Source organism: Dermacentor silvarum, chromosome 3 (assembly GCF_013339745.2).
Source record: "Dermacentor silvarum isolate Dsil-2018 chromosome 3, BIME_Dsil_1.4, whole genome shotgun sequence".
NCBI classification, from domain to species: Eukaryota; Metazoa; Arthropoda; class Arachnida; order Ixodida; family Ixodidae; genus Dermacentor; species Dermacentor silvarum.
This window is the reverse complement of record NC_051156.1, coordinates 147,726,202-147,787,149: the sequence shown is the minus strand read 5'-3', so window position 1 is coordinate 147,787,149 and position 60,948 is coordinate 147,726,202. Positions and strand designations below refer to the sequence as shown.

The 60,948-nt window shown below is 44.8% G+C and overlaps 1 protein-coding gene across 1 annotated transcript; it reads left to right on the top strand.

The window, feature by feature from the left end:
* Window positions 1-10,971: 10,971 nt before the first annotated feature.
* On the top strand, window positions 10,972-54,080 carry LOC119445891 (nose resistant to fluoxetine protein 6). The gene is made up of 15 exons (XM_037710191.2): window positions 10,972-11,260; window positions 21,776-21,987; window positions 22,498-22,609; window positions 24,380-24,464; window positions 25,491-25,582; window positions 26,670-26,849; window positions 34,234-34,327; window positions 36,155-36,241; window positions 38,438-38,603; window positions 39,858-39,940; window positions 41,644-41,766; window positions 45,683-45,803; window positions 49,027-49,216; window positions 52,285-52,427; window positions 53,497-54,080. The coding sequence occupies exons 1-15, from the start codon at window positions 11,125-11,127 to the stop codon at window positions 53,710-53,712; spliced, it is 2,040 nt and encodes a 679-aa protein (XP_037566119.1). The 5' UTR covers window positions 10,972-11,124; the 3' UTR covers window positions 53,713-54,080.
* The last annotated feature ends 6,868 nt before the right edge of the window (window positions 54,081-60,948 follow it).

The window sequence follows — 60,948 nt, the reverse complement described above, 5'->3', positions numbered from 1 at the left end:
GCTCTTCATAGGCGCGTTGCTCCTCGGGAGTCCGCAATATACGTGACCTCCCTATTACGAGGACAGCAGAGAAATGAAATTCAAAGCGGAGAACGGCATGGGGGGCGATAATCTTTATTATATATAGAGGGGAGAGGAAATGGAGCCCAGGCTGGACAGGGGGATTATGTAGGGGCCCAGGTAGCCGCAACACTAGCCGACCACTCTTGATTGACCACGCTGCCAACGTACACATGGCCGATGCAGGTCGCACAGTGGCAAATCTTTGGGAAACCATTATTATTTACCTGGGAGTCTACTGATCCTGAAAATGGTGCCTACTGATAACTAATGTACTCAAAATGCATGTGCGAGGGACGCCGACAAGCCAGCTGTGGCAAAAGAACAACGACAAACGCGCGAGCAGTGGCACTAGCGCGTTCGCGCGGTACCTGAGATTCTGCTTAAGGACACGAAAAATTCACGGAACCCTAGCCATAAGCAGCGTTGCTGTAATAATGTTTAACGGCATTGATACTCAGTACTAAGCAAAAATCAAGTAAAAACAAAGTTCAAGCGATGTACGTAACCGAGAGGCAGCTGCTGCAGCACTCACACGGTGCTTACGGGTTCTTTCCAGAGCACACGCGTGCTATAAGTTATCTCAGCTCCACAATACTGAGAAATGACAGGCCTTGAGCACTGAGAATTTTTCCGGGATCATTTGTTTCGCGAACGAGCAGAAATATGGGCACGACATTATTCTCGAGTTGGCCTCCAGAATACACGTGTCGGTAATAATCTTTCAGGGTCATTGTTCAGTAAAGCATGCACGAGAAAGAAAAAAAAACGGAAATGAAGCAATGAAGGCTGGTAGACAAAGGAGTCTTAGCGTACGCCGATTTCGTGCTACCTTATGTAACCGAAAAGGTGCAGAACACTTAGACCACGTGGTGACGAGGTGCTTGCATGCCATTGTGGTTTCTGTTGTAGAGGTCGTGCTTATACAGGCGGTTCCAGCGTGCATTGGCTCCACGAGATCACCGCATCGTCCTTCGAGTCTTCTTACCTCAAGAACTGAGGGCTGGTCAGTGTCATTTGAAACCAGTTACATTTGCCTGAGTCACGCTACTTCTTTTTTTTTTTCGCGAACAAGAAAACGCTCCACACTCGACATAATGCACGTGTACACTGTAGACATATCCATAGCAATGTATCCATAATTTTATTGTATTTTTGAGAATTGCTTTTTGCAGATAACTTAAGTCTAGTTGGATTATCCAGAGCGGAAATTACATGCAAGATAAATCTCAGCACGTATTCACCTAATTACCGAAAATTCAGTCATGAACTTCTTAAATGATTATTTTTACTGCACATACTGCAATTTAGGAATTGTAGCCGGTCAGTTTGCAAGGCGCATCCACTTCGAAGAAATTTCCAGAATGTGACACCAATTCGCAGATATGCACCATTAATTTTCAGGTAAAAATGCACTGTTTTCCCAATATTTAACACAATATAAACAAAACGCTGTTTTGTGCATTGAAGCACGAAACTAACTGAAGGCCCATCTATATCATCCTACACTTACTGAAAAAATCTTTCGACACTGCATGGTGTTTTCGTGGAAGTTCATTTAAAATGAATATGTTCTGAAAGCTCACCGGTTACAATTCTTCAAGTGCATTATGTGCCGCTACCTAATTACGGCGTTAATTAGGAAATTCCCGCTAATTATTTGTATTTGCGTTTCAATTTCTCGTGTTAGTAGTATCTGCCTCTTGGAATTCTCCCGCTCAAGGACAAGGATTAAGCTATCTGCAAAGGCGATCTTTAAGATTCTCCAAAGTAGAAAATTATCACCCCGTTTATAGTGTACATGACGCACAATCGTAGAAACTGCGGAAGATGCTGTTTTCTTCCTGCGTATCTATAGTTTATTTTTATTTTTTTAAGATTCAGTTCACTATCCACACACGTTATCGCTCCTTAATCATTTAAGAACTTATTGTTTGCGGAAAAGTTGCAATAAATAAATAGTTCCTAATATTTTCAGTTGCTTCCAAATCAATGAAGGAAGCACATTTTTCAGCAGCTTATTCTTCGAATAAAAGTGAAACCCGGGAAATTTAGCCACAGAAAGTGCGGGCTAGCCCAAATGTTTGTCAGTGAAAAAAAAAGAATGAAATTACAAAATTCGGCCAACACCAATGTAAGCCAATATCAAATTATTTAAATAGCAAGTCCGTGGATCACTGAGAAAATGTAGATAAAGATAATAAAAAATGAGGTGATAAGACTTCAAGAACAACGCAAGCATGAAGAGGTTATGGAAACGTAGATGAAGTTAAACATGCATATAAACTATACTCTTCGGAAGGAATTTATCAAGTCGCTGACCACGAGCAAATCTAGTAGAGCATTGAGGGTTAATTTCTTTTTTGCGGGAGCACTGACGGATCGACTGCATCGACCAGTTCTGGCGGTGCTGTGTTTATACCGACGAGAGGAGTAACAGTGCGATTCAAGACGTCGCATGTCACGACGTCCACGGCCTCAGAGCTCGCGGCTCTGCGCAGTGCACTTCAATTTTAGACGCAGAGAGTCCTGGTACCTGGGCCGTGTTTTCCGACTCGAGACCGGCTTTACAAAGTATGCAGGCAGTTCTCCGACGTGGAGCTCACGAACAACTAACGTACGAAGTTGTCAAACTACACCACGACGTCAAACAGAAAGGCTACGAAATTATTTTCCAGTGGCTCCCTGGCCATTGCGGGATCAGTGGAAATGATCTCGGAGACAAAGCTGCCTGAGAGTCACATCAAGAACAACACAGCGTTCCGATTCCTTTTTCCAGGACAGACCCTGGAAGGCAGCTTCGTCACCTGGCACGCAAGCTGTATTTAACAGGGTGGAACACCCCAAATATAAGGCGCACCAGGCTACACGAACTGAACCCTTCCCTCCAACTCCGACCTCCGCCCGGGATTCGCCGACGTGAGGCATCGCTTCTATACCGGCTGTGGTTGAGAGTGGCTTTCACGAAGGCGTACTGTGCTTTGATTGGAATGACCGAAAGTGCTACGTGCCACGTCTGCGGCAGCGAAGAGAACATCGAACATTTCTTGTGTCACTGCGATCGATTTCAGTCGGAAAGAAAACACATTATCGAACGCATTGCGACGACTTGACGATCGGCCATTGTCCGTGCAGGTGCTGCTTGAAGACCATCCCCATCGCTCGTCGGCCGCAAAGCTGTGAAGGCATTGTTGTCTTTCTTGAGGGCGACTGGCCTATGTGAACGCCTTTGAATTGCTCAGGCCCTCCGCGTGTGTGCGCGAGCTCACCGTGTGTGCTCGCGCACACACGCGTGTACGTGTGTGCGTACCGTGTGTACGTTAGAATGTATGTTAAGCTAATGATGAAAATGTGCTACAGAGCGGCGACTTACATTGGGATACTCGCCAAGAAATATGTGTGATACCTGGATAAGGTCACCATCGGATAAAGAGCCTGCTATGAGATAAAGATCTCAAACTTTAAGGCTAAGCAAGCACAGAATCGGCTTTCAATATAGGGGATATTATATAGGCAACTAAGGTGCATCACGGAACACCCGCCGTGATGGCTCAGTGGCTATCGCATACTGCTGCTGAGCGCAAGGTCGCGGGTACGATTCGCAGCTGTGCCGCGGCCACCATTTTCATGGCGACTAAATACAAAGAAGCTCGCGTACTTAGATTCAGGTGTGCGTTGGAGAATGCGAGGTGGTCAAAATTATTGCGTAGTCTTCCACAACAGCGTCTTTAATAGCGCCGGGGTCGGTTTGAGACGTTCAACACGCAACGAATCAATCAATCAATCAATCAATTATCAGTGAAAGATGTCCTTAAAATCTCAACTAGGAGATTTAGTCGCAGCGTTATATATAGCCTCGTGACCGAGTACCATACTTTCAACCAGATTTTCGGCATACGCCGCGTCTGCAGCAAGCAAGACAGTTGTTACCTTCTGTGCGCACGCAACATTGTTTATTCGGCAATGCGCGGTGCTTCGTTGTCTATTTCCCTTCCTCGGGAGGAGGAGGAGGAGGAAAAAACTTTATTCTGACAGGGCATTTGGGACCTCCCAGGTCCCCTGGGTCCCCGCGCGACCCCACCGCACTCAAACGTTCATGTTTAACATCCTCGGGCACGGTTAAGCGAGGTCGCGATCGTATACATCGCGGAGGCATTGGCGCCGAACGGCGCTATCGAATGCCATCACTCTTCCGAACCGCCCGCCCTCCGCGAGGCAAGACGAGGGAGAAACCGAATCACGCCAAAAAAAAAAAAAAAAATATTCACAAACTGGCCACGCATGGGCGACCTTGACTGAGCGAATATAAAAAAAAAAAAGGCCGTGGCGCAACGTCTGCGAGCTTAATTGGCGGCTCGCACATTTGTTGCTTATGATGACGGCTTGAGTGTCGTCAACGGCAACAAGCCGCTCTTTTTACGTGTTGTACAAACAGGAAAATGAAGCACGCGGTTTTCTTTCATCAGAACCTGTCCGTGATCATTTGGCTGATGCCGTGCCCCCTCTCGGGAATATATTCAGATATCGCCAGTGAACAAAACAGGAATAAAAATGGTCTTGGGATTTCTAGGGGTAGATCGTGAAAGTGAACGAAATTTCGCGGTATACTTGGAAAACGATTGACGTCGAAACGACGATTGAGAGAACCAGTGCGCTCATGACGCGGTGAGACATCGAGGAATTTGGGCTATAGGGCTAAATTTCCCGCTGGACTGCAAGGTCACAGTTATGCTTAACGGACCCTGAGTGTAGTGAACAAATTTGCATTATGAGAACACTGTTGACCGCGACAGCCACCTACAGGGGCCAGTGTCATCCGTGAATTATGGGAGATCCATGGGTTGTACCGAAATGTACATAACGGCACTTCATTGTGACCCATTTCAGCCAAACAATTTAGGCATTTTGGCTACAGCCAACATATAAATGCAGTGTCCGTTCAAATTCTCTATTTTTTTAACAACAAACGCATAACAGTGTCTTTTTTTGTGCGTGTCAAATAAGAGCGAGAGGTGAGCTAGCAGCACTTTAGCAAATCAGTATTTTATCTAAGTTTTGACACTTCCATCCTGCTTTGTGAGCTTGTACGGCGTGCATCGACATTGCCATTTCATCCCTTACCTAAGGCGTCATTTCATGCTGATCTTGTACTCGTATACAAAATACAGCATTCCTGTAATATGATCCGCTTCTGTAGCTTATTGGTTATGGCGTTCTGCTGCTAAGCTAGAGGTCATGGATTGGATCACTGCCATGTCGGTCGCATTTAATAGGGGTCAAAATGAAACGCAAAAAAAAAATGTCGCAGCCTCACCCGAAAGGCGAAGCATCAATTCCGATAGGAAATTAGTAGAGAGCTATACGGAGTAAGGATAGTACTTTATCAGCTGTATAAACTTGGACATGCAGCAGCGCCAGCAACGCGCAGAACTGTTGTCGACGCCGTCGGCGTTTAGCCCGCGTTCGCACCGAACGCGCGCGGTGTTGGTCACTGTTGCCGGTCAAGGAGCCTTATTTCCGGTGCCTCTGGGGGCGGCTCGGAGGTTTTCGACGAGATCAGAACGGGACACTCGTCGAGCAGCGTCCGAAGTCTTTACCACCTTGTCACCTCGCAACGTTTTTATATAAATAGGGAGGTGTTTATTATACATAAGGAAGAGACGCTTAATTCTGCAGCCCATAAGGGAGCACGGCGCAGCGTCCGCATTTGCTGCCGCAGCTAAACGTCGCCTCCCCTCCCTCCCTCCCGTCCCCCACGGCCTTTCGAGCGACGGAAGAAGTTGCGTTTGATCTATGTATATGGTGATTGTAAAGAAGGAAAGAGACGCTTAATTCTGCAGCCCTTCAGGGAGCATGGCGCAGAATGCGCGTTTGCTCTCCGCCGTGCGTTAACTCCCCGTGAAAGTGCGCGTCTCACGCGCGCTTTCACTCGCACATATACCATACGGCGCGCGGCGACGATTTCATCGCCGTTTGACGTCTTACGGAACCTCACGGCGACGCCGATGGCAGAAATCCGCTTTGAGTGTTCATATAATTGCTCTCGCTATAAAAACATGCTCATGTGCTCATTGAGTATCATGCGGAACGCTGTCGTATCCAGATTAATTTTGACCCCATGCGATTGGCTAACGCGCACCCAGCACACTAGATTTAGGTGCGCGTTAAACCATCGAAGGTGGTCCACAATTATTCCGGAATAATTAACCATGGTGCCGTACGACACGCATGCCGCAAGATACCCAATGAACGCATGTGCTTGTACACGCTGCTCGACAGCAGACGAGGCAAGAGAGATCCATCAAGGTCCGCCAGGTCCGCCAGGAGTGTCTGCCCAATTTTGAGGCCAATCGCACGCAGCTACACGGAAAGAAAGAGGCATCAGCCGTTATGTTCGCTATCTCTCCCTTAGGAAGCTTCTCCGCTGCAATAAAAAGGCGTATCCTAGCCCTCAGAAGTTATGAGATGAGCATTAGCCTATAGGGAAATTCCGAGAACGTTGCTTTCTCATAGCGTAATCACGCGGCTTCCGTTAGAATCAAAACTACGTATGGTTGCCATTGTCATAGAGAATAGTATGCGTACTGTAGGGCATATATTTTCGGCAGTAAAAATACTCGGATGTTGAAACGGATTATAGATGGACGATGTTTTACACGCAAGAGAAACAATGCCTGTGAGGAAGGTTATAGTACAAGGCTCCGAATTAAGTTTCATGACCTACACGGCTCCTTAACGCACTCGCAGCGTCCAACACACGTAATGCATGCAATACACGATTGTTATCGTATGTGGCCCACATCGGTATGCGGCGAACTTCTGCGTACCGGCAACAGAAAACCATCACCACTTAACCTCTGTGGTGGGTACTGGGTTGATAATGCCTATTGGTGTCGATAAAGTGCGCATGTGTTTTGCAGAGGGCTATATATTCAGTGTATGAATCTGAAATCACAGTCGTAACTATCGTAGTGGTTATAGGACGCGTGACTGGCGAACAAAGCTACCTCTTCTCATGTTTGATTTTCCTCGTAACTGGGCCCCTACTTTCGCTTTAATAGCATAGGATGCACCTGCCCGCTTTCTGCATGCGCTTACTACGCCGATCATAATCGACTGCTTTCAGCTCCCCACTCGGTGCTCGGATAAGTCACCTGGAAGAAGCCTATTACTTTTCTGTCTGGCAGCAACGTCTAGGAACATCGCCTGCCCACTCTCCTCCTCCATCTCATCAAAAAGTAAAAAAATAAAATGTCATATGACGCTGAATTAAGGCTCGTAAGCTCATGGCATGTCTCCCTCATACAGTCTATTCCTTACCGAAAATCGTGTAGGCAAGGAAATGAGTAACTGTCTTTTAAATTTTTGAACCACTATTACAATAGCTCACAGAAAAGAAATTGGTGAGATAAAAAGCATTTAGAAGCCAAAAAGCCATGTTCACAAATGGGGAAACAAGTTGCGAAAACGCATGGTGAGCTACTCGCAGCCATTTTTTTTTACGGCTACCAAGCAGGATAAACCAGGATGCAGGCTGATAAATCGCGCAGTTGGAATGCCTCGGAAAACATTTGTCTAAGCTGTACTGAAGAGTCCAAAATAGTGGACACTGGCAGCGAACATTAAGATTTTCGGAAACGCTCGAAGCCGTGTTCATGTTTTTACTACCCCCGAGTGGATATATGGTGTCCTCGCTCGGAAGCTGAGTAAACCATGGTCCAGGCTAAACAAAGAGCGTGATTTTAATGTCCCGCTAGTTTTCGCTCAGGAGTCCTTGGTTTTAAAGCGAAGCCTTCTATGTTTCACTGATTCGTCCGTGAGCGCCGAAAACGCACTGCAAGAAAGCCAACTTACACAATGGAACTATCTGCGCATCTGTGCACGCAATAGAACAACGGCGCACAACATACGTATCGTTGAACACTACAGTTTACATTCGCAGTTGTACCGATAAGAACAATGGGAACTACAACGCCACGCTACCCAGACGAATCTGCATTGCATTACGCGCGTCATGCAATGCATTCCTGGCCGTCACCATGGGTAGGCCATGGGTGCAGCGCACGGCAGAAGAGTGTGCCGTACGCGAACGTAAGCGCGAGAGTGATTGTGCCCGTAAGGCCGATCCCGTGTATCGGCAACGGCATGTAGTCCGTAAAAGTGTGAGTGTGTGCGTGTAATCAACGGCTGCATGATCTAAAATAAAGGCTATGCAACTTAACGAAATGCGTCTTCATTCAACCCCCCCCCCCTTTCAAGGTTCAAAAAATAGAATCCTAAACAAGCAATCAAATCACATATGCATCGCATCGGGTCACTCAGCATTTCTGGGGTTTGTTGCGAGATCGTTGTCTTTGGACTTGATTTTGATTTAATTTGCATAGAAAAAAACTTCGCGTTCAACCACCTTTCTTTAAGGAAGGGGCTTTGCTATTTAGAAAATGCGTCCACAAATGGGGAGACTTATAGCGAAGACGATATCCAGTCTGGCCAGGCGTTCATTAAGTATGAAGAGCCCCTTTGAATGACGGCACAAGTAACGCCTTCTTGTTAGTGTCGCCATAGCCAACCTGGCTATGGCGACACATATTTATTTCAACTGCCATGTTGAAGATAGCGGAGCTTATCTATCTTGTATCCCCACGAGTAAGACGGCAAGTTAGAACCACTGACTCCCCGTCACGTGGGTAGCCTGTCCCAAGCGGCTGATATCGTAAAGGTTCATATAGCCACGGTATACATCTGCTAATACTGGAACATTTTTGAGGATTTCAAGTATCAGGAGCCTTGCGGCTTGTGCTAAGCATCTGGCAACTTTCTTTTCTGATGCCGCATGTCGATGGCCATTACAACCACCATAAAAAGAGGACTTTTTTTACACATATGCTACCTAACTTCACTGACACATGCAAACATTTATGTGCTGCGCATGCTCAAGATTCAGCATTACCTTTCGCTGAAGCGAATTAAGCCTTCTGGGTGCAGAGATCGCCGTTACCTTTTCACAATATTCTGTTGGCGTAAGCACATGGCGGAAGTCCACACAGCGATGCATCTCTGCAGTACTGCCCTGACGTTATTGCGAATGCGTTCATCGAAATATGCGCCACTTCGCTTTACATCTACGTAACGTTCGCGAGACAAAACAATATTCTGGGGTTTGCTGAGCGAGAATCATGATTTAATTACTAAACATGCCGTAGTAATTCGACCCCCTTCAGTTCTTTACCGTACACCTAATTTTTATTACACGAGCTTTCTTTAGTTTCGCCCACTCCGAAATACGGCCGCCACAGCCCGAATCGTACCCGTGACACCAGGCCAGTTATTTAGTTTTGCTTATGTGTAGTGTATAGGCGTGCTATCCCGCAAAAGTGACATTTGATGTGAACGTGAAATGAAAATTTAAAATGGGAGGAACTGAAGCATAAATAATATCTTGAATTATGGATCTGGTGTGAACGGCTCTTGATTATGTATGTAGCCTTCGTGCAAGTGTAGTTGGATATTTGTATGCCGAACCACCTTTTTCCTACTTTATTCTTGCATGGCTACATTAGCAGCCACAAGCTAAGGATCCAGACATCATTCTACGGATAATGCGTATACTGAAATAATCAATAAAAGCACTTCAAGATTCTGCCTTCCGAAGTTCACAAAGGTAATCACAGCGCGCCTTGTGTCTTGTATATCAGAAAAATATGAATCGTCTTTTGTTTTTAACTGTCACGTTCCCTCCCTGCGAACATGAAAGTGTAAAATACATGATGGCTAAACATAAGTATATATTAAAAGAAAAATAAAAGGCAAACAAGGGGTTCATATACATGTTACTCTTTATCTCTCCATGCGGGTGACTTTCGCTTCTCGAGAAACTACAGGCGAAAACAAAAGTGGAGTTGAACATTCGACGTAGGCTGAGTGGACGGAGAGGATGTGCATCTGACCGGTCTGGCAGCGAGCCATTTTGCGCAAGAGGTTGTGAGGGCGCCATGAGGAAAGAAGCCCGGCACGATATATTGAATCACCATCCACTGTAACACGTACTTACGTAGACGTTTGAGCGCGAGGAGAATGTTGGCATGTAAGGAGCATTGAAGAGAGGGGTGGGGGCGCGACGGAGGGAGGGGAGTTCATAAAGTGTGGAAGGCTATCCTCAGTGTTTAGATGGACCATGTTTACTCTCTCCTTCTCTCTCTCTCTCTCGAACATCTGTCTGGTGTATGTGTACTCTTCTGCTGAAGACTGCATCTGCCAATCGACCATGGCGCATTGAAACAACTCGTCCTGTCTCCCGATTTGTGCGCGAGCCGACCCCGATGTGCTGCGGATCGGGTTGACAAGCGGTGCACTTTTCTTAACAGTGTGTCGCAAGAAACTTTCCCGAGACGCCTCTCTAACGAGGGTCTTTCGTGCTTGGTGGATAGAACAAAATAGTGTCGGCCTTCGACGTATTTGCTCCGCGGAGGTCCCGTTCACACCCAATTGAAGACCTTCACGAACTCTGCCCATTGGCATTGCGCATTTTCCCGTCTATACGTTTGGTTAACTCCAACAAAAAAGCCTCGCTGCCGACGCTTTTTTCACGCCTCGTTAGTTGCGCCCGGTGCGAGTGTTGGTCCTTCTTTTCTGAACGAAAGCGAAGCCCTTCGATGCGCGCCGAAAACGCGTCACAGCGATTGATCGGTGCGCGTGAGTTTCCTGCAGGACACGAAACGCTAAAACACAGCAGCGACTGATCACCGCAGTGAGTTTCCTTTGGAGATACGCAAGCCGACGTGTCGTGGATGACCCCGGTCGATGTTGTGAAGCTGCGAGACCCCTCCCTGCCTGTCCGTTATCTTTACAATCGGCGCATAATCGGCGCATAGACGAGAGTTGGTAGAAGCGGTCTTTTAAATATGAGGCTCACACTTGCGGTGGTCTGCGTGCTTCTCAGCTTTGCTGTTCAACGTGCCCGAGCGGAGCCAAAACGTGACAGGTGCCTCCAGCGAAGATGATGATCCGACGAGAACTGAGAGCGCCGATGATGAATTGGACTACCTGCAACTGTTCCGAAACGCCATGGCCGGTGGTTTCGCCAACATGCCGGTGTCTCTGAGGAGGAAGCTACTGAGTGCGGATGTGACTCCGGAGTGCAACGCGGGCCTCCTGCGTACCATGCGGGCTTTCCAGAATCTCGATCCGTGGGCGCTGAGGCGTAAGTAAAGAAGCAGCTCTCTATGCTTCAGCGAAAGGCACCTTGTAAAAACTGCTGAAAATTGTAGGTTAACAAAGAAGGCGTGATAAAAAAAATAGCATAGCTTGCACTGCAGGCGCAATGCTAAAGAGACAGCGGAGCTGATGGGCACCTAGCTAGTCCTGGATTTTGGGCTAGGCTAAGCACTACCAAGTCATCCCCAGCATTCCCGGAATTTATTGATTATTATTCGAATATCGATTAGCTATTGATTAGCTATCGATTGGCTATCGCAAGGCATTGGCCACGTATTTGGCTAAGCTAAGTACTAGCACGTCATGTCCAGCATTTTCCTGAATTTATTAATTGTTGATCAATTAACGATTAGCTATTGATTGGCTATCAATTGCCTATCGATGACTAAGCTTATGTAGTCCCAACCATGCTTAGCTGGACTTTTACAGGTTCAGCTTCACTAGTTCACAGAGGTTTGTGCCATTGCGCTTGGACCCTTTCCTGCACACCGCCAGGATCAGCCCACATTTTCGCATTCAGCAGACACATTACACCCGGCTTAAACAGCTCAGCTGTTAAAATCTTAAGGGCCACGCAAAGAGCGATGTAACGGAAAATGTTAGGACTGACGCTAAGAGATTGGAAGAAAGCGGTGAGGATCGAAGAGCATACGAGGCTGGTCAGCATTTTCCTTGAGATTAGGTGAAAGAAATGTAACTGGGTAGGCCAAATAATGCATATGGCGGCTGACTGATGGTGGGCTAGAATAAGGAGGCACCATCCGAGGATGGCAGACAACTAGATGGTTTGATGAAATTAGAAAACTTGCAGGCAAAAGGAGATGTTAGTCGGCGCTCGACATGGATAATTGGAGATCGATTGGAGACGCCCTCGGCCTTCTGTGACTTAAAATAGGACGATGATGATGACCTCCTTAACATTAGAAATACAGTAGTGTTAAGGCGCATATTTTCGAACGTCAACAGGACTGTTTACCTTAAACATTGATAAGAACCTTGCGAAACTTGGATTTATAGTTTTTTTTTTTACAATTATGAGTGCATAGGACTTCGTTTATAATATATGGTCAGTATATACTGAACTTCTGCTCCGGTTGCTATGTTGTAGTTGCTATAACATAAAACCGTTTTTAGCACCGGCTACCTCTAAATGGTGAAATATTTGTATTGTGAAGTGAAAAAAATTGTGAAATTTAGTCCTGCTAATTGTGGAGGCTAAAAGGCAGGTGTTGACTTCAAGAAAAGCCGCTGTTTGACCTGTTGGCCTCACCCGCGACTATTCGTTAAGCTTCGTTTTCATGCGTGTCGTCGAGCTCGGACTGCGTGCTCTCGTAGCACGGCGCTCTCCAATTACTACCTGTATTTTTTACTAGCGTTAATTCTATAAATGCCAGCATTAGGCGGACAACAAATATTATGCCGGGTGTTCAAAATTAAGCTTTACGGAATCTAAAAAAAAGTCACCTGTGGCAGGTAGCATAATTCTTGACGTTGAGCTGGGTTATTCGAAGAGACGGACATTTGTAGCACAAGAAATCGGAACACATATTCAACTAATCACCAAAAATTGACTAACGAACTGCTCACTTATTACTTTACGACACATATTGCAATTTACAAACTGTACCCCGTGAGTTTGCAAGACGCATCCACTTTTATTCATTTATTCAAAATACCCCTAAAGGCCCTCATTATGAGGGTATTACATGGGGGGGGGGGGTCACAGGTACACAGGCACTGGTCATAGATTATACATCATATTAAAAACAAGACAATATAACAAAAGTAATAATAGAGTGAAACATAGGTAATATACAAAATAAGTCACAACTATTTCAGAGAAATGAATTTTCAGGACGACCTCAGTTTCGAGATAATATTTCCCAACGTGTGGGACGAAATACACGGGCGTTCCAATTACTTTTGTGCTTCAATGCATAAAACAGCTTTTGGTAAAAATTAATTGGAACAACAGTGCATTGTTACGGCGCACATCTCCAGACTGGTGGCATTCTGGATATTCATTCGAAGTGGATACGCCTGACAAGCTCACCGGCTACAATTCGTAAATTGCAATAGTAGCTCATTGCAATAGTAAATCAAGTAACTAACTAAGAAATTCATTAGTGAATATTTGTTAATTAGTTGACTATCTGTTTTGATTTCTCGTGCCACTAATGTCCGCCTCATCGAATAACCCAGCTCAATAATAAGAATGATGCTACCTCCCTCAGGCGCTTTATAAAAATTCCGTAAAGCCTAATTTTGAACACCCGGTATATTCAATTGTATGTTGGGTAATACCTCCCCATGATGTGGCCCAGTGGCTATGGCGTTTCGCTGCTAAGCTTGAGGTCACTGGTTCGCCGCCGGCCACGGCGGGCGCAATTCAAAGGGGGCGAAATGTAAAAAAAAGGTTTGCCTATAGTTAAATTTGTATACACGCTAAAGAAGGCCAGTGGTCAAAACTAGCCCGAAGTCCTCCACTGTGGTATGCCTAATAATTATATGATAGTTTTGGGACGTAAAATACACTTTCTTTTTTCATTGAATTTTTTTTTTTCAAAATATAACGCAGGCACGGATTCTATCTCCTGACTCAGTCATAAAACATCACTCCGAGGTAATAAACGAGAGTCTACATAGCTTTAGAAGTGACACTCGATCACAGGGCTCATTCGCAAAATGTCGCGTCGACCAAGTGGCAGTTTAGTGGAATACAAGTTTTACGTTAGGCACATAACTCTTCGCTTGGTGTTGCATATGTAAAACGTTTCTCTTTTAAGGAATAAATATCATGATTTCACTGAAAAGGTTATCTCGAAGATTAGTTGCACTAAGCTCTATCATGTTTCGCAATCATGAAACATTCTTTAAAATAATTTCGTGCAACTAACTCTTATTCCCAGCTTCTAACGCAAACAGTTTGTTTGTTTAGGTTATCATAAGTATACTACAATTCAAGGCACCTTCAGACTACCGGAAACCACTCAAAAAACATCAGTTTATCAGCGCAATAATAAAAACATTATATTAGAAAAAAAGAAAGAAATAAAATGCATGAGAGCCTGTGAACACTTTGTTGCGCCTTCGTGCACCTCCCACCTCCCCATTTATTTTTTTATGTGTTTAGCGCCACAGCTACTTATACGGCAAGTACCAGCAAACAACTACTCAACGTATTTGTTTTAGTTTTAAATACGCATGATGAGCCTACAGAACAAAATATGTTGATAACGGGGTTCTAAGAAAACGTTCTCGTTTGTTTTTGTTAAGCAATAGCACTAATTATCCCGGCTGGGCGAACCACGCCCACGTAATGTGGTCGCTATACCCATGGCAGGAGCAAAGAAAGAAAGGATTAGGCTGAGCCAACTAACATGCCGGCGCTAGCGGTGTCACGGTGGACAGGATCAAGTTTGTTTGAAGTTATTTAAAAGTCAGCAGATTATTGACGGTCAGCACTGCAGCACAAGACTACGTAACCTTGTTTTGCTCGCAAGTTTTTTTACACCCTTCTATCAGACGTTCCAAACTGAATTTTGCGGCCATGCCACTAAAGCAGTGCATGTCATTAACGCCCCACAGTGACCACCTAGTTTCCTGAGATTGACATTTAACGTTGTTCGTGATATGCTTAACGCGCTGGGCTGCAACAAAACTGAAATGGCTTTGGCAAACGGAGAGGGCGATTGAACACGCAATACGTGTTGCACAGAAAAACGCAGTATAACAGCGCAGATACAGTAGCTGAAAGACAAATGCTGCAGTTTATCTTCACAAAAGAGCCGACCAATCATTATGAGTGTGCGCCGATCGCAGAACAGCAATGACTAGAAACTAACGCCGTAATCGCACATGTTTACCCTGACGACTAGCAGACGACGCCAGGAGCCATCGACAATAAGCATGGTGACGACGGCGACTTCGGTTGATTTCGCAGAGAATAGTGTCCTGAAGCGTTCCGTACATACTGTTTTACAAACCCGCCGACTCACATTTGAGAAAATTCACGCAGGAACTCCTCGGGGGTTGTCTAAGTGTGCGCAAGCATGGTGCCGCTTGCTCATCCCCAAGCAGCCTGGTGTCATTATCAGTCTTATGACACTTAATCGAGCCAGCAAAAACACTAGCCCGGCGATGAAAAGAACGAGCGGCAAGAGGTGCATTGACAACGCAAGCAAAGCATTGCAGGTGGCGGAGCCAGGTCCGCTGATGACCTTCCGATCATCATAAGCCGTTGTCGCTCATTAGCGCCTTGACCATCCGTGTTGAACCATTATGAGCTGTCATCAAAGGGCTCCGGTGGCAGCACGGACCAATCAAACTTACTCTGGCAGGGCCATGCGGACCGTATCTTGAAAGCGATCGGCGAAGCAGACACAGTACCGACTGCTGGTAGTTTCGCGCGCTGTTTTCGCCGCTTTCCGTTGAAGAGCGACGCGCGGGCCCATATTTTGAAAGCGATCTGGGAAATGTTCAGGGTGCGGCGTGTGCTGAGACCTTCGTGAGCGCTGTGTTCAAGCCGCTTCATTTGCGTTGAAGCGACAGGCCGCGCGAAGGTAAAGTAGCTCGCTGTTGCGGGCTCTTTCTTGAAAGCGATTGCCTTACGAGAACGACAGACGGTCGGATAAACGGACGGACAGTTTTCTCGTTGGGTAAGCATAGAAATGCTTACGCATTTAAAAACTTGATCAGAGCAGGTCGGCCACCAGCATCAAGTTGCCTTCACTAGCCGGCACGCGTGCGATGCGGCAGCGGTATCGCCCCGCTGACGCCCACATGTGAGAGAGCGTAACTCAAGGATATTGGGGCTAATAGCGATGCCCTCGTTTCGTGCTACCATGTGCACGCACTCACAAAAGCATTGTGCATCCCCGCGGGAACTCACACACACACACACACACACACACACACACACACACACACACACACACACACACACACACACTAGAGTGCTACCATGTGCACGCACTCACAAAAGCATTGTGCATCCCCGCGGGAACTCACTCACTCACTTTCACACACACGCACACACGTACACACGCGCACACACACACACACACACACACACACACACACACACACACACACACACACACACACACACACACACACACACACACACACACACATTCGTACGTACTGTCAAAACTAAATGCGAGTACAAGTTATTATCCAACTTTGAAAACCTATGCGGATGTCTAGAACGAGTTGAGTGTAGATGTGTAGAACCAATAGATAGAGTGTAGGACGGTTGTGGCCACAGCAGCAACGCTTATGCAGCCTGAAAATCAATCAACAACATCAAAGGCGTATCCAGAAATTTCGTTTCCAGGGCGGAAACATGCACTTGAGCGAGGACGGAGTGGGTGACAGGGCCAGTAGAGACGCTGGCCAGGACGCACACTAAAACAAATGTGGCGGGTTGGCGTTGCAAGTGCCCTGTAGCCACTCCCAGGCTGCGCCACTGAAGTATATTCCATCGCTTGGGTTCGCACTGTAGTTTGAGACCCATAATACATTATATTCTTTCTAAGCCACAAATAATAGACTCTGTGCATGCATTCCCCTCCAATGACAAAATGCTTGTCCTCAACGTCCTATCAAAGAGGAGGTGTGCTGAATTTGAGCACGTTTAAATGCTTGCAGGTCCTGGGAATTGTTAAGTTTGTTGCCGTTACATTGCGCTTTTCATCTTTTGCACACATTTCCTTCGAAATGGTACTTTTCTGAAGCTACAAGGGGCCCAATAAGTTTTTTTTTACTTTTTCAACTAGCCGATATGCTAGTGTATAATTGAAACATACGTGGCCCCATTCAAGGGGCAAATGATGCCATAAGAACAATTGGAAGCACTGCAGTTCGAGGAAAGAACAGAGGCCCGAGAAGGAAATTCCCACGGTACGGCGGACGCAGAAGGCTTTTTACGATGTCTGTTAGGTTAGGCACAACTCTAAGGGGTTTGATTTAATACAGCTGTGCACATAGGCAGGCTTCCTAATTGGAGTGTAACAGCAGCGGACGCGTAATTAAATTGAATCATACAAGGAGGTGTTTTATTGGCAACGAGGCGTGTCTTTGCAATGTGATCGGATTAGCGCTAGACAAGGCCGGCACCCATGGCCACCATTCTTGTACTCTACTACAGCGTGCAGTGGCTTTTCAAGATGCCATCGCGTAATCACCGATAGGGCCCATTCTGCGACGACGTACGACAAATTTCTTTTTTTTGGCCCAACCATCCATACTATAGCGAATTTAACGCCCCTCGAAGGGTTGACAGAGTTCGAAGTCGGCCTTTCATCAATAAATGTTTATTCCTCCGCCTCCTCCTGCAGAATAGCAAGGACGCCGGAGACGCCGGTTCTCGGCATTTACAATCGCGGCGTCATAAACTGCATGCGACGTTTTATTCTAGAACACAGATAGGTGAAGGCTTAAACTGGGGAGCTCTTCTTTATATACATGGGAACATAGAAGTCATGTAGCTGGAAACGCACTGCTCCACCTTGATGAGGTTCGTAGCACTGAAAAGAAAGAAAGGAGGGGGGGGGGGGACATGCACCGAACGTAGATTAGTGAGCAGATTTCTCAATTGAGTCATGAGCATTTTTTTTAATTTGCAATTAGCTATATCAAATAGTGCGCAAACGTCTGTATCTGAGCAATAACGCAGGATATCTCAGTTCGGTAAAGCGGCACACACTGAGATATCTAAAGCGCTCAAATTCAAGTACGCCGCTTCGTTCACCTAATAATTCGGGAGTAGCACTTGTGTAAAAACGCTCGTAAGTACTGTTACAGTTTAAGGTAAGCTGAAAATTCACTTATAAAATTTGTCCGCTTCGAGGTATATTAAAAATGAAGTTTACAGAACTGCGATAGGCTATGGATATACAATACTTACTGCTTGAATTTTTCTTGCACTAATTTGAAGTATTTTTTTTTCACAATGTTTCAAGCTCTAAATCAAAATTCTTTTTCTCAGAATCGGCAGAAACATCTTTTTCTCTAAATTATAAGAAATGTCGTTCAAAGCAATTTAGTGGTTATCTAGTTGAGGTATTTCTGCCCGGAGGTTTCTGCCCGTTAATTAGAGGCACGTATTGGAGAGGCACATCGCAGCTTACGCACTTCAGACGTCATTGCTCGTAAGCGGAACAAGTCTTGAATACATAATTTTGCCCTAGCTCCTGGATCTTCGTATTCAAGTCGAAAATAAACGTGGTTCATGCGTGTACAGTCCAGGGTTGTGACGGCGTGCTTCAAAGCATCATTGAGGATTTGCCCCTTCATGTCTAGTCTACCCTCGTTGCACGTCACGTGGAGTCCTCGAGCTATCATATGCTCTGCATACTGATTAATTCGAGCCATTTTCTTTCCTTGCACGTAAATCTCAGAAGTCTAAGTCAAGTCGGCCCGTTTCATCAAGCACTTCAATTTTTTTGCGATGATAAGGCTCAGCAAATAAACGAAAAATGAAAAAGAACGGCAAGATTTGCAACATAGATGACTGTCGAATGTGCATAAATGTTCCCTTTGCGTGAAGAGAGAACGACAGACAGACAGACAGACAGACAGACAGACAGACAGACAGACAGACAGACAGACAGACAGACAGACAGACAGACAGACAGACAGACAGCCAGACAGACAGACAGACAGACAGACAGACAGACAGACAGACAGACAGACAGACAGACAGACAGACAGACAGACAGACAGACAGACAGACAGACAGACAGACAGACAGACAGACCAAGACAGACAGACAGACAGACAGACAGACAGACAGACAGACAGACAGAACAGACAGACAGACAGACAGACAGACAGACAGACAGACAGACAGACAGACAGACAGACAGACAGACAGACAGACAGACAGACAGACAGACAGACAGACAGACAGACAGACAGACAGACAGACAGACAGACAGACAGACAGACAGACAGAACAGACAGACAGACAGACAGACAGACAGACAGACCAGACAGACAGACAGACAGACAGACAGACAGACAGACAGACAGACAGACAGACAGACAGACAGACAGACAGACAGACAGACAGACAGACAGACAGACAGACAGACAGACAGACAGACAGACAGACAGACAGACAGACAGACAGACAGACAGACAGACAGACAGACAGACAGACAGACAGACAGACAGACAGACAGACAGACAGACAGACAGACAGACAGACAGACAGACAGACAGACAGACAGACAGACAGACAGACAGACAGACAGACAGACAGACAGACAGACAGACAGACAGACAGACAGACAGACAGACAGACAGACAGACAGACAGACAGACAGACAGACAGACAGACAGACAGACAGACAGACAGACAGACAGACAGACAGACAGACAGACAGACAGACAGACAGACAGACAGACAGACAGACAGACAGACAGACAGACAGACAGACAGACAGACAGACAGACAGACAGACAGACAGACAGACAGACAGACAGACAGACAGACAGACAGACAGACAGACAGACAGACAGACAGACAGACAGACAGACAGACAGACAGACAGACAGACAGACAGACAGACAGACAGACAGACAGACAGACAGACAGACAGACAGACAGACAGACAGACAGACTTTATTTTGTCCTAAGAGACGACTATGTCGTAGTCGCGGGCCGCACCTGCACCGGGGGCGGAAGACCGTGATCTTCAGCCCTGTCGCAGGCCCTTTGGACAGCCCGAATTGAAGGTCGTCGCTCTTGACGGCTTATTCCAAGTCTTCTTGCCTTTTGAAAAGCGAGTGGTGAAACGCAAAACATTGCCACAGCAGAGAGAACGGGAAAAATATTTGCAGATCGAGGGCGTATGTCTGACTCTATGTGAATTGAAGTATTAGTGAAGCGGTTAATGAAATGTCTTACAACAAAACACAATGCTTGCACTTGCGTTCATTTTCATCTTATGCAACGTACAATGACACGTAATATTTATATGTATCCAATATGATGTTAACAAACTATACCAAATTGCATGCACCAAATCAGGCGGAGGCACAGTGTGGCACGTCCACGCAGCGGTGTCATGAGCATGAATGCGATGTATAACGTACAACAATCACAGGTGAGGTGTTTGCACAGAATAGTATGGCACATATGTATATATATTTAAAATTTTTATACACCTTCCATCGGATTGGCACATAAACATTCCGGAGTATTTGCAAACAATAGGCACGTACCAAGTGGTACCAGCTCCGCGACACCTAACCGATGGCTCAACAAGGAGGTACGCGAATTGTATAAAAATCGTGAGAATCAAAGGAGCCGTTGAATATTTTCCACCTTTTCTTTAGAGGTGGGTGCTTTAGGGATACCTATCAACCGACAATATACGTAGACGTTTTATATCATGATGTCCTGCTTTATTACGCAGAACCGGAGGTGCGCTTACTGGTCCTATATCGGTGAAATTTTCGTGCTATGTTGGCCGGAGCATACGGTGATACCAAGGTGCCCGAGAGTAGATTAGCCCATACGAAATTCAGGAAAATCAAAGATACCTTTGAGCATCATGCGCTCTTCTACTAACATGTATGTGTGCTCTACATACAGATACATATCAGCCGATCTAACATGCACAGGTTTTCCGTCATATTTATTGTTTGATTAAGCAATGCAGGTGACCGCTTACTGCACGGATCTGCACTGTCGGTCGTTGAGTGTGGCCGGCTTACCTATCGGACAAGAAAGCGAAATTTGACGGCCCGCAGCAAACCATGGAGAGGTTGACAAAGAAACATTAGAACAAGAGTTCATAAATTGCTTCAGCTCGGATTAATATACTGCGAAAGCAGCATGCACTCACAGTTGGGACCACCATTTTTATAATGAGGAGGACCTTAAAGGCATTGTCGCCTACCCACTCAGGGGGATTGGTAAAAAAACTGACGAATTTTTATTGCTTGCTTACTTATCGTGAGATAATGGCGCGGGTCTGCTACAAAGGAAATGCCTAGAGTACAGCGCTGAAGAGTCGTAAAGGAAGGGTGTACTGGTGAAGAACAACGTTGTGATTGAAACATTCTTGAAAAGTTGCTGCACTGCAAGAGCCTTCCTTTTGAACCCCGCAAATCGCTTTGAAGGAATGACTGCGGATTGACCACATCGGAGGCCATAACTTCTACAATGGATCTCATAAGCGAAATACCATCGGAGATGAGCTTGAAACGAGGACGCTAAAAAACATCCTGTACACTGAAAGGTCTTGGAAGGAATGAGACCCACAGTCCTCAAAATTATTAGGCACGCTCGAGATTGGAAGCGAGGATGCCTAGCCCATACCACACCTAACGCTTAAACTTTCGCCTTACACACTCGTTACCACCCTGCTAATTTTGATTTCTGGATTAAATACAGCAGCGTCGACAATTCCATCAAACATTTCTTAACTTGCATTCATTATTCTTCTTTCATGCACGTCCCCACGTAATGTCTGTGTAATTGCAGTATTGGACGCTTCCGGGAAGTTCCCTACAGGCCTACTTCAGGGTTCTCGCGTGGACCTCGGGGCCTTCGACGAGTGCCTTGAGACAGAGGTTTACGACAGATACGGGTACGTGCTTACGCGTGGCCAGTACTGCAACCTTCTCGTGTACATTGAGAACTCCACGGCAGTGGAAGGAAAGATCCAGACATTCTCCACCGTTCTCCATCCAAAGGTGAGCTGTACTGTAGCCCTCTTCCTGATGTCACTCAGTTAATGGTGAGAGATATGGAAGAGTGGGCCAGCAGTTCTCATGTCGTTTCACCGAGTGATTTCGCTAGGCCATGCAACGTACAGTCAGATACAAGAGAAAAAAATATGATCTTTGCGGCAATATATGGCTTGAAGTAGATTAACTTAAAAACTACATAATCTTTACGCGTAGGAACATGTTCAGCCGATGTCGAAATAAACATGAGACTTTCCTTGCTAAACGATAAATGGCTCTGGCTTCTCCTGTAGAACTAAATCCTGTCTGAGTGATACGGTAGGTTGGTGGGTATATTCTCTGTCTGCAATCGTGTCGAAAGCTTCGGCTGCTCGTCGAACCCTTTGGTGCTTCTATATACAGATGTCATCCTAAGAAAAGTGGCATTCTGCTGTGAAATTTTTTAAAAAGAAGATTATCTGTGTAACATGCCTTGGGACCCACGTATCCTGTTCATCTTTGTTCTTTTTCTTCCAGCTCCAATACTTTAAGAATTACTTCTCCGTCGAAGAGCTTCCCGTTGTCCGCATGGCGATCTGCTCTGTAGACGAATGTAACCAACGAGATTTGCAAGCTTTAGTCGACGCAGGTAAGCCTTGAAGACGATTATTTTTCCTGGACATTAACTGTATTGACACCGCTATGAGGACCAAATGTCGCATATTGTTTGTGACAATTCAGTATTGAATGTTGACTGCATGTATAGGGAGTCTTAAAAACTCGTGTGCTCCTGTTAGCATTAGGACTTAACCACTAAGATTGTGGAATTTCCTTCCACTTGTTTAGGGAGATTTATGGGCTAGATTGAATTCAATTTTATTCTCCTTGAACAAATACACAAGGAAGGAGTATCCACAAAAAGATACTGAGAGTAGTTACTTGACGAGGTGGCTGCCCCTTTACACAGCAGCAGCAGCAGTCATTAAACAATTTTCATACAAATAACTGCTTTTACACATATGTGCAGACAATGTTTGCAAGATAGCGAAAGCATCTCGCAATAAAATAGAACGACAAGGCCTGCAATCTGATTGAAGGTTGTACAGCTACTGGTGCTATGCAAAGATGAAAAAAAGGACAACTAGTTTCTAGGGCGACATGAAAAACGGGGTGTGTGTTGAAAGCTAATCCAATTTTAAACATTGACTTTTACACCTCTGCAAGATAAGTTAAAGGGATAGTAGCTTAGTAGCTTAAGACGATGCAGGTCTTTGCGACTTTGGCATTACAAGTGCTAGCTTGAGCAGCCAATAAATTGGCTGTGCTCACACAGACATGATCAAGCTCATGTCATATTTCGTGCACTTTTATTTCGTAGCAGCTGTGTGTTATTATAAAATTGGAAATATAGTGTCGCCATTCCTTTTTTTTTGTTTCCTTTCTTTTTTGGCTGAATCTAGCAAAATATCAAACAGGATTGGTTGGTTCTTTCATTGTCATTAAAGGGAGACTGCATGTGCTTTCTCTGTTGCTTTTAATTTCTTCTCGCTTCTTAAAACGTCATCTGACCATCTGTGTATATAACGGTTGACTGAAGATACGAACGATAAAGATGTGTACAAAAGAAGCGGTCACTAATGCTGGCCTCTACGAGCACTCTCAAAGACTTCTTTCCTTCGCCTCTTTGAGAACAAGAAAAAAAAACTGCATTTCACTGATACTATGGCTCAATCCAAGAGCCATGATCTTCGTGCATAATACCCACTGCGGTAGCTTAGTGGCTATGGAGTTGCTGCTGGTCGTCAGCTGAGCTGGTGGTCGTACGTTTGATCCCGGATGTGGCAGCAGCATTTTGACGGGGGCGAAATGCAAGAACGATCATGTAGGTTTAGGTACACACTAAATAACCCCAAGTGGTCAAAGTTAATTCGTAGTCCCCACTACGGCACGCCTTCTTATTCAGATAGCGGTTTTGCCACAAAACTCTAGAATGTAAATAATTCCTAAAATGCACTGGTCGGTGGTTATCGCTAACACCAAGAACTTGGTTCCATGCAGCTATGCCAAGAAATATAGGAGGCTGCAGGTTTGTGAATCGCTTCATTAAAACTGTCACACACTGTCTCCCTTCAGGTAAACAGTGTGCCCACAAATATTAGCAGGAGATATTAGTCAAGGCTACAACTTGCATAAACTCTCAGGAGTGCGATTATCTGAGTAGGCGCGTCCCAACACAGAGCCAGTGCCTACGTCCACAGTGCGTCCTGTGCTCATGTCAAGCATTGCCTAATTAACCGCAGCATGTCTGTTATTGGATTGCATGAAGGAAGCTGTAGCTGTAACTTCAGTCCCAGAATGTTTTGAAAGAGAGTAAAGAAATTCCGTGGTTATATTGTTCTCCCGTTTTTATTTTTCACAGTCAAGCCTCCGCTGGTACGCCTGGAAGTAGCAAATTGTGTGACAGCGCAAGTGGAACCGTGGACTAATGCGGAAATTGGAATTATGTAAGTTGTTCAGACTGTTCTTGGCGTGCTGGTGGTACGAACCACATGCTTACTTTACAAATATGTTGAAAGATATCGTAATGGCTCTTACGACTGTGAAATTTGCGCATATTTGTGTGGAAATCGAGAACACTAGTTGTTTTGGCTGTTGTTGTGAATATTTGTGGAATATCTAGTTTCAGACGATCCCTTTCACTGACGTTTTGCTTGCGAATGATGGGTCGTCCTTGAACAGGCAGTCATTGAAAATATATGGAAGGATTTTTTTTTCTTTGAAGACGCACCCAACTAAAATAGGTATGCGCCGGTTGGATAGGTATACAACCATTATACGTGTGTTGTGCCTAATAAGAATATCTGGCTAAATTCTATTTGTGAAAGTGTGAAATGTAAAAGTGAGGGCCTCTTGTGGAATCTTCTGGCAATGCGTTATTTCATTATGTATCTGGTGTTTCTAACCGTTCCCTGGCGAAAATTTTTTAACATTCAGGGCCAACTCCCTCTCCTCGAGTCAAGTCTGAATGCTCACTTATGAGGAAAACTAATTTTTAGCTGAATTAGTAAATTAGCCTTCTACATTACTAAGCAAGCCACTCTTGTACGTGGGAGAAGGCTTGGTAAGCCAGAAAAGATACATAATATAAAGACAGCTGGTGACGCGACCAGCAAGCCTTGACCTCACGGGCCGAGTTAACTTTTTTATTGGTAAAGAAATTGCATTGTAAGTTCAATAGCATTTACTGCGTCGCAACGACCCGAATTCGAGAAAGTGCATTAAAATCTGTTACGTCACAATGACGTACAGGTGTTACTGTTCCGGCGCGAAATTCAAAAAAGAAAAGCATCGCTTTCATTTTTCTGTTTTTTAGGTATTTAACTTTCTATCGCGAAATAAACGAAAGTAGCATTTTTTCATTATTACTTGAGCGGTATACACTGATTACATATTATTCATTAGTGTGCTTTGAAAAATACCGTGACGTACACACACTGTTTTTATTACTTCCTTTGTTTTATGATTTCCAGGATGTTTTTGTGCCTCCTTCTAGTCATCATTATTGCCGCTACACTGACGGACCGTTTAATGAAGCTCAAGCCAAAACTCATGGAAAAGCACGGTACGTGTATTGCACTTGAATACATTCCCCTGATTGTACGTAAAAAAAAACGTACATTGCGTAATGAGTACGTACATAGAATTACGTACATTTCATGCTATGTACTTGTATACAGTACATGACTGCATGTTTTAAATCAGTTTATTTAATTTTCCTTTCTTTCTTCACTGTATTTCTGCAGTTTATTGTGCTCCTTGTTTAGAACCATACATAAAGAGCCTCTACCCGTACTCTGGATCCTGAATATAATTCAACGCAGTTTACGAACGGGACACTTGCGAAGAACGCTACTCGGCACGAAATAAACAAGTTTAACTGAAGCGTCGACAGATCACAATTTAAAAAGAAAAAGCAATGCACGTGGTATGATGTTCGTTGTGGCACGTATTCCTGGTTTCACTTCAATACTCATTGTAAGCAAACTGAAATTTATTCAACTAAAATAAACACTGGCAAATACGTAAGGAACCTAAGGGAATATGCAGGAAACAAAACGACCAATTGCTATGTCATTCTACACAAAATATGCAGGTTCAAAAGAAATAACCAGCAAGCACCAAAAAAAGGCACTACTAACTGACTAAGTGAAAACATTGGTGGCTTGAACGTGCATAAATGGAAAATCAGCAACAAAGGAAAACAATGCACATAATTAAAAAAAACAATACTGGAGCCAAAAGTCTTTTCTCTGTCATCTGTACCTTTACTTTATTAAATGTTTGCTCTCACTCTAAACGTGGGAAGTTATGGTTCTTACATGGATCTCAGGAATGCTTACTAGTTTATGCGGTGAATGTGGTCAGGTGTGTCTGTGTGCCCTACCCCCGTATTCCTGTATACGACAACACAGTAACACCTATGAACGCTTCTAAACTTGAATGTGATTCTGCTCTCTACGTGTTCTATAAGCAAATAATAGATTTTCTGAAATGTTCGACTTGCATGCATGTGAGAAGTACACCAAAGTTTCCTCATGTTTAAGCATTGCTTAACTTTCTGTTTTTGAAAGTCCTGAGGTGCACACGTACTGCAGAATGAGTTTACCAACATTGGCTTCTAGTAACATTTTTTGGCAACCCCTTTCTAGGTGCACTTGGTGAACTTGCGAGAGGTTTCTCTGCCACGTCAAACACACGCATGTTGCTCAGAGTCGCCGACAAGTCAAACGCTGACCATTACGCCCTGCAGTTCCTGCACGGCATGCGATTCTTCTGCATTGTCCACATAGTCCTGTGCCACTGTGGTCAAACGATGTCAGACAATTGGTGTAAGTAGATTACAAGCATGCACCGTTTTTCTCTGCTGACCTCGCTTGGGTTTCATAGTTGTCGGCTATAATTCAGCTTACCATAGCAAGAAATGATGTTAGATGGACGCTAAATAGAATACCGAAATAAGGTTTCGCACGTATAGCACTTTACGTAAGCTAATAATATTGAATAGCGCAAGTACATGAGAAGAATACAAAGAAAACCAGAATGTTTACTATTCTTCTCACGTACTTGCGCTATTCAAGATCCTTTATCTTGGTACGCCAACAGGTCCAAATTGCTGTGGGTGCTACTCAGGAAGTTACGTTTGCTTTCTTTAAAGAAACCAGGGTAGATTATTAACAAAGGAATGAAAACAGGTATTGAGTTTTTGAGCTTCACGACTCCCGTCAGACTGACGTCGCGCGTTTCAAGTATCCAGGTTCAGTACTAGGCAAAATTTTCGTTCACTGTAACTACATTTCTGGTTAAGCACTTAACTAGCGTCAGATATAAACTTTCAAAATATACAGAGTAATGGGCATCTGCCGCGTGGATATTGAAATGGTGCGGACACCCTTCCTTTATTTGAGTGTGTGTTCTTTGTGGCTTGCGCAGCCTAAGCTTACTGCAATAATGGTCGATTATTAATTCCGGAATGATTATGTAACAATCTATACGAACTTCGCATTTCAATTCACGAAGAAGAAATAATTGTCACAGTCGCAAGCGTCTACATGGCACCAATTCGCGCGGAGTTGATTGTAAAATAAGGATACGTGCTACACATCAAAGCGGTTGCATTGCCCCCGATGTGCAACCCGAGAATGGCAGTGGACAGAAATAACTTTCCGTGTGCGTCCAAAGTTGTCGTCGCCAAAGTCCACACCACCTGTGGAAACTACCGTGCATGAGATGCATGCCGGCCTAACACGGAAAAAGATTACACTTGCAGTCGGTGAACATTCTCTTTAATTGTGCTGAAAAGCAAATCCACGTATTGGCTGTTGTTCAAGTGGCATGTTTCCAAGTTGCGTTTGTTGCTCTCCGTAGTTCCAACCGTCGCACGGTAATTTACTGGCAAAGCCATCTTTTATTTGGTTACGTCGGGTTCGCCGAGAACAAGAAAATCTTTGACCGCATATGTTAACTGCATCAAGTAAACATGTGCGGTGGCCTTCAACTGCTGACGGTACCATGCACTGACGGTTTGGATGACTTCTCAAGAAATTGATGCACGCTTTTAAGAAAAGGAAACACGGAAACTTGAAGGTAGTGCGAACGGATTCACTTGTAAGCTTGCGGGGAATTAAATAGCATGCAGGTGGTACTTATTGCACCATTTTTTTCTAAAATTTGCCTTGCTTATTTCGAAAGGCAAGCCCCCTGTTTATGCCGACAATAATGAAAACTTTGTTGCTTGACACTCTTCTGTCTGGCTTAGCGTTGTTGGTAGTTGTTTCCGATTCTATTGCATAACTTTCAGCAGAAAATAAATATTTTGTAGAAACTGTAATATTAACACGAAAGGTTAGGGCAGTGCTATAGTGTATATTCTCAAAGGTAAGCAGGAAAGATTTATTTATTTCACAGAAATTTTTGCAATAATGTTTGTAGAGTGGTAACTGTGAAATGCTCTCATTGCATTAACAATTTGGCATTCGATGAAAATAGATGCGAATGAAACATAAAGAAGCGCCCTTGTGATTTTAAGAAACTTCGAAATGTCATACCGAATAAAGTGATGTCCTACGTATAGTATTACTGTGGTGGCTAAGTGTCACAGTCCAGAGAGACGTCTGATAACATTTGTGAGAAACTCCTAAAACACTCTGTTCATTTCCCTTTGCTTTGTGCACAATATTTTTTGCTTTTTGCTTTATCAGATAGCTGTCGACGCCGTTATACCACAGTGTCGTGTGAGAATTCATTGAACAATAAAAAAAATCCCGAATGGTACTCTCCTGTAAGGTGACCGTTTCAAAATGTGCGCCAAATCAAGCGCCGCTTTTTGTCGTAGAGCTGGTGTACGAGTTAATTCTGTACGTCCTGAAAATCAGAGATGGTGGTCCCAAACCAATGACGCATACGCCGATCAGCCTGGCCCAGTGATAGGAAGCGAAACAGTGATCATGGCTTGCCGAAAGCTGCACGCACGTCACAGAAACAAATATTTTCTCGTTCACAATGCGCTTATCCACATTCCACACGGATAAGCTTGTGCCACGACTTTCTAGTGATGCCTTCCTCTTGGTTATATGCCCTCTTTTATCGTCTACCACTCACTGCAGGCTGGTCCTAATAATAACGCGGGCGTAGAGTCGCTCTGACCGCTGACGAAGAGCGAGAAGTGCGAAAGGAAGTAGCATCGGAAAAGACATCGCTACAACATCGCGGCTCAGGTCTCCTGCTGCTGTTGTTAACCTCTGAACTCGGGCGTCATACCCGTTATGGGGAATTGGCGGTAGCTTCTTTTTGTACGCGCAGCGCCCTTCGTCCTCCTCATCTATTCTACCCTAGTATCTCTTCGTCTAAAGTTTTCGCCATAACGTTCACAATGCGGCTTTGACTACTGCAACCACCCACACACTAGTGATAACTAGTGATATCACCTGACCCCCCCTTCCTTCCCCAACCCTCACTTTTCGTGATGCATGCAGATGACTGATAAACAAATCCTATGCAAGAAAGCTTGAATTCTTCACAAAAATGAATATATATATATATATATATATATATATATATATATATATATAACGAACTACACGAGGATGGTGCAGTGCATTAGTTGGGAAAGAAGAAGACGAAGAATAAAGGAGTGTTCGGGCGACCATGTTTGTCTCCGTCCGCAACCTCCTGCTCGCGTCACAGAAGTCGGCAGGATGAAGACCTGGCAGCCACCTCATCAGCCACACATCAACATAGAAGTATTTCACGTCACTCTGAAACCTCAGCACAGAGATCCACCACCAAAACGGACCAGCATCATGAACGCATCACCGGAAGACTTGGACGTCCCAAAGTACACTGGATCAACGGACGACAGGCCGGTGGGAGATCGGTTCCGCCTCTTCGAGTTCCATGCATCCGCTGCATGATGGTCGGAACGGGAGATGGTCGCAAACTTTAATGGTTACGTCCCCAGTGAGGCATTTTGCTTTTACCTTACGCATATCTTCGGAAACGACGAATCGTGGACGAAAATCAAAGAAGAGATGATCAGCCGATTTCATGTATATGTTGCAGACCCCTCAATTACCCAACAGCTAGAGGCATTTAAACTGCATCGCCGCATTCATCCGCAGCCCCCACTGATGAATGCGGGCTGCGGATCATCATCAGTGCTAAACAAGGTCTCGTATGAGAAGACCGTCTGCGAGTTTTCTATGTCATGATCCTCGCGAGAGAACGACGCACAAACGCACACCTAGCATGATGATGACTACCACAGAGCCATCTTCATCTACGCTCCCGACACACCGCAGGAATCGTGTCCCTGAACCATCTGACGCGTTCACACCGTTGTCTTGTACACATGGCCCGCCATCAGATTTCGCGTCACGTGACACTTTCACGGCGGTAAAACAACGCCACATCTCGAGTGATACTATTACTAATTGTGATGAATCGAAGCCGACTTGCTATCTGACCATAGGTGAGAAGGAAACGACCACCAACATGTGCTAGTTTCACACGGAAGACAATGCACTTTCAGTAGCAGCGCATCAACAGCTCGCACTAAGAGTTAAGCAGCTTTGAATATTTCAAACTCTTTTGCGCATACAAGACCTCAACAAACCACCGACATTGCAGAAGCATCGGCCGCACCAGATGTCACACATTGCCAACAAACAGAAATGTCCGCTCAGCATGACATCACAAGAATGGCAGCCTTAGAAATAGCTCCTCAAGAAACTCAGACGTGGACTTCACCATCAGCCAACCGACAGCAGAAAGCGTGGTGCCAGCAACTCCAAGAACAAGTTCGGTTAACGCAAGGACGAACCTTATACAGGCGACGACGACGTCAAAAATGAGTGCCATCGGAAAAGCAGACGCAATACAAAGAAATAAATTTAAGGATTAACCAACTGAACCTAAGAACAACTCGGCGAGTATGTCGTTTTCCTAGGAATGCACATCATCAAGGAAGTCTTCAACGCCAGAAATCAAGACAGCACCTAATACGACACATGCGAAAACAGCGCAAGCAATGGCCAAAAGGGCAAGTGTGGCCTTCTGGCATAACGCAGCACAAACAACGCCTGAAACACTTCGTGCAACGAGTACACGTTTCGGAAAACGCACACATCCAACCACCAGAAACGAGCCGACTTCATACAAACGGTGCCTCTCTCGTGAGAGTAATATGTCAAAGAGAGCTCAGAGCATGCAATATTCGGTCCATGTGCACTAGCTTCAAGCCCAACTACAGATCGTGCTACTTCATGGCCCTTGAACTTCAATCAGTTGTATTAAGTGATCAACTTGTAATCGGCGCATGTAGTCGTCGTCCGGAGCGCAACAATCAGGCTCGTCCACCAAATCTATGCGAGAAGTTACCCGACAGCTACACTTTTCTATGAAGTTGGCAAGGGTTACAGAGCCATCTTGAGACATTGGACTAACTGCGCATTCTTATGCTTTTTATTCGTCCACCCCTGCACCTGCGACTCTCTCGGGGAGAAGGGGAAGTTTGTAACGAACCACACAAGGACGGTCTGGTGCATTAGTGGGGAAAGAAGAAGACGAATAATACAGGAGTGTTCGGGCGACCATGTTTGTCTCCGTCTGCAACCTCCTGCTCGCGTCACACACACACACACACTGATATATATATATATATATATATATATATATCATCAGCCTAAATTTACGTCGACTACAGCACGAAGGCCTCTCCATGCGATGTCCAATTACCCCTGTCTTGCGCTAGCTGTTTCCAATTTCTACCTATACGTTTCCTAACTTCATCGACCCACCTAGTTTTCTGCCATCTTCGACTGGGCTTCCCGGCTCTTGGTATCCATTCTGTAACTCTAATGGTCCACCAGTTATCCATCCTACGCATTACATGGCCTGTCCCGCTCCATTTTCCCTCTTAATGTCAACTAGAATATCGGCTATACCCGTTTGCTCTCTGATCCACACCGCTCTCATCCTGTCTCCTAAAGTTAATCCAAACAGTTGTCGTCCCATCGCTCTTTGTGTGGTCCTGAACTTGTTCTCGAGATTATTTGTTAACCTCCAAGATTCTGCCCCATATGTTAGCATCGGTAGAATGCAATGATTGTACACTTTTCTTCTCAACGACAGTGGTAAGCTCCCAGTCAGGATTTGGTAATGCCTGCCGTGTGCACTCCAACCCATCTTTATTCTCCTGTAAATTTTGTTGTCATATGATCAGAGTTCCCTGTGAGTAATTGACTTAGATAAATGGTACTCCTTTACAGACTCTAGAGGCTGCCGGGCTATTGAACATTATTTTTGTCTTCTGCATATTTATCTTCAACCCCACTCTTAGACTTTCTGGGTTAAAGTCCTCAGTCATTTGTTGTAATTAGTCCCCATTGTTGCTGAATAGGACAATGTCATCTACAAACCGAAGGTTGCTGAGATATTCGCCGTTGGTCCTCACTCCTAAGCCTTCCCAGTCTAAGAGCTTGAATATTTCTTTTAAGCATGCAGTGAATAGCATTGGAGAGATTGTGTCTCCTTACCTGATCCCTTCCTTAATAGGCAATTTGCTACTTTTCTTGGGGAAAACCAAGGTAGCTGTGGAATCTTTGTAGATATTTGCCAAGATATTCACGTACGCCTCCTGAACTCCTTGACAAGGCAATGCCTCTATGACTGCTGAAAATTCTACTGAATCAAATGCCTTACCATAATCTATGAAAGCCGTATAGAGAGGTTGATTGTACTCCGCAGATGTTTTTATTACCTGTTTGATGGCATGGATGCGATCCACCGTAGAATATCCCGTCCTGAAGCCAGCCTGTTATCTTGGCTGACTGAAGTCGAGGGTTGCCCTGATTATATTGGAAATTATCGTGGTGAATATTTTATACAATACTGCAAGCAAGGTTATGGATCTTGAATTGTTGAGTTCTTATATATATATATATATATATATATATATATATAGGGTGTCCCAGCTATCACGCAGCACGATTAAAAAAAAGAGTAATAGCGTTACGCGAAGCCAACCTAGTGCGTATTGTTTCCAGTACAGTGGAGTAGCCGCCAGTAATTTTTTACTTACTGAGATTTCATTATTAATTGTAATTAATTATCTAACTCGAGAAGTACTGTCCTAATTATCAAAGTGTCAATGAGAAAGTTGTAGAGCAACATGAAAAACTCCCGATACAGCTTTCTGTTGCTCAATACGTGCTGCATAAAAGTTTTTCCGAGCATGAAAGAAGCCCGTGAATACAAGCAAAGTGCCTCGAGCGACCAGTCGTGCGGCAATTCTGCGTGTATTCGCGGGCTTCTTTCACACTCAAAAAAAGACATTTATGTAGCACGTATTGAGCAACAGAAAGCTGTATCGGGAGTTTTTCATGCTTCTCTACAACTTTCTCATTGGCACTTTGATAATTAGGACAGCACTTCTCGAGTTAGATAACTAATTACAATAATTATATAAATCTCAGTAACGAAAAAAAAATACTGGCGGCTACTTCACTATACTGGAAACAATACGCACTAGGTTTGCTTCGCGTAACCCCGTTCCTCTTTTTTTAAATCGTGCTTCGTGATAGCTGGGACACACCGTATATCACCCGCCGAGGTTGCTTAGTGGTGTTGGGCTGCGAAGCACAAGGTCGTGGGATCGAATACCGACCACGGCGGCCCCATTTCAACGGGGGTGAAATGAGAAAACACCGGTGTACTTACATTTAGGTGCACGGTAAAGAGCTACAGGTGGTTTAAATTACGGCGTGCCTCAGTATAAGGTCGTGGTTTTTGCACGTAATACCCCACAACTTTTTAAGGATACTATAACTTATTTTTTATTGAACGTTCGAGGAACTGAGGAGTCATATACCGCAATTATCGAGTCTGCGGCTGTCTAAAAGAGCAAGGTGAGCGAGACAAAGATTTTCTGTCAGTTCCTTTCTGATTCCTGGAAATTCAAAACTGCGAGTGCAAAAGAAAAAAAAGAAAGAATGGACTGATGTAGCTTTTACGCATCCATGTAGACCCAAGCTGCGCAGGGCACTTTTATTCTGCTCGGCTAATTCTCAAGCACTCAGATACGAATGCCTTCCATCAGTAAAAACATATATGCCTCTATGCTAGGATTTCCTCAGCAGGGAACACCGCTATAAACGCACATTGTATTGCGCTATTGCATATATACTGATGAAGTCAAACGTTTGTTCCGTTTTGTAGCACGTTTCCTGAATTTGCTCATCGCATCTGACGAATGGTCATTCATGATGATAAGCGCTGGGTTCAGCAGCGTTGGAACATTCTTCTTTCTCAGGTAAGCGGGGAAAACCAAATAAAGGTGCAAAATATTCTGGTAGAGACGCAATAGTACAATACTGAAGGGCAATATAAGTGTATGAGTGAACGATTTCCCGAACGCGACGGGGGTTTTGTGCACCCATGATTGTAGTGGACAAATGAACTGAAAAAAAATATTTTTTTTATTTCAAGGCATTAGAATCCTGGGTAAAACAGAAATGATGAGGGCCGTAATATTTTTCTCCCAATTTATTAAACGAACACAACTGTTTATTTTCGCTTATTCAGAAAAGAAAAAATGACACGGATAATGAGAAATTTACTCTTAATAAGGGCCTCACAATCCTATCTTTGTATTTATCTCCTACCTTGTTTCGTTCTGACGAGCACGCTTCCGTGAAAGCGCCGCCATGTCAGAGCCGAAAAGAAAAAACATCTGCTATAAATGCACTACAGATGCCAGAAACAATCATAAGTGGTCCTAGTGCTATGGCACGAATATTTGAACTGAGAACCACCCGGATGGCGGTGCGCAAAGTCCTGGAAGAACCCCTCCGATCGGAGGATGCGCGCTCTTTCATTACTGCGCACATCCGACTGGAGAGAGTAGAGAACGTACTGGTACGTCAGTGGCACTGAAATGGCTAAGCGGTATTCGCGCGAGTGAGCTCTACACGGAAGAGAGCATCACGTGATGAGCCGTGATGGTGCTTCGTACTCCTCGCACGCTCACGCGGTGACTGGACTGTGCAGGGATTGAAGCATGACAATGGTGCCTGACGGTTACAATTTCGATACTGAGCGCACACGCGCTGGCAGGAGTATGCTCTCCCAAAGACACGGTAAGCCATCCACGAATGTGAGGTACAAACAGTGTCGCTTCATTTCTCGGTGAGTTTCCACGCGTTTTTGCCACTGAAAGACAATCACCGCGACGTGAAAGAGACCACCAAGCGTCCGCGAAGCCAGAGGCAATTTCGATGTTGCCTGTACATGGTGAGCGCGGGAGCGCGGTGTAATATATTGCTGGACCAGTCATGAAGATCCCGCTGTTTCCCCCGTAGAGAGGGAATCTTTTGGGAATGTTTTTTGGAAAACGTTTCCCATACCGCGGCGATGTCTATGTCAGCACGTAGGCCCCAAAAAGGCGTGACGTTGTCGTCACGTGATGGGCACTCCCCTCTGTTAAGCGAGGAACTTCTCCACCCAGCAAATACCGCTTTAGGAAGAAATGTAGTCATGAGGTAATGATAATTGATTAACTAAACCCAAGCAGGCGCTGTACAAATGCATCAAGTTAAGCCGAGTGGCTGCGGGAACTTCAGGCAGCTGTCACTAATTTTCGCTCTTGCTTTGTTTCGGCCTTACCAACCATGCTCCGACGGTATGAGTAGCCGTGTTGCTCTTTGATAAGCGTAAGTTACGAACTCAGCTTGAAATATTATTTGTGTTAAAAGCTTCTTAAAGACGTGCAAGCTGCACGGAGAGTAAGAAGGCCACTGCGCAAATGACAGCAGTGGTTTGTATATGCGTTGCAATGGGACTCCGTAAAACAGCTAACGAATGAAGATCCGGAATAAGATATGTGTGTCAGCGCATTTGTCTATTGTCGGAATGCCGGGGACAGTGTACAATGCGGAGTATGTAGCCCTGAAACGTTATTAGGAACGTGCAGAATGTATCTCTCTCTTTTTTAAAATAGTTAAATGGGTTAAGATTGACTGAGTGGCTCTGATCGAACCAACTGCAAAAGAAGCAACTGAATCTAGTTTACGTTTATTAATTCATGACGAGTTTTCATATCTCTGATTGCTGATATTCAATTGGTGAAATTGTCTTGCAGTGGATTTTTCCTGTGCCTCACTGTCAGCAGGCAGAAGAGAGGAGGGCCTGTCGTTTTCATCATTGGCGTGATAAGACGATTTATCAGGTGAGCTGCACAGTATTTCCCTCTACTAGACATACAAAGGTAGCGCAGAAACCAGGGATTCTGATTTAGCTGCTTTTTTTTTTCAAAACGTGTTAATGTCACGCTGCGCCCCGATACTCAGGGAAAGCCGCAATGCACTTGGCGAGAACGCTTATAAATCAGCGGGATGGCAGAACGAAAGCGATGTCGCAATCCCAATGACCAGGGAAGCATAATGACGTCCATTCAAGTAGCAGCCGGTCACTTCCCCTTGAAGTCGACAATGCTCTTGCATTGCGCGTTACACTCGCAACGTCGATGCAGTGCAATATGTTTTTCGCCCTATATAAAGTATCGTTTTCACCGCAGCGTTTACAACGGAGTGTTTCCTCCGTGGATATTACACAATGACTTAAAAGTTCCTAAGGCTAGTCCCACGTAACATTTACAAGGTGTTGCCGTAGACATGTTGCGCCAGATGGAGATATTTATCCAAGCGTTCTAAATCTGTGATGAATGTGGTGTCTTGTGGGGCAAGGGCCAAGTATCTGCTCGTTTACCACTTTATTGTTTATATCTTTTCAGTTCACAGAGTAACGCAATGCGGTACAGTAAACGAGCCATTGTTTGCACATATTTGTCGCAAACAATAATCGTTATTTTCCTTAATATGGTTAGGCCGTCTCGTAGCCCTACTGTTGTTTCTTGACGAAGGCGGAATGTGTAGTTTTAAGCACAGTACATTTATCGATCGTGACCGCACACTCATATAATTCTCTGCTGAATATTTTTCCTCATTGAAACACAACGACAAAAAATAAAGAGTGTGCTGTCGAATGTAAAAATGTAGCTCGAGAAGAAAGGGAACCGAGGGGCCCGATTTTTATCATAGCATAAGAAGCCAACAAACAATGACACCAAGGACAACATAGGAGAAATTACTTGTACTTACTAATTGAATGAAAGAAATGATAAATCAATAGAAATGAAAACGGATGAAAAAACAACTGTCCGCAGGTGGGGAACGAACCCACGTCTTCACATTACGCGTTCGCATTAGCTCGAGCCATTTAGCCTTTGATATCATAAAGCGTCCCTGTCATAACTCTCGCTATACGCTGGCTTTCGCGGTTCTCGGTTATGGACGGCAGTAGGTCTGGTACAGAATAACCGCCGTGGTAGTTTATTGCAATAAGATGGCTATGACTAGGGCACTGCGCTGCTAAGCTCGAGACTGCGGGCTTGATTCCGGCCGCCGCGGTCGCATTTCGATGGCAGCTAAATTCAAAAGCGCTTGTGAATTTATACTAGGTTCACGTTAAAGAACCCCAGGTGGTCTAAATTATTCTACTGCTGCATAACTCATAACGCTATGGCGTACGTAGTAATCAGATAGTGGTTTTGGAACGTAAAGCCTCATAATTTATTGAAACATTCTGGTGAAGAATAGCGGCACGGGCAAAAACCCCGACATAGATAGTGCCCATAGCAGAGACCGCTTCCCTGCACAGCTCAAGGATGGTTAATCCCTATGTGCCCACGACATACCTTTCAGCGATATCAAATCGACAGGACTAAGCGGCTATTAGACGATTACATAAACGCAATCCATAATAGACTGCGGCCGCAGTTTATTCAGGTTCAACGGCAGCTATACTCGACGCGCTCGGCAAATATACATTAAAGAATGTAACAATAGGTGTGCAATGATAATCGGTAAAAATAGCTATAGCAGATGGGCTTGCTAAAATGTCTCATATGCACTCTCACTGGGCTGTTATCGAGCTTTCATCAAAAAATTTTGCTTCGTTATATATTCCGCTGCTGCCCGGTATAAATTGACCTGTAATACAAAGGCGTACAAGTATCACGCAGACCACTTATTACGCACTAATATTGCAAGATAGGTTCAGGCTTTGATTATGCTCAGCAGTTACTAAGAGCGTGACACGTTCAAGCGGGATAATTGCCGGTCAAGCAACCCAGACTAAGCCCACCTGCGCTAAAACCACCATCATTTTCACCACCCACTTGCTGCAGTGTTACGACAGTGTGCATTTTCGGAGAGCATAGATAATCCATTAAGGCCGGGCCACTGTCCTTCCCACTTTCGTGAAGCGGGAAGGACAGGAGAAAGAAAGCGTGGTCAAAGCATGTGTATCACTGCTAATAACCGCAAAAGCGCCCTCCCTTTTCTTTCTTATTCAATACGTGCAGAACTGCCATTCCCCTGTTCTTCGTCATCATGTGCTTATGCCTAATGCCACGCTTCGTCTTCGGACCGGACACGAAGGCTTTCTTCCTCAAGCTATACGAAGACGTCGCCAGTCACTGGTGGCATCTGCTTCTGATGATCAGAAATTTTGTTGAGATCACAGCGTGGGTGAGATATGCTATGTTTTTTACTGTTGTGGTTTCGAATGCCACTTCAGTGTTGGAACCTTTCTTGTCATTATATTGCGTGTTGCGTAAGTAAGAGCACCAGGTGGGCATGGCTGTTCGTGCTAAACCGCTAGGTCATTCACTCTCAAGTTGTGCTCAGTAACTTATGGTGTTTTGCCCCATTTGGGAGTGTTATACCCAGAAGTTTAATCAACAATTATATGGAAGGGGGGGGGGGGGTGTTGTATGCGGTGATGTTACTGGAAAATGTTTGATCTCTGCAGTTGCAAAGGAACAATGGCGCGATATGTGACGCCTACGGCGAAAACACCGTGTTCACCAGAGCCGCTCCAAGGGGGTTTTTCTGTAAGAGTCCACCTAGTGGACTGTCCATCTCGGCCGCTGCTGATTGGCTGGAGCTGCATGAGTGAGGAGGGGACAGGTTCCTCCAGCCAGTCTCCTCCTCGCTCGTACAGCTGCAGCCAATCAGCGACAGCCGAAATGGACAGTTCACTGGGTGGACTCTAACAGGATAGCCCAACAGATGGCATCAGCATTCCCTTGCAGTGGAATCGGCATGTCTTGAGTGGCATCACCGCAGACGGCACCCACTTTAGATTGAGTGCGTACGAAGCTGGTAGCTAAGGCTCACAAATGCGGTAATATGCTAAACTGACTAAATAATACTGCTACTCTGCGCAAATTTTAGGCGCGAACGGCCCAGCGGTATAGCAAAAAACGCCGTGTGTACCTGGCGTTTCTATTTATGTACCGCACAGTGTTTGTCTTGGCACTGCAAGTTAGAGTGACAGCGCTATGAGCCTTTTTTATGATACATGATGCAGCGTTCCCACGTTAACATGTATGTGAGTAAGCTCGCTATTTTCGCATTGTCTCAGCTCAAAGGCTTTGACAAAGAGAGCATAAGGTCGCAGACTCTCAGGACTGTAGACGTGATCTTGTCAACAAAAACGAGGTTGTTTTATGATGTGGATATTGTAACTACCAAGCTCAGTTAAATATCGAGAACATTTTCCTGTTGTCTCATGCACGACATTACTGATGAGTGGCATCTCACATACACCTAAGATGAAAAAAAAAGATTTTTTGGACAGGAAAACACTAAAAAATTCTCCGCAGTTTCAGCTTTTGCATCGGCTGTACCGGGACAACAAACATTACTGCAGTGATTTAGCCAATTATTCAGCGACTGCACTGAATCGGCTGCAATGCGTGAACTTCTTTGTTATTACAGGATGTGCTTCCTCACACGTGGTATCTGTCCACGGATTTCCAGCTCTTTGCCATCTCTCTTGTGGTACTACTAGCTTTTAAAAGGTGGGTGATACACACCAACCACCCGCTATATCCCACTATATAAATACATAGGGTGTACTGATACCTCTTTTTTGGCAGAGTCAGCGCTTGTTCTACACTTGCGGGAATATTGAAAGCACATACTTTTTTCCTTTCATATGATTGCATGAAATCAAGATCTTGGGCGTCGGAAATCTATAAAAATCCTCCGTAAATTACTATAGTAACATTTCACCGAACCAGCTTCGACATTCATTTAGTAGGATGTGTATCTATCATGACATTGACGAAGAAGGTGGTCACTTGGAAACAGAACATGGTCGCGTTTCGGCACTCGCTCAGTAGTCTGCTACGTTGCTAGAATAAACTGCGCAGAAGCCTGAGCGAGATGAAGCGATCGTGTGCCATTACGTCGATACCTTCTGCTCCCACGTGACAAACTTCCGAGTATGACGTAATGATAAATACTACTCCTAGAAATGAAACCAAACGTGGTTCTTCGAAATGCTGTATAGTGAATTATCTAAGGCGCTATAAGAAGCCTAATTGCCAATATTTTTTCGAGAGTTTAACTCTGTGAGTCTGTCGGGCAGTACAAGTAAAGCCTCCGCAATGCAGTCAAACTTGTGAGAACGTGTTAATTTCATAAAAAGAGACTACAACGCTTCTCTCTTTGTTAGTGTTGACTAGACAATATTGATAAATGTGAAAGAAGACACGAAAAAATGGCAGTATTGCCCGGAGGGTGCACGCGGCAATGACAGCGACAGCAAAGTGTAGTGTTGCTACTGAACACCTCGGGCGGTCTTCTAAATAGACGCGGGTGTGACTATACGCGGATGTGAATTAAGCGTGGGAAGCCAAAATTTCTGTCCCCCTTAATAAAATTGATTTGTAAAGCATTGGAGTCATTAAAATGTCTGTAAAGGAATCACACAAGTGGCATTTCATTGGCGCCGCAATGAAATTACATCATTTTAGATTGTGAGCACTTATACTGTTTTGTACTTTTTTATATTCTGAGAAGATTTAGGCTACAAGGCATGCGCTGTGAATAATTTTTTATGAATTTTGCTCGCGCTCTGCGATTCTTTAAAAAATTCTAAGGAATAAATCAGTCAGGAACAAAATCTAGGTTTCAGCAACTTTTGCGGGTAAGCACCATAGCATGTGCTCTGCATATACGGCATAGGAACAAATGTTGCGTACATATACATAATTATATACGAAACGTCACGGTGATGGTGACGGTGACGTCGACGGCAAAAATTCGTCTGGAGTGTATGTATAATTGCTATCGCAATAAAATCTGCACAGTCAGTCGGTCATTAAAAACAAACAAGGGACCTATTGAGCATGCCTTGGAAATGACGGAATTGGTACTAACGTCAACGACAAAAAAAAAAGACAAACGGACTAATTGATGCTTAGCACTGCTCTGGGTGTTTGTGTTGTGTTTTGGGGAAAAGAGTTCAATTCCTAAATATAGTGGCACGAACAACGCACGACACAGAGAATACACATGAACAGCGACAATACGAGTGCTGTGTGATTTTGTGTATGTTTAAACTTGTCTGTTCTGTTGATGCTATTTTTTCGTGCTGTATTAGGAAAGTGAATCCCTACCAACTGGCTCACTTTAACGTAAAATGATAGAGAAGAGTTCCTTATCAATCTTCATGTAATTTGTTTCTTGATACCTGTGGTTTAATGTCTCTGTGCAGTCGGAAAATGGTGGCCGTGGGAGCATTCATTCTGTTGTCACTTCTGGGCTGCGCCATCGGAACTTGGGCAGTGGCCAGTTCTGACTTGCTGCCTTTCATGGTCTTTCCAGGGCCCGTGCTACAGTAAGTGTGAAAGAAAAGGAAATGTGCACGTGGGAAATGCAGCAGGCTGAGGCCGAAAGTATGACGCTTCCGCCTACGCACTTCCAGCCATGACGATAACGTTCTTCAGATGAAGTTTTCCTGGGGTGCTTAAGCGACGCATGTTTCTGTTCATGCATGCCTAAGATGTTACATGATGCAACTTTTATATAACTGCGTGCGAGCTTTCATGTTTAAAGTTTGACGCGGTGAAGACTATCAGAGATGTACAGGGTCGCCCACTCTTAGTACGAACACGGCACAGCGTGGCTCCGGATAATTTCGACCGCCCGAGAGGCTCTTTAACGTGCAATGATATCATGCAGTAAACGGGCGTTCTTTCATTTAGCCTCCGTTGAAACACGGCACCTGCTACCGGGATCAGACTTGGGTCCCCCGGCTCAGTATACTCAAGCGCCCTAACCACTCAGCCACCGCGGCGGCCGTTCTCAGGACTTGACTGCACTCTGGAAGTAAAGAGGGTCACGGAGCAAAGCTTTATCTTCCGCGCGTGCTCTCTAAAGCATATCGGGTGTTTTACAGCAGCAGCTACGAATACCATATGCCCGGGTATGGCGTCTGGATCGCTTTTATTTCTTTTTTTTTTTGGTCGGGGTGTTCATATGCTCAGTCTAGTTCGAAGCTGCTCGCGGATCGCTCAATGCGACTTCTAATGTGACCAACGAACTCATGGAAATCGACAACACATGTCGTAAATATGAAAAAAAAATCAGAATGGGTTCAATCCCGAATTCAAGTTTGTTTATATCCGAGGCATTGCTTGCATCATTAAGCAGACTGAATGACGATGTTTTTACTCGGAAGCTCATCCCTCCAGTCACAGGAACTTAATCGCTGTGCTGTAACGCCTGATAATGGGTCAATCAATCTCCTGGTCTCCGCTGAAGCTTTTCCGCCACCACTGCTCTTTCTTGGGTCAGGCTGAATGTAGCGCGAAGCATAGGCAATAAGCGTAAAGAACCACATGGGTAGCTGCCAACTATACCCACCAAATTTTTATTGTTTCTGAGGCCATGTAGCGAAGACTCGTACGAAGTCTCTTTCGCGTGTGGTTTGCGCTTCTGGAAGTACGCTAAGCTCAGTAGTGGGTAGTTTCGACTCCAGCACCTAACACAGACGGCATTGTTCTCCGCGGTGAGCTGTATATGGACCGACAAATGTTGGTTTTCTATCTAAGCCTCTCCCACTCCTCCTGCACCATGGCCTTTAGCGCCTCCACTGAGAGGGCGCGGAGTTGTTGGTGAAGCGAAGTGCGCCTTCCCGCAATGCAGTGGCGGTGCGCTCAGACGCTACAAACATGCAGAGAGATAGGGGTGCTTCACGGCAAAGCAAGCACGGTGCGCTCCTGCGCTTTAGCAGACGACACGAAGCCCCGCCTCCAATCCCCTCTGCGCGTGCGCCTCTTCTTCGATGCACGTCCGCGGCTTGTGCGCTTGCGCTGCGCAGAGTGCGGCCACACTGCGCTGTGTTCGTACTAAGAGTGGACGACCCTGTACATTGTTTAGGCCGCTGCGATAGGGAGTACCCCAGTTGAAAATTATCTACTGCCGACAACGAGTTGACAAAATGCAAGTTTGAATTGATAACAGCAACCAAAGGGTTCGTTTACATTTTCGCATTTTCGCTGGGAGTCTCTGCAGATCACCATAGTGAATTCTGAGGTATTAGTTGACATTTTATGTATGGATATCAGCAGCATGCCCACTTCGCAGAGCACAATCAGTTTGAAGCGACATGGCTGTGGCATTGGCTGCATTCGCAACGTAATTCTTTCCTAACGCGAGGAAGGAGTTGTAGGATGTTTCGGGGTAAGACTGCATTGTTCAAATAATTGGGCGTTGTTTTGACGCTTTATTCTAGAGAAGATGCATGGTAACACTGAAGCCTAGCAAAATTGTACCTATATAACGTCTCATTGGCTAGTTAGAAGGAGCTGCATATAGCACCACCATTACGTGCGGTGCAGCACGGGACAAGAATAGTACACAGATGCGATATTAAACGCGCAGCGCAGGTTACAACAAACTAAATGTAAAGTAACAATTTTCCTAAACGCGTTCTTGCCGGATGTGTAGTACATTGAAGGGTCTACACATAAAAGTGTACTGAAGAATTATACTTAACAGAACAGTTAACATGGAAAGTAGGACAGCGGTGTGTGTGTGGACCTTTTCTGAAAGCTGCCCGTAACAGGAAAAATGTAAAAAGTCACGCAAATTAGTATTGCACATACTCAGGTAACTGATCTCTACCCGCGCATGGTGTATAGGCAAAAGTTCTGATAGCATGTTTGTTTAGAATAAGGAGCCTGCAACGCTTCTGTTCTTACTGTTTATGACGGGCATAATTGTAGCCATTGCTTTTTTTAGAGCGCAGCTCTTAGGCGAGTGTCAGCGTCGTACCTCGTAACCGAGCGAACGATCAGAAGGAAAGATGAGAGCGGACTCGGATCGCAGTGGGTGATGAAAGACGGCGAGAGGAAAGATAGCGCGAGGAGAAAAGCGGTGGAGGAGGGCATGGCGAAAGCGTGAGAAGATAAGCGTAGTGCCGTGCAAGACGGACTATGAGGATGATGGCTACGAGATGGCGCGGGAGTAGCGCGCGTCGTTTGGGTGCCTCGATGCGCTCGCTCGCCTCCGCTCCGTTCACGGAGCGCGCGCATCGAGGCACTCTACGCGTTTTCTTTTCGCCTAAAGCGCTGCATCAGCTGCGACGGCTGCTGTAAATCGCGCCATGCGTCAGGCACACGCTGCCTACCGCGGTCACCCTATTAGCGAAGCAGTCGCACAACACTTCCCTCCATTTGGAACGTGCCGCAGGAGACAGATTGTCGGCGCCAGCCAATGTATTGCGAAATAAAAGCACGTATAGAGCATCGCTCAAATTTCTCATTAGAGAGTATCGTAATCGTTGGAGAAATTTTATTTCTGTTTCCTTTGGAAGCCTAACTTCAACAGGTTAAAGGGACACCAAAGAGAAAAATTATTTATCTTGTATAGTAAAACGCCTCCTACAGTACCAAAAATCAACTCTTACCGCGAGAAGCCGCTAAGACAGAAAGGGCGAAAAAAAAAAAGAAAACACGTGGCGACGCCGCCTCCAAGTTCCAGCGCCTGATGGCCGTGACGTCAGTATGGGGCCTAGTTAATTGTTTAGCGGTAGAAAAGGACTACACGGCTTGTTAAACGAGGCGAAGATTAACCCTTAAATGCTCAAACACATTTCTACATCAAGGAAAATTAGAATAAATTGTTGAAATTTATTTCTGTCAATGGAGAGTGTATGAATTAATTCATAATTGGTCTGTTAAACTGTCCAGGACTGAATGCTTGCTCTGGCATATCAATAATGCAGTTATAGGCTTTGCATGAAAGTCTCTCGCGCTTCAATAAACATTTCGCGGCATCAAACTCAGCGCAGCATATATGGTACGTTATGCATGATAGAGTTAAAGATGGCAAGCTTGGGAACATTTACTGAGCCAATGCGTATACGTTGAAATTTGTGACGTTAAAATCATATACCCGCACGAGGTTTTCGGCTCCATAATCAAGAAACGGAACTATTCAGTTTCTCTTCTCAAAATAAGCACTTATAGCAAAGTCACCGAAATTAAGGGTTTAAAAGAAAACTTACCAGTCTAATTTGAGTTAGTGTTTCTCTTTAGTGTTCCTTTAAATACCGAAAATAATAGTCGTGCGAACCGCGTGCGGTTTAAAAACTTTCAGGAATAGAGCGCGCTTTATCATCTCAGGTGCATTGCGGTCTGCACCATTGAACAAGAAAAAAATCGGAACACCTATTACCTAAGACAAGCCAATGCAGCAATTATTTTTGTTGATCTTAGAGTTATGTTTTCTTTCTCGCTTTCTTGCAGAGTGATGTCCAGAACTGTGAACGAATACTACCTCCGGCCATACTATCACGCCGTGTGCTACTTCAGCGGGTGCTTGACGTACCTTGTTATAGAAGACTTCAGGCAGCGAAAAATTAGCAAGGTATTTGATGAACCACCAAATTGGTTTAGTTATCAATAACTTTGGCATTACTCAGATATGTGCAATTACAGCGAGTGCAGCAATATACTTTAAAAAAAAGTAATTATTAGTAAAACGCATCGTCTACCTGTGCGTATTGTATATTGTCATGTAACGTATTGAATATTCTCATGACCTGGAGGACCAGGGGAAGGTATTACTGCTTGCGAGGGCCTTACTGTCTGTGCAATTTTGTGAAAAATTAGATAGCTTGCTTAAAAACTGAAAAATATATTGACCCCGAGCAGCACCGATCAGCGAGTCTGCTAATGTCAACAATCAACGCGTGTTTTTTTTTCAAGCTACCTTGTTTTCATTAGAAAGCGTTAAGGCGTGAATACCACATAAATTTGTCATGTTGATTAACACTAAAAGAACATGAGCGTTTTGTGGATTGAAATCATGCCCATTCTCGGAAGCAGTACAAACAGCTTTGCAGCTTTATTTACTTCAGTCTTTACTTCCAAATTGACACACACACACACACACACACACACACACACACACACACACACACACACGCACACGCACACGCACACGCACACGCACACACACACACACACACGCACACACACACACACTAAAGTGCACGTGAGCTTTTAGTGTAAGAGAAAGCTGGATGTCCTAACATTTTTCTCAACATGCAATTCTTTTTTTAATTACCCTAAAAAGCTGGGGAACGTTTGTAACATCCAACTTGAAAAATCAACGCAATAACAGTGCAGTGAACGGTGGGCACTTTCCGTACATCTGTCGTTTTATTTTTAATTAATATACTGAACTTGCGTGGTCCCAGTATAGGAAATTGCCACTGATGTATTTAGTACTAATTTGATGCTGATAGGCACATTCATGCTGCGCACCATATCATTTACTCGACTAACGTTATAATATTCGAGATGTTGCTGCCACTGTCTACTGATGACCCTATATAAGCGTAACAAAAAAGGCTAAGCGGAGGACATTAGAATTTTGTTATTTGAACATTGGTAAAATCGACTTGCTTTTCAACACTGATCTTTAGCTCAGGAGATCTTGCTTGATAACACAGAAACGGTGAAATTTTTTGCTCGACATACCCTGCTTTGAATTCGAGGAGGTCTCTTGCATACACAGTTAAAACTCGATCGAACTAAACCCGATTTTACGAAGTTCCCGATCTAACGAGGAAATTTTCATTCCCCGGCAGGTACCCATAAGTGTAAACGTTGTAATAAACCCAAACTATCGAAACTAATAGACACCAAATTCGATTTGCCGAATTCTTTCCTGAAATAAATGTGTAAAAACAGGGCGATTTCTTTCTAAGTTTGACTCAGACGGGTTTTTCTTCAAGCGTGCTGTCTAACGATTTCGCGTTATAACATCTAGGCGCCCAGGTCACGGCCTTAGCTTTATTTTGACGAGGCTGCAAGCCGCGCCCCTGCACAGAACAATGGACTCGGCAGTCGGTAGCGCTCTTACGTACCAGATGGCGTTAGGGGCGGTGGTGGTTGCTTTCGTTATTTTATGGCTTACGCGACAGATGGCACTGATCTTCTCCTCGCAACTTTTTTGCTCGGCCTGCTCGTATCACTGCATTTATTCTCCGCGTCTTTGCATATCGGCAGCCTGTCGTAGCTTCACGTGACCTTCTACCTGGCCTGCATTGCACGTACATCGCACAAGCTATTCGGGCCGCCCTCGCGGACTTTTCACAAGCGCAGGCGTGGGATAGCGGCATGTACAATGCCGCGGTAGCTTTTGGGGGCCGCTACGTTACAATTTTACATTTCGAAGGACGGAAAATCTCTTTATCGATTTTACGAACTTCCTGATTTAACGAAATAATTTGAGTGTGGTCATCACTTCGTTAAATCGAGTTTCAACGATAAAATAAAAAGTTGGAGTCTAGGGATTAGAAGCAGATGATTTCATTTAGGTTGCCTATTGAGACAACTGCGCCTATGATACATCTAAAGACCACAAAGTTGGTTCATGATTCACCGTGCTCAAACATACCAATCATTTCTGAGTGCGGCTTTTGCAAAACACTCGTAGACACTGTAAGAAGATGACATAAGCTGTGAACTTCTACATTTTTTTCTTTGTATGCTCGAATAGATGCAGTTGAACAGAACTTCGATATCTACATTTGGTGATGAGTTACAGATTTGTAAATTTCGTGATGTGTTTTATTTAGTGATCTTGTTCAATTTCCGAAGAAAGTATGACGTCTAAATTAATATCCTACTTAGATTGCTACAAGTACATCGTTTTCATATGCAGAAAACTTCATTCAAGTTGGTCCAGCGGTTGTTTCACGAGAGCGTTTCTGCATTTTCCATGCATTTGACTAGGAAAGGACTAGGGCCTGCTTCGCTCTTGGAAAGCCTTAGATTCCCAAAAATGCTGTATTCTTGGCAAGTGTGAATTGACGGAAAATCGTTTTGTAGAAATGCTCACGGGACACAGTTGGACAAGCGCAGAGGAAGAAAGAGAGCGAAATTTAATGATAGACAGTGACACCATAGATGCTGTTCCTGGCATACAAGAAATCAAAACATTGAAACAGACACATTCACCAACACAAGGTACTCTGTAACATTTGATGCATATCCACGGCGGCCACATTTCGATGGGGGCGAAATGCAGAAAATACTCGTGTGCTTAGATTTAGGTGCACGTTAAAGAACCCCAGGTGGTCCAAGTTAATCCGGAGTCCCCCCTCTACGGCGTCCTCATCTTGAGATGGTGGTTTTGGCACGTAAAACCCCATAATTTAATTTCATCTTAATTTCATGCAGATACGCTAATTAGCGTCATTTATAAGGATTGCGATTGTAGCACGCTTCCTTGTAAATGTGGGAAACATTTTAAGAACCGAAGCACTAGATTCCCTTGCGTCCAAGAACGGGAAGAAGCATCACAAGCAGCAGGTTATATTGCAAGGAAGTAAGAGGGGTTTGAATAACTCTTCACTTAAGAAACCTGGAGTTGTTTGTAGCTTGCCGTATTTACAGTGAATTCGTACCCAGGACGACTGCAGAAAGAATCGGAAGAAGGGTCTATTTGCTAATATTTTCGCCATTTTTTTAGCGTGCCGCCAGAATGTATACGCGGTTCTTAAGTGATCTTGGTACATATTTAAAGGACGAAAGAAGTACGGTTACGACTGTTTCACCCACTCATAATTTTTTTTCAGGCTGTTCAGGTGACAGGCTGGTGTGTTTCTGTGAGCTGCGCCTTACTCTGCATATTCATGAAGCTTGCCTGGTACCGAAGCCCCAATCCTGGGTCAGAAGCAGTAAAGCTGCTTGCAGCATTTTTTGATCGGATACTCTGGGCGGTGTCCCTCATTTGGATAACATTGGCCTGCTCTTCTGGACGAGGCGGTGAGACTGCTTAAATAATTTCTTCTTGGGTTGCTATTTATCACCTCGAATAGCTTATTCGCACGATTATGCCACTTCGATACCATCCATGAAGATATACTTTAGTATGGGTCACTTATTTTTTGAACAACTAGCATGTGCTCATTTGGCTATCCAAGCCTCATAATATGTGCAATCATCCGGAGATCTTTTGGCTGTGCTGATTAACATCCGAAAAGTGAGACCCTATAAAAATACCACATGCTGCCTTACTTTTGAATCAGTACTGTGCGATATTCAGTGATGAGGCAGAGAACAAATCTACTGAAATATTCAGTCAGCATCTATCATATATCTCATCCCATACTTCAGTACATGTGTGATATATGTGCTCTATGTTTCTTCAAATGTATAGGCCACATACTTGGCCGAAGGCACACTGACAATACAAGACTGTTCTGTGGCAAACATCACACATTCGTTGTCCTTTTAAGGATACACAGTCGAGGGCCCTTACAATCCCAAGTTTGCACATGCATAATACTGACGATGAGCATTAAGTTGCTGGGCCGTTTGTTGCGTGAATTGGGTTGGAATAATTCAACAATTTTAGTCCAACGTTATACCTTTTCGCACTTACTCAGTAGTCCGAGCAGCACTCCGCCCACGTTTTAACAGGGATTGGCTTGCTGGTAACGGTGGATGATATGAAAAAAAAAAAAAGAGAATCGAGCAAACTCATCCTTTAAATTGTGCCGGTCTTCCATACTTAGAAAAACACACGGGAGACCTTCAGATCACCGTATTTTCTAGGGGAGCACTATAATCCACAGCGTTGTCTCAGATTCTAGAGAATGATCACTTTCAGCTACTTATCATGGCGACAACAAAAGCTGCGATTGCTCTCATGAAAGAACGCAGAATTTGCGGTTACCCACACAGATAGAACAAAGTTATTTTCTTAGCCATGAGGAGGCATTACTTCTCTAGTGACCTCTCTGGGTGATATTGCTTTCACTACCAGAGTCAAATCGAGCTTTTATTGTGCGTTCGGTTACCAAAGCCAGCACAGCAGGCTTCACTCGTGTCGGGCGTGCCCTGGGACGTTAACTTGCGCAAAACTGGAAGTATCCTCGCACGCAGTTTTTACATAATACGGCAGACGGTTTGTGGTTATCCTGCATGTTCCTGGTGCTAGCAGATGTGATAAGGACAGTTACCCCAAACGCTTGAATGAGACCACTGGATACTTGCGTGAGCTGTTTTCCTTTACTGAAGCTGAAAGATGTCAATGGTGATGAACAGAAAGCTAGAGCCGAAATAGTGGAATTGCATTCTTCCCATCGGTTTTGCATCCATCCATCCATCCATCAACTAGAAATTCATGCCTTGACTTGCGGGCAAACATCGAAAATGCTGAAATGAAATGGAATATAAATGGTTGTGGGGATCGGCCCGTGGCATAAAATTGTGATGATTTAAAATAAAATATCCAAGAAATGTGAGTGAATATTAGTATTTAGGCGACAGGTAGAAACTACATTATATTACCGAGAGAAAACTATACGGATTGCATAAATAAGTAGTAATGTTAACGTCTTTGCGGTGTACGCAGCCTAAAGTGTCGTCGAATATCTTTAAAAGCAATGTGTAGACGTTGATGTTAGCGCATTGACATTTGGAATCGCCCTTCAGCAATGAAGATGCCCAAATAGTTTTCTTTGAGTAGACGTTGGATTGTTACAGCGAGATGATGCTAGTGATTCGGGGGGTGGGGTGCAGTGTATGATTAGGTCTGCAGAAATGCACTCTTGTATTCCACAGGCACTTGTAAAAGTATGCCAGCTGTTCTAAGATCGATAAATATACTTGTACACAAGTCAGGGTTTGGTGAGCTCAGGCGGTAGAGCAACCACATCGCAAATGCGTTGGTCCCGGGTTGAAATGCCGGACCAGATCGAATTTTTCCTCAACAGCGAAGCTTTCATTCTGAAGAAATCCGTGTGGGTTTCTTTTGTGGCTTCGTGCTACATTCAGGTGGTTGAAAATTTTCCCTTTCCAGTCAGGGTTAATCGTCAAAACGTTCGCTTTAGTAAAATCATCTAGGAACACTGATGATGCACCCTTGGTAAACAAATTGTAACAGATATATACATTCTTGCAAAACTTATCGAGAGTTGGGCGAGTTGGAGTTGTAACTTAATTATAAAAGAGTGCGACGGACACATACAGAGGCTAGTAACAACAGGGCTGTGCGCTGACTCTCAACTGTAGTTTATTCAAAAAAAACGTGGAATATAAACCTTTCAAACACATACACAAGCTGTCGCATAACCTCAAGAATATTGCTAACAGATACACCGTTCACACGGCGTTTACCTGACTGGTTAAGCTATCAAGACTTTCTAATCTTGTTAGAACTAAGCTAACAGAGAAAGTTGGGGGTGGGGGTGGTAGTGGAGTTAGGCATGCGCATTCGCATGTGACATGCAAAGTAGGTGTTGTTTACCTGCATCCATTATCTTGTGAAAAGGTGTACGTAGGTCTAAGCGGCAGATGCGTCAATGTGCGATTAAAGAAACACAAGCAGGCCCGGACCAGTTCACCTTATCCTCGCTTAGCCGAACATTGCAAGAAGTGCGTCTGTTTGCCTTGTAACACTAACACCATCATACTCGCCCGCAGCCGTAATCGGCTTAAGCGAGAGATCTTCAATGCTTTTCATATTTATCAACTTCAATATGATTTTATAGGCCAACCATCGATATCTCTATCACACGAAGATGTCGAATATCTGCTACATTTTCGCACCTCCTAATCTTGTTCTGCATGTGACTGTAATAATTCCTGTTTATATTTGCCTACTCATGCCATTTCTTCTTTTTTTCCTTTCCTGTTTTCTTTTTTTTTTGGTTATGCAATGCCCTTTATGTTACCTGTTCTCTAGATGGCGTTTCTGAAAGTCTTATATTCTTCTTTTATTGAATAAACTGTAGTTGACAGTCAGCGTACCATCCTGTTGTTTCTTTTTTCTCCTAGGGTCCCTGGTACTCTTTTGTAATTATAAAATTTTACTCAACTCTTTTCAGGGTTTGTCAGCAAATTCCTGTCGTGGAATGCATTTGTACCGCTGAGCAAGCTTTCATTTGGAGTGTACCTGATCCACGTACCTTTCATCGAACTTTACCTACATGCTTCCAGGGAGCGCATATTCTGGTCAAAATTTAATATGGTAAGTTCCTTGCGCAGGCTTATAAGTATTTTCTTGCCTGCTGCAACATATGCGGTACGTATGCGTAGGCTTAACTACCTCTTCGATTGATAGCAATCTCGACCTGCAGAAGAGCCGGTAACCAGTGTTTATTAACATCGGACACCAAAGCGCAATCAAACTGACGGTGTGCTGGGCATGACGTAAGTCATCTGTTCCGATATGGAGCTTTCTACGTACGTGTTAGCGGGTTCTTTCTTGCGCTGCGACCGTAAAGATTTGCAGTGAGGTGCTCGGATGGCGCCTTCGCAGGGAAAAGCTTGTGCTTTAAAACAATTATTGCAGAATGCATTGATTTAGTGTAACAATGAAGTCAGGAGAAGCGCGGCTCAGCTTGGAAGGTGCATACATATGTGGCTTCCTTTATCAGACACGTCGCGAAAGGACTATTTATGGTAGAACTTTGAGTATCTTTTATGCATTATTGCCTTATTGGAAAATTTCAAAAGTTTTGCTTAGATATAAACATGATGGTTTCGATCAACACAAGAAGAGTTCTTGGACTGTGGAATGGTCCACAAGCGGAAACTACATCCCTGGAAACTTAACGAACAGTGACGTGTCTCATCATTGACATATGTGTTTTCTTTTTTTTTTTGGTCGCCTTGCTATGTCTTAGTTTTTTCTTGTTTTGCTTCTTCGCATGATATATTATTCTTGCTTTTTATACATATTTTGGTTTATGTACTGGTTATCTTTAGTTTCTTTATTTCCATTTTGATTGTCAAGTGTATAAATGCTTTCGACACTTGTGATTGTTCATTGGTTCTATATTCCAGCGTTTTTCGATTTACATGTTGTTCTTCAGCAGTAAACTTATGAGCAGATTGCATTAGGTTTTAAATGTGCAGATGCATTTATGATCTAATTACGTGCGACGACACTAAATGCTCGTCACCGTTCGTGTGGGGCATGTTATTCTGTCAAGCACATATTGTGCTAAAGTATGTTACCAAAAATACAAATTTGGAGCCGCTAATTTTTATCACTTCTAAGAGCGCACTTTGATGTATCTCAACTTTTTTTCTAGGTCACGCTATTATTCGCGATTCTTGTGTGGAGCTACCTGCTGGCCTACCTGGCTTTCCTCGCATGTGAAGCTCCAACAGGTGCTCTGGACAAATTCATTTTCACCCGACTTATCGGAGGAGGCGGAAATGCGAGGAAGCGGCATCAAACGCAACAAAATACCAGCGATATGAAACCTCAGATAAATGGAGAAGATGGTGTGTCTTCCCGATGCTAACTCGGCAGCCTACCGAATGTTCAGTGTGGCGTCCTTCTTCTGTGTGGCGTCTATTGTGGACCTTCAGAACGCTCAGTGCAAGCATCACCTGCCGAACACGGTGCAACGGCGGTTGTGACATTGTGCATAAGTGAATGCAATGAATATTTGCGGTTACGTCTTTTGTATAGATGAAAGCTGGCCGACTACAACTTAACAGGCTTAAGAGGCCTCGAGTGCAACACCAATTTTCCTGTTCATCTCTACGCTGGACGCACAAATTATCTCATTCAACAACCGCTCGCCGAATGTTTTCTTTTTCCTTTTCTAATTTATAAAATACCGCGGACCTTGAACAGGTCCAAGCGGGGTGTGTACAAAAGCATTTGAATAAACACAAGGAAAAATTAGCAGATGTGAATCAGTAGTACGTTTAATAGGCGACGGCATCGACTTGCAGTCATTAAGAGTTCGTGGAATAAATGAATACTTGTATTCTGTGACGATGTTGCGGTGTATGTGAGAGAAATGCGGAAGCATTACGTCCCGCCTTATTGAGGTCCCTGATTGACGATTTAACCCCTGTGCGCCATATTTCGAAATGTTATTTAGAAGCTCACGCGACATACGACCTACCTCTTCGAGGAGCGAAGTGCAACTGACGATGGAACGGAGCAGACCACCATCAGTAGCACGACATATATATATATATATATATATATATTTACACATCACGTCAAACTGTTGCAGCAGCGTTTACAATGGCAATGCAAAAGCTTGACTAGTGCATTATTTAACTTAGGGCGGTGTACACTAAGTCAACTTTGTGTGCTTTGAATGCCTCGATGTGTGCAGTTGAGAAATTGCGATGTCATTGTCATGTTGCTGAGTTATAGGTCACATGTACATGATATATCAGATTGTGGTTGTGTTCTTTAACGCCACTTTTTTGGTTGACAAAAAAAGCACACTCTTTCCAGTTGGTAGATTTTAGAATTTTTTTTTCCTTGATACAATGAGCCTCTTTGAAGTCGGTGCTGTGTATGCCGAGCGAAACGACTTCTCTAATCACATGCATTTATACCGGTTGTTTCTACGAACCGCGGTTCTACCAACCTTCGCGCGCGCCCAGATACGGCGCGCGCGAAGTACGCAGTTGCTGGCGGAGTAGAAGCTGCACACCCTCCCTCCCGCGCTGCCTCCCCGCTTTCCTTCTTTCGCGCCCGACATTGAGCCACGATTGCCAGTTCCTCTTTCGCCCGGCCGTGAAATACGCGGTTAGAGCCGGAGAACAACGCCGTGCAGGCTCTCTCCTTCTCCTCTACCAGCGGCCTTTCGCGCGACTAAAGACCTCGCGTTTGCTCTACGCCTTCCTCTCTCGCGCGCGCCAGATTAGGCCGCGATCGTCGGCTCCCCTGGCACGCTTTCCCTCGCACATGCAGCATACGGCGCGCGGCGACGACCTTATCGCCGTTGGAATTTATACGGAACCTGACGACTACGTCGGTAGAAATGCACTTGGAGTGTCCATGTAATTGCTATCGCAATAAAATGCGAGAGCCCGCGGAACTGTGGCATGAAGAATTTCGGCTATTAGAGCGCGAGAAACCGAAACTGTGAGGCTGCAGTGAGCGCGAACCCGCGCTCCTCGAGGCGATGTTCTGCATAAGATGGATACACACGCCAGGGGCGAGCATTTTCAATCCGGACCGCGAGCCGAGGAGGCCGGACTAGGCGAGGGCGGCACGTTTTGATGACGCGTGCGTTACGTGATACGCCATCCGCTGCGAAAGTTCCTCCTCCGTCCGGTCGTGTGAATGCACCTCTAGGTCTACCCAGCAGCGGGCATCCAGGGCGCTGCGAAAGCGATGGGCACGAAGCCGTGGCGCGCTGACTGCTCCCTGCTGGGTGACGTAAACCACAGCCTCCCGACGTCCTCTAAGACATGCCACAGTTCTTTGCGCTGTGCAAAGTTTGCCAGTTTAAGCTCTTCAGGTTGGTTTCGGCCATCTTCACGGTGCTTCAATGGTCCAATGGCTGTGGTTACCCAAGACCGTTCGGTGTCTGCACGCATAGCCGTGCAAGCCCTTAGAATTACAATGCAGACCCGCCGTGGTGCCTTACCGGCTAGGGCATTGCGGCGCTAAGCACAAGGTCGCGGGATCGAATTCCGGTGACGGCGGTGGCATCTCGATGGGGACGAAATGAAAAGCTGCCGTTGTTGTGGTTCTCACCTCCAACGTATGTGTCCTGCACTGGGTGCACGTTCAAAACTCCAAGTGGTCAAAATTATTCCTGAGTTTAAAATTATTTAAAATTACATTCTTGAGCTTTACGTGCCAAAGCCACGACCTGATTTTGAGGCACGCCATAGTGGAGGACTCGGGAATACGTTGGACCACCTGGGGTTCTTTAACGTGCACCTAAATCTAAGTACATAGGTGTTTTCGCATTTCGCCCAATGGAAATGTGGCCGCCGTGGCCAGGGTTCCACTACAGCGTGCGTCATAATGATAGCGTGGTTTTGGCCCGTAAAACCGTAGAATGTAGTTGTTGTCTTTTTATCCTTATGGACGCGGGCCTTCTTCCACGCCAGGATGCATCATCTAACATCTATTCCTACACGATGACCACGCGCTCCAATTTCCGGTATTATACGCATACTTACTGTGTCTCGACTACACGAATCTTCACGCCTGCGACTCGACCCTCGACTGCCTTTCGGCGCCTCAGGCCACCCTCCGAAAATTTTGATGTTCGTGTCATTCGAAAAAAGGGTGAACCATTCGTCCAGTGCGGTGGTCATCTACATAGAACAACAAGTGTAAGATTAATGTTTTCCGATACGCCAACCCCGACGAGATCAAAACCTGCAGCTTCAAGATGCGTTGCTGACCACTGTTATGATCGGCTTGGAATTCGACCGCTCAAAGTGTGGGATACATCGCCACGCGCTTTCCTGTGACGAGAGACTCTTATCACCTTCCTGGGAATTCGGATCCCTCAAGTGTGGGAAACAGGCCCGTGCGCTTTCCCGTGTCGAGACAATCGCCTTCATCCCCGAGAAAGCGCCACCCCTCTATGCTCTGAGCACACGCTAAGGCGAGCACCCAAAGGAGAAGACACAAAGGGGAAGACGTCGTCTACTTGACAACCTGACAAAGGCACTGACACTTCCACAAGTTGGCGACCACCAGACTGCGAGGGGTTATAAAGTTGTCCTGGCCCCCGTGTTAAGCAGAACCGCTGTAGACTCGGATAGAGTCACAACCATGCACCAATGAAGTGAATACAGTATTTTCTATTATAAATGCGAAGCCTTTCTTGGCAAACATTTGCCACTTTGACAGTATCTATCTATCCATCTATCTATCTATCTATCTATCTATCTATCTATCTATCTATCTATCTATCTATCTATCTATCTATCTAGCCGCCTACGTCTTGGTGCTCTCATGGTCGCTTTGTTAACTTGGTAGGTACCAAAATTGGCATAGTGTGACAAGAGCGCATGGCGAACCTAAATGATATGTCTTGACATGAGTATCATGACATGTGTGTCATGCAGGTCATGAAACAGCCGCCTACGTCTTTTTGCTCTCCTGGTCGTCTCGTTAACTTGGTATGTAATTACAATGGCTTTGGACATGGATACTAAGTGAAGGAAACACTAAAAAGCATGGTAGAAGTCACAGTCGTGAGCATGACTCAGCAAAAATGACAATGATTCAGCGAAAAAAAGATTAACACTCCAAAAACCACTGAAATTGGTTCGAACATAAATGATAGGTCATCACATGAATGTCATGACATGCGTGTCATGTTGGTCATGAAACAGCCGCCTAAGCCTTTGTGCTCTCGTGGTCTTTTTGTTAACTTGGTAGGCTCCCCTCACACTGCTTCGCATAACATCGATTCCCACTGGGTGTGGGATCTGCTGGCTTTTTTTTATCGTCGATTAAACGCCGATGGCTCGCCATAGTTAAAATAGACTCAAATGGGTTCTAATGGAGCGAGGGACTGAAGATTTCGTTGAGCCCAACGCGGTCTAATTATGAAAAATACTTTCGAAGGCGTGACGTCACACTGCCGTACCACGCATTTACGGTTTCAGCGCGATCTTTAAAAGCCTTTCACTTCGAACTTCATTTTTCTTTTCCGATCGTCCACTTATTATGGCGCAATTAACGACAATAGAGTCCTCAAACAATACTTAATCAGTAAACTGGTTTACTGTTTTGCTTCAGTAACCCTTCGTTGCTATTAGAAATATATTTTACGGCTCATAGGTATTTGTTGAGAATATGTTGTATAAAATGATTATTTTGAAAGACGGCATATAGTCAGTGACACGTACCCACTGACCCAATTGGAATGGATGGATGGATGTAAAACTTTAATGAAATTCCTGAGATGCGCGACTCAGCGCGCAGCGGGCCGCTCCCACGTTGGGACAGTCAGGCCATGCCCGACCACTGCATCGTGGGCCCTCTGGACAGCCCATAGTTGCGCGCCGGCATCGGGGCTCTTGATAGCGGAAATCCACTTGTACTCATTGATTTGTTCCGTGCCTCGCAACGAGGGGCAACGCAAGAGCATATGGTCCAGGCTAACGAAGTCATTGCAGTGCCGGCAAGAACTACTGGCATTAGTGTCGGGATAAAGCTTGTGTAATAAAGCCGGGCTGGGATACGAGCCTGTTTGCAATAATCTGAGGGTCAATGCCTGCGCTCTTTTTAACTTCTTGTGAGCAAGGGGAAAGTCTCTCCTGCCAAGATAAAGTGCTGCGTAGTTTCGTTATATGTTGTCGGTTCACCTCTGTTCTCCACCACTGCGGGCCGGCCGGGGAGTTCTCCATGGTCGCGGAAAACGAGACCTCGCGCCTTGGAGTGGGCCAGCTCGTTGAGGTTTGTGGGGCCTCCCATGATGGATCCCATGTGAGCGGGGAACCACGTGAGAGTGTGGGTGTGTGTAAGGAAGCCTGTCGCATCCACGTGAGGATGCGACAGGCTTTCTTACACACGGCGCCAACGCTGAAGGCGCGGATGGCTGCCCTGGAGTCGCTGAAGATGTTGCATGTTTCTCGTCTAGGAGGGCCAAGGCAATGGCCACTTGCTCGGCCGCACATGACGACGTGCTTCGTACCGAAGCTGCGTTAACGGTCGAACCCCTGTCGTTGATGGACACTACTGTGAAAATTTTGCTGTTAGCCATATTGGGCCGCGTCAACGAAGCAGCTGCCGCCAGGGAGTTCTGTCGCCGGGCGTGGGAGCGCAACGGCCCTGGCCTTCCTTCTTTCCACGTTCGCTGGGGATGCATATTGCGTGGGGCGGGGGATGTGATGATGTGGTCTTTGTTCTGTTTCGGAAGGCCCTGGTAGGAGTCTTCGACCTTAGCCGGGGGGACACCCATCTCTGTTAGGAGTCGTCTGCCCGCTGTGGTACCGGAGAGTCTGAGAACCTGTGCCCTTTCTTGTGTTTCTGCAATTTCTTTCGGTATATTATGAATACCCAACTGCAGAAGTCGGTCGGTGCGTGTGTAGTTTGGTAGTCCGAGCGCGCTCTTGATCCCCCTTCTATATCATGGCATTTAGCTTGTCTCGCTCGGCCCTCTTCCAGACGCGCATGGCAGCTACGTACGTGAAATGGCATAACAAGAAAGCATGGACTCGCCTTATCAGCTTCTCTTCACTCAGGCCTCTCCTTCTGTTAGCTACCCGCTTGATTAGACCAATAACGCTATCCGTATTTTTTGCTAGTTTGTGAATGGTGATGCTATTTGTGCCCGCTCCTTCGAGTCGATGAGTAACACGAGAACAAGGTGAGAGCAGGAGCCAATGTTTCGACAAGTGGACTTGTCTTCTTCAAGGCGACATATGCGCAATTGTATCTTTTTTTTACCAGCACAGGAGCCTCTAATCAGAGCTTTCTAACATGGGGCACCAAAGGGTTACAACACAGGTGGCCTGATGGAAATGGCATGTCATCTGGTCATATTTTGGGCTTTCTGTGTATGTGTGTGTTAGTGCGTTCTTTCTTGTGCGGTTGTAGGTGACGTTTACGGTGGTGTGACTCAAAGCTGCCTTCGCAGTGATAGGCTAGTTTTTAAAATAAAATAAGTCCTGCAAACTTGGTTGAATTGCTGTATTAATGAAGTCGGGATAACAATGGCCCTGCTTGTAAGGTGCATAGCAAGGTGCCTTCCCATATCAGATTCGCGGTAACACGGTAATTTATGGAAGAATTTCAGCATTTGTTGCTGCATTGCCCTACACTAAAATTTCAAAAGTCTGCTTGGACAAAGCCACACGGTGGTTTTGCTGAATAAAAGAGCTGTGGAATGGTACACAAGCATAAGCACAACACTGAAAACTTTAGTGTGTTTTTTTAATGAAGAATGATGCTGTGTTAATAGGGACAAGTAATTCTGTTTTGCCAACTTTCTACATTTTAGTCTTCTCTTCAGTTTGTTTATTATTTGATATATTATTCTATTTTTATACATATCTCGCAGTGTGTATTCGTAATAAACAGTTTTATTTTTATATTTTTATTGTCAACTAAATCAATGCTTCCACCGCATTCGTGATGGATTATCAGTTTTAAATTCAAGCGCTTTCTTGAATGCCTTGTTCTTAAAGAGTAAATTTATGTGCAGCTGGTACCAAATGCCTTAAAGTTCCTGCAGCATTTGAGATCGTATCAAAGGCGAGTACACCAAATCGTCATTGTTTGTGTTGGGCATGTTAATCTGTAAAGTGCATTTTGTGGTAAAGACGGTCGGGAAAAATTTTCCAATATCGTACACAAATGAATCGTAACTTTAACTACATACCTCCTTTAGGCATGAGTTGGTGCCTAGATATCGTTCGTTGAACTCCTAATACTGAATGGCTAAGCTATGACTGCCCCAGCCCCTGGCGTTAGTCACGGTCCATGCCAGCCTACAGAAGGGAACCATGCAACCTGGGTGGTGGAAACTTTTTCAATATCACCACAAATTTTCCATACAAAGACGTAGTAGTAGAAATGTCGCTGCAGCATTCTCGATCAGTGCAACCAGCGGTTCCACTCGTTATTTCCATTGCACACTACCAAAAGTGCATTTCAGTTCCATGTCCCATGATCTTCCACACAAATGTGGTGTAGTCACAGTAGCACGATAGTTTATGATCTCCTTCTGCGTAATAATTTGATGTCTGGCGCTCCCGTACATTTTAAGGTATAAGAAATTTCCTGACGAGTCACGCATTTATTG

Bases quoted from the DNA above. Each gene is read 5' to 3' on its own strand.
- LOC119445891 (XM_037710191.2), top strand. From the start codon at position 11,125: ATGGCCGGTGGTTTCGCCAACATGCCGGTGTCTCTGAGGAGGAAGCTA. The intron at 11,261-21,775 runs GTAAGTAAAGAA...GTGTAATTGCAG, and splicing joins CGATCCGTGGGCGCTGAGGC to TATTGGACGCTTCCGGGAAG. The intron at 24,465-25,490 runs GTAAGTTGTTCA...TATGATTTCCAG, and splicing joins AATGCGGAAATTGGAATTAT to GATGTTTTTGTGCCTCCTTC.